This window comes from Mercurialis annua, linkage group LG5, assembly GCF_937616625.2.
Source record: "Mercurialis annua linkage group LG5, ddMerAnnu1.2, whole genome shotgun sequence".
NCBI lineage: Eukaryota > Viridiplantae > Streptophyta > Magnoliopsida > Malpighiales > Euphorbiaceae > Mercurialis > Mercurialis annua.
Genome location: NC_065574.1, coordinates 21,568,663 through 21,640,751, shown reverse-complemented (window position 1 = coordinate 21,640,751; position 72,089 = coordinate 21,568,663). Strand labels below are relative to the sequence as shown.

General features: G+C 33.3%; 2 protein-coding genes and 1 long non-coding RNA gene across 3 annotated transcripts; 2 read left to right on the top strand and 1 right to left on the bottom strand.

Annotated features, from left to right (window-relative positions):
- Nucleotides 1-16,455: 16,455 nt before the first annotated feature.
- Nucleotides 16,456-20,125, bottom strand: LOC126679864 (uncharacterized). The gene is made up of 5 exons (XR_007641001.2): nucleotides 19,780-20,125; nucleotides 19,609-19,686; nucleotides 18,666-18,757; nucleotides 18,322-18,556; nucleotides 16,456-16,779 (listed from the first exon to the last, which is right to left on the bottom strand). It is a non-coding gene; the product is annotated as an uncharacterized LOC126679864 (long non-coding RNA).
- A 5,068-nt stretch (nucleotides 20,126-25,193) lies between these two features.
- On the top strand, nucleotides 25,194-26,419 carry LOC126681702 (probable protein phosphatase 2C 30). The gene is made up of 3 exons (XM_050377256.2): nucleotides 25,194-25,410; nucleotides 25,900-26,104; nucleotides 26,177-26,419. The coding sequence occupies exons 1-3, from the start codon at nucleotides 25,194-25,196 to the stop codon at nucleotides 26,334-26,336; spliced, it is 582 nt and encodes a 193-aa protein (XP_050233213.1). The 3' UTR covers nucleotides 26,337-26,419.
- A 13,281-nt stretch (nucleotides 26,420-39,700) lies between these two features.
- On the top strand, nucleotides 39,701-42,225 carry LOC126681701 (uncharacterized). The gene is made up of 6 exons (XM_056105878.1): nucleotides 39,701-39,807; nucleotides 40,181-40,794; nucleotides 41,084-41,142; nucleotides 41,317-41,507; nucleotides 41,658-41,792; nucleotides 42,195-42,225. The coding sequence occupies exons 2-6, from the start codon at nucleotides 40,218-40,220 to the stop codon at nucleotides 42,223-42,225; spliced, it is 993 nt and encodes a 330-aa protein (XP_055961853.1). The 5' UTR covers nucleotides 39,701-39,807; nucleotides 40,181-40,217.
- Nucleotides 42,226-72,089: the final 29,864 nt, after the last annotated feature.

Genomic DNA, 72,089 nt, shown 5'->3' with positions numbered 1-72,089 from the left:
ATTTACGAGGATAAGAGGTATTGTGATAAAGTTAAGAGGCACTACTTGTAGTATACAAGGAGTAAGTTGCCTACAGATCAAAAGTCAATGAAAAGTAGATTTTTGATATAAGAAGAATATCATATAAGGATCCTATAATGTAACTGTAAAGATAGCAGTTAGTGGATTGTGAATAAGAGTAGCGCAGTGAAAGTGTGGAGGTTTGCAAAAAGTATATGCATACTACACTACTGTGCTAGTGATTATTAAACAAGACATTCATACCTTGAATTGTCAAGTATGATCAGGTATTAGACGTAAGGTCTTAAACTTTGGAATTCTATTGGCTCAACCAAGTAGGAGACCAATATGAAGTGATTAATTTAGAGAGAGTATAAATTAGAAATACTCCATTAGAGTATGTAATGAATATTGATACGCAAAGAAAAGTTTTGCAATTTCAGTATTGTTGATGAAATACTGAAACAGGACGATAGAGTGTGTGAACCAGACATGTATAGTCCGAGTGTCACGATAAAGTGCTTTGTTTTAGTACCATAAAGAGGTACTATGACATCATAGAAGTGTATCGATGGGAGATGTCAAAGGATATTAGTCAAAATATCTTGGTATCAAGAAACTTTTAACTCGATATAAGTGACTGTGAATAGTATGATGAAGATCATAAGTTCCATACTCTCAAAACTTTGCATATAACAGCAAGTTGACGAGAGTCTAGACGATAAAGGAGAAGTCTACAGGCGACTAAAACTTCTAAGAAGTTTTAGGTCAATGATTAGAAGATAGTATCATTTGTTACCCATAAGTAGCAAACGACTTAAAGGGGTAAATCCAGTAGTAAGAAATACACGTCCCAAGTGTATAAAAGACTATGGAGTTACTTTAACCTAACCGATAATGAAAAGATCATAGAATAATGTTAAGAGGCAGCATTATGAGATCAAAGTAATTGATCTCCTTTGTATTAAGAGAAGTAAAAGAAAGAGAGGCTATAGAGTACATAAATTGTGTAAATATATACGATGGAATAGTGTGAAAAAACACACTTTACCGATGGATGAAATGCACAAACCCAAAGGAAAAGGAATGTGAAAAGAGATAGATCGTGTAAGCTTATACGATTGAACAATGTCAGGGCTTACACTTCGTTAATAGACGAAGAACACTTAGCGAAAGACACTGATCCAAAGAAAAAGGATAATAGAGAACAAGAGAAATGTGATAAAGGAATATGGAACGCTAGTTCCGATTCATGATGAATCGTGACATATAAGGAGATTGCATGAAAATGCAACCGACGAGCTGATGTCGTGACAAGTATCTCGTGTATCGTACACGAATACTGTAAGGATAGAGTTTAGAACCTACCTCTAATAGAAATAAGCTTATGCTACATAAAGTATAAGGAATAAGGTATAAAAAATGTTAAAGGTTAATAAAATTATGTGGCTAAGATTTTAAATTCGATGACGAACTTTTATAAGGAGTGGAGAATATAATACCCTGTAATTTTAAGTGATTAGAATATGCCACGAGGTCAAATTGGAGTAATCAAAATATTAAAAATAATATTTTGAGGTTTCGAATATTAAGAAAAATATTTGAAAAGACTAAATTTAATAGTCAAATGATAATAGTAAGATTTAACTATTTAAGGTTATTAAATTAAATCACGGAAAGTGATTTGATAAATTCGAAATATGTAAATTAAATTTAAACGTAAATTTAATTTATACGTATCCGCAAAAGAGTATCGTAATAATATGAGTTTAAAATTTATATTGGAAATTTAAATTTTAATAAAGGATATTAACGTGATTAATATAATAGAGAATACGACTGGGCGTCGTAGATAAAAATATAGAGAAAAAACAAAAATATTCTAAAATAAATTAAATATTACACAAATAGCCAAAACCCAAATTCTTTACATTCATGACAAAATAAGGAGAAAGTTTACATTTTCTAACCAACCACTAAATAATAGACACATGGCACACTTAAAAGTAAAAGAAGAGTCAAGAAAAACATGTTAAACAGCTGTCAACAGCTGTAAAAACGCGTCAGTAACGCGTCAGACACGCGTGTCTGAAATGCGCGCCAGTCACGCGTCGTCGCATTGTCAGCGTGTCAGAATTACTTAATCATGTATCATTTATGTAACTTTTATGTATCATTGATGTATCAAAATATATTTACAACTCAATTTCAGTTTTTATAATTTTATTTGGTTAATTAATCAACTAATTTTACTAATTAGGCAATTGTACTAAATTTTTATTATTGGACGAATCTGTTTCAGGTCTCCAAGAACCCATAAACTTGGATTAGTTGAGGATGTGGTTTTTTCATAATGAATTCTTTAAATAAGATATTTGAATTACTTTTTTTGAAAATAATATATCGGTTATATATCTATAATGTATCAGTCTTTTTGAAATTTATTAGTTGAAAATAATTATTATGAGTTATCTATAATGTATCATCGATTTATCAATGTTGTATATATAATATATTGTTGATGTATCAAATATGTATAAATAATAACACATACATAAAAACTGAACCAACTTAAATTTTAGTTAGAGATATCTAAAAGTTCAAGACAAATCAAGCAATATCTAGTTGATAAGAGCATATGATTTTAAATGATCTATGGTGTATCCAAAATAACAAAAAAACAAAAATATTAGTTGAGAATGTGGTTTTGTCATAATAGATTCTTTAAATTGAGATACTTGAATTACTTTTTTTTTTTAGAAATAATGTATCAGCGATGTTTCTACAATGTGTCAGTCTCTTCAAAATTTATTCGTCGAAAATAATTTTTATGGGTTGGAGACTAATTCCATAAATTATAATAAATAGTGTATTTATCATATATCAGCGATGTATCAATGTTATATATGTATAATGTAACGTTGATGTATCTAATATGTATAAATAATAATATATACATAAAAAATGAAAAACTTAAATTTTAATTAGAGATGTAGTTGATAAGAATATATGATTTTAAAAATTAGAATCTATTAAAAACTAGAATCTATGGTGTATCTACAAAATTTATTTCGTTAAAATAATCAAAAAAGATTAAAATATGTATTTATGATGTATTAGTTGTGTATCTGTGATGTATCAGCGGTTCATCTAAAATGTATCAGTGATGTATATATAATGTATCTAATATGTATATAGATAATAAATTGAACAATAACTATATAATGTCTTCATTAAATTTATCATCAGTTGAAGTTAATCATACACATACAGATTTATATCAAAAATATAAAAATTTATATATTTCTAATTTATATAGCAAATTAAATCTCAGATTTAATTCGGATACATCTCAGAAACAAATTATGTATATTTTAAAAACATTTTAGATACATCTTAAAAACATCACAAATATGTCTCATAACTAGCTCAGCTACATTTTTCGAAATAAAGAAAGTAGACTAAATTTCTTGTAAAAAATATTGATGAAAGCATCAAATTGCAAAACAAAAGAGAAAAACCAGTAAGAAAAACCAGCAACATATTCATAAAAATCACATAATACATATAAAAATATAAAAATAATACATTTCAGATACATCTATTAAACAGATACAATACATCTCAAAAATAGTATATATGTATCTCAGTTATTTAAAAAAAAATCTACCATCTCTGCCGTCTATGCCGGATGAAGCAGTTCTTGTTAAGAACTGAAGTTTTGAGAAATGGTACAATGTCATGGAGCAACTCAGTGATAAACAATTAGCAGTGAAATCGATGAGTTGGGTTCTTGTCGTAATGGCGTAATAAGAAGATTTAATCCAGGCCATGTCTTAGAGTTGTTGTAGAGGATGATGTCTTTTAGAGCAAATGGTATTTTATGAAAGAATCAAATAAAATTGGTCATAAAATGTAAAACCCATGGGGTTAGAAAATGTAATAAATTGGGCAACTTGAAATTTGAGAAAGAAACACCCGTCTTTGTAATTTTTATCTAATTTTCTCAAAAATATATTGATAATAAATATATCAATATACCACTCTAATTGGAGAGTTTATTATTTCGGAAAAAACTTCAAAATTAAAATATCGAAACTCGGAAGTCTCGACGAGTAATTAAAGAAAATAAGTTAAAGATATAAGTAAAGGAAAAAGGGTGATTTTAATCTCTAAATTTTTACTTCAATTAGTTTTCAATTATTAACTAATTAAGTATAATTATTTAGTTCAAATTAAAATAAAATAATTTATACGTCTCGAGCGAATAATCTTAATGTCTTTATTCGTGAAATAATGTGACGAAACTACCGTCAATTTTTCATGAGATTAGGACGTAGCAATTTTATTCAAGTGGGACTGATTTTGATCTAATAAATCTTCCTGGATTTATTAAAAATAAATATAAGTTGAATTCGAATAAATATTATATTTTTATTTGTTTTATATTTTATTGGATTTTTGGGTAAAATTTCACGGAATTTAAAATTAGTCTCCGTTTAGATTACGGACGACTAATTAAAATTAGAATTAAAGTACATGATTGAGCTAGTATTATATAGCAGTTTAGCCAAATTTGAATTCTATAAATAAGAGAAGGGCACAGCCCATTTCTCTCATTTCTTTCTTCGCCTCCTGCTTGCTTATAAGCAGAGGGCGTGCGCAACAATTGCGCGAAGTTAGGTTCGATCCGATTTGCGTCCGGTTTCACGATTCCGACTTTGATTTTTTTGATAATCCGCACATATTCGAGGTAATATCCGTTAAATTGAATTCGGTTATTCATAAATTTGATTATAATTAAATTTATAACGTCGACCGTATCGAATCGATCGAATTCAAATCGGTTTAACGTTTTAATTGCAGAATTGGATTGTTTGGATTGTGTTTTAGTATTCGATGAGAAATTTAGGTCGGAAGCATGTCGGAATAGCTCGAGGTATTGCCCCATGGCTGTGCGAAACGCACGGCCAAAGGGCTGTGCGTGTGTTAGGGCTGTGCAAGCGCACAGTTAGGGCTGTGCGATCGCACAAAACCTACTATGCGAACGCACAACGATGCCGACGTTAGGGGCGGAGCATTTTTGCCCTATTTCGAACAGTGTGTTCGACATTAGTCCAATCGGATTTTGAAAAGTAAGAACGTTTAAAAGGTTTAAAAAGAACCTAAACGTATGAGGATAGTTGGTTTATTAAAACGATGTGATGTTTTAATAAAGCCCTACGATAATCAAGGTGATTAATGTTAAAAGGACTATAAGTCCATACCAAGAGTGGTATTATATATTAAACGAGAAGTTCAATATTGAGATTAATTTATATGCATTGTTTATAGAGTTGCCTATAAACGAAGTTTGTGGAAGTCTATCGTTTATACGATAGGACTAAATTTAGAAATTCGATGTCTGATATTGTTTGAAATTTGAATTCTAACTAGATACGACGAGTGTCGATTTGCCGAGTCAGAACACTAGGGTATTTGATTAGTGGGCTAGCAGGAGCATACGCTCTTGGGGGACACCGGTTTTGTGAGTTTTACTTTGTGGTTTTTACTTTTGAATATTTATATTTAAACTGTTTTTAAATAACAAATCGCACTATTATAACATAGCCATGAAAGATCCATTGGAACAAACTTCCTATTGGTTTTCAATAGGACCGTGTGATCACCAGTAATACGATAGATATGAGACTGTGTCTGACATAGAGGTCAGTTAATGTCATTGGGCGTTGGAAGTGCTAGCGACCCTGACTTAATAGTCTGAGACGGCAGTAATGGTTACGGTCACATGCAATACTGTGATGGCAGTTTCACGGTTACGGCCCAGACACCAGGCTTAGACAGCAGTGATTCAGTTCACGGTCTAAAGTCCATGTTGCGTAGGTTGAGACCCATACAATAGTCTACCTTATAGAATTTCATCTGTATCGACTAATTGGTAATATTTTACATATACAAATGTTTTATTTATTTGCGATTTGAATATTCAACTGTAAAATTATAGACTCACTCAGAAATATTTATATTTCTGACCCTCCCCAATGTTCACCTTTCAGGTAATCAAGTATGAGGTCGGACTTCCACAATAATTATGGAAGACAATGTCAGTCATACCTCTAGAGCTGCAAGTAGTTCGGTACGGGAAGTCTGTTTTTCTGTTTACAGTAGTTCAAACTATTTTGATAAACTCTGATTGAACTACTGTATATAATATATGATTTCAAAGCTGTGTGTTTTCTAAAATGCTATGACCACTATTTTGAGAGATACACTGGTTTTGTGTTAAAAGCATTTTAGGATTGTATTGGAAACAGAGCAGGTGCGTAATATGAGATTGATGTTTGCGCTTTAATTTCTTTAAATACAATCAGAGTCTTAAGATCCAGTTTTCAGAAATGTGTTTACGTTAAACGAGAAAAAGGTTTAAACGATATTTTCTGAAAACACATCATATGTGATATATGATCTTGAATTGCGATCGCGTTTTTAATAAAGGTGTTAAAGTGTTTCCGCAACGAGGTTGCAAACCTTTTTATATTGTAAAACGCGAAAAATTTATAAAGGTTTTTAGGCTTGCTACAGGTTTCGGAGCAACCACTCCCATTCCCTAGAGCCGGTCATGATCCATGAATTTGGGTCGTGACAACATAATAACATTAAGTTCTTGCATTTTTATTTGAATACAAACAAGGTCTGTGTATGTGTTTTTTTACGCAAACGAGTTTAGTTTACTTTTATTTTATAAAAACAAGATCTGTGTAACTTTTGTTTAGTTGAGATATATATTAAAAAAATTATAATTTATTTATCAATAATACAAAATTATAGTGTAAATTAATAAAATTTATATAACGTTTAAATTTTGAATTAGAATATAAAATTAAATTGTATAAAAAAATACTTTAACTAAATCTTTTTAAAATTTAATATCTGTTTTTTGGAAAACAAAATACATTAATGGTTACTTCATCAAAATAAATATTAGTGACTTACCCAAAATTGACTTTAAAACAATTCAAGGTCATCCTATAAAATTATAATTAAACTCGAGTATCAATTAAAGAGACTACTCTCGCGTAGCTAAACTGACATCGTAAATACTTAAATGTATTTATACTCGAGTAGCTCGGACGTCGTTCGAACCGGAACTCAAACTTTAGTATTCAGTCCATTCGAGTTTGAACTTGTATGGAACATTCGCACTCGAAGTTTGCATAAATCATGAACGATGCCCATTAACACCCTTAAATAAGATGTCGTAATATTATTTAAAAAAAAGAATGAGAAAATATGGGAATAAAATATTATTACGTAAATATTTGGTGTTCGATTTTGATAAAATTATTAATCTAATTAATTTTAAAAAGTTATATTTATATCATATTTAATTTTAAAAAATTTATTTTTTACTGAAGGTTATGATTGTCTTTTAATTTTTTTTATTAAACTAAATAAGTTCCTTATTCCTTATACGTTTTGGAATGGACCAAATATATCTTTTAATCCATGTAGATTTTTGGATAGCATTTTATTTATTTTATTTGACAAATGGTTGGACCTTTTTGTTTTAACTTTTTTTGAGTTATTTTTTTTTATTTTTTATATATAAAACTAAGATAATGATTTTTTTGTCCTCTTCATTCTTTTTTTTGGATATGTTGTAAACGTTTGCAAGATTTTATAAATTTTAAAATTATAATATAAAATTTAAAAGCTTAATTGCAGCAAAAAACACCAACTTTCGCGTGTTTTTTATATTTAACATAATCTTTTTTTCTTCGAATATTTAACATAATCTATCACTTTTTAGCATATTTAACATCGGTGGCGTTTCCTTTGAAAAATAGTGTTGTTTTACATTCAAAACGGTGCTGTTTTACATCCAAAACGGCGCCATTTTACATCTAAAACGGTCTCATGGTCTTATATGCAAAACAAATGGTAGATAATGTTAAATATGCAAAGAAAAAAAGATTATGCTGAATACCAAAAACACGCAAAAGTTGGTAATTTTTGTTATTGTGCCAAATTTAAATGCGGTTTATTTATAAATTGAAACAAACACGTGGAATTCATATTTTTACTTTAACTTCATAATTGAAAATTAGTGATGTTTAACCTATCTACCTGATTAAAGAGTATTTTCCACACTAAATTTAACATAATTTAAGACTAATGTTGTAGTAAATTTATTAGCATAATACATTGTATAGTCTCTGAATTTTTATTTTATGACTTTCGGTCTATGCATTTCTACTGTTGAGATGGAGAGCATGCGTATTTATTAAATTACGCTGTTACTGCACGCTCCATTAGTGAGATTAGAGATTTATTTTTGTTGTTCAATACATAATAACGTTAAATTCTTGCATTTTTATTTGTATACAAATAAGGTATGTGTATGTGTATTTTTACGCAAACGAGTTTAGTTTACTTTTATTTTATAAAGACAAGATTCGTGTAACTTTTTTTTAGTAGAGATAAGAATTTGATTTTTTTAATCGTATATATTAAAAAAATTATAATTTATTTATCAGTAATACAAAATTATAGTACAATTTAATAAAATTTAAATAACGTTTAAATTTTGAATTAGAATATAAAGTTAAATTATATAAAAACTACTTTAACTAAATCTTTTTAAAATTTAATATCATTTTTTTGGAAAACAATACATTAATAGTTACTTCATCAAAATAAATATTAATGACTTACCCAAAATTGACTTTAAAATAATTCAAGATCATCCTATAAAATTCTAATTAAACTCGAGTATCAATTAAATAGACTCCTCTCGCGTGGCTAAACTGACATCGTACGTACTTAAATGTATTAATACTCGAGTAGCTTGGACGTCGTTTAAACCAGAACTCAAACTTTAGTATTTCAGTCCATTCGAGTTTGAACTTGTATCAAACACTCGCACTCGAAATTTGCATTTGAAAATAATAAGAGTAAAAGCTAGTATTCGCACTCGAGTTTGAACTTGTATCAAACACTACTAAATTTAAAAAGATTTAAAAGCTAGTATTTGAAAATAATAAGAGTAAAAGGCTCAAGGGTTGATAATTCCAAATAAAAACATAAAATCATAAAGAATGAATATTTTGGTGATTTTATCTTAAATCGGGCTATTCTAAAACATCGAATCCCGCTCTCTTGAGCTTCAAAGACCGATAAAATCACAATTCAATTGTATTGCCAAATTATAGTTCAGGTTAGTCTGAAGCACCTATAGCTCTCTCTCGAGTTACTATATATAAAAATAAATAAATAACCAACTAATAGGCAAATTACTGACTCTCGTGTTATAATGAACCTAGTCAAGTGATTAAATGATCTTTATTAAGAAAACCTCAAGAACACGTATTCATTAACTCACTCTCGTGTTCTTAACTCATACGCTGTTGATTAACTGATCTATTTTAACTAAACTCTTTCGAGTCAGAATTAAAAATAGGGCAACGAATGAATTGATCAAATACATTCAAGCAAGAAGAATATTAATCAACACCAAATTTTAACACCTAATAATTAATCGATAAGTAACTCGCTCTCGCGTTATTAAAAACAAATTAACCAACCGAATTGTAATTATGAAGCAAACACAAAGATTACTTAAATTCCAACCCATTCTCGTGGCGTTGTCCTTTAAGTTTCCGATTACTTAAATCTATTTAATTAACAATTTCTCAATTAGTAAATTAAACATGCATCATGAATCAATTTCTCAATTTTATCCAAGCATTATGTTCAATAATGGAAACACGATAAATCACCAATATATTTAAAGTCAATCAATTATATTATTATTAAACGTTCATATCAACCCTCGAACGAAAGGTTTAGTTACCCATTGTGATAATGATAATAACAATGGATAAGTTACACCTTAAGTGCATAAGAGGTATCCTAAAAAAAGAACATAAGAGTTAAAAGATAGAAATAATCTATACTAAAAGTATGTTTTTGATATCTAAGTCTAAGTCTATGCTAAGTACCTATCTACTTTTGTACATATCTTTCTCTACACAAATGAGATCTATTTATAGAGCCACTAGGAGTGGTGCTCAAGCCAAAAATATCGTCCTGCCATATGGAACTTGAGTGATGATCAAGTTGAGTATATCTTCCTTCCATAGAGAGTGGAGTGATGATCAAGTCCTTCAATAATTGCCTTGAGTGAATCAATCTTGACTTATATTGTTTCCAAAAGAGCATATCTTCTTCCCTTAATGAGCTTTTGTTGTAGTCAAAGCTCATTTCTTTGGGTGCAAGTCAAGGAAGATCACTTTTTGAGTGTGAATCCAATTTGTGTCGCTTATGGAAGGTCTATGAGTGCTCACCAAGGCCTCGCACTTTCCAAAACTGTTAAAACAGAAATTTTCAGGTCCTCAGCCGGCCTTTGGCCGGCTTGGAGGTCGTGGGCCGGTCAAGCATCTGCACGACACTTTTTCAGCTGCACAAACTCTAACTTCAAAATATCATAACGTCTTGTAGACATGTCGGAATGAGCCGGTTCTTGATTCTACGGAAATCTTGAGATGTCTAGTTTATTTCTTGTGAAGAACACAAAGTTAATTGAGGTCTCTAGATGCTCCAAAACGTTCAATCAATACAGCAGGGTCAGATTTATAAGTATGTATTTTTGCTCTTGGCGCCTATTTTCATCAGATTTTCGCACCACATTATAACATACTTCAATTATGGTCACTTAAGGCTTCCAAATGAGTTAAAACTCATGAAATACGCCGACATGGTTCTAGTTTGGCTTGGGACTTGGTTGGCTTCCTTGAACTTGACCCGAATCCTTCTGGCTCTGACCTTTTTTGCATTTTTACTCTGTTTTATTCATAAATACTCCAAAAATATTAAATATTTACATTTATATTAAAAAATACAAAACAAGTGAAACTAACTATATAAGCTTTTATTTTACGCACAAAGCGCTACAAAATAGAGTATAAATGATATAAAAATTACGTAAAATAATAGCTTATCAAACCTCCTCACACTAAAGCTTTACTTGTCCTCAAGTAAAACATGAATCTTGCCCTAACTACAAGCTACCTAGGCTCGAAACATGTCATATACAAGTCAATGATTAATTTACCAAACTAATGATTTAATTAAGTGAAAGCTTCTAAACCAACTACCATTAATGATGCAGACAAATGATGAATGCAATTAAAATGACATAATCCGATAACACTAAAAATACTATCATTTTAGCTTATGTGACACTGAATTTCACTAATGCATCACTATCATTTGCGGGACATGTGAAAATAGTCAATTTCTTACTTAGGCAAATCATGTCATAATCTCATAATAATTAAGCAATGGCATAAATTCCTCAAGTTTTCACTCCGACACTCACGTGTTTGAGGTGTAAAATTAACAAATTATCTCACAATTCAAAACATGCAGTTTACCATAGGCTTGCTCATAGTCCCGAACTCTAGTACTTGGCTCAATTTTTGACAAAAATCACATGGTCTTTATTTTTTTTGGGTTGTGATTGGGTTAAGGTAAAAGGTAAGTAATTTTGGATATTTGGCTACAATTTGACTTGAATCAGCTTTACTGTGAAGTGCGAAATAATGAACTAGTTGTTCGAGTGAACTTTTCTTTCTTTTAGTTGCCTTTATTTTTCTTTTTTTCTTGATTTTTCTTTTCTTGCTAATTCTTGCTTCTTTCTTTTATTTTCTTTCTTTCACTTTTGTTGCAAGACATTCATTTTTTTTTGGGCACTTGTTCACATTTTCTTTTTCATCATCAAGCTAGAATCACAGTTTTCTAATCTAAGTTGATCAAATCAAGTTGAGGTGTTAAAATAGGTGAAGATTTGAAGGGTTAAAAGTGTAAAATGTGAGTTAAAGATCAAGAAAAGGTTAAAACTCAAAAATGTGTAATCTAATGGATGAAGGGTTGGCTATTTCAGTTGTCTAAAACAAATTGTATATACCTAAACGCCAAGATCATCTGAATGTCAAAAAATCAACCGTGTAACTTTGAACAAGTTCTAAAAATAAAGCATGTTAACGATTCACACAACAAGGAAATTAGGCTCGAAAATCTCAAGAATAATTGTTGTATTCTGTCATTTACTCAAGTATTACAAGTCATGCCAAAAATGCCAAAAGTTTCAAAATGACTCAATTTTATTATAAATAACAAACATGTCATGATTCCGTATCAAGTTATTCACTCGTATTTTAGTGGTCACTAAAAGCTAAAAATTGAATTCACCCTAATCATATCGAATCATGTCATATAATTAGCATTTTACTTGTCAAGCATCACTAACTATTGTTAGAATTAGAAACCACACTTAACATTTATTCATGGCTTGAAACTAATTATTTGACAAATATTTACTAATTCAAGCCAAAGCCTTATTTATTTATTTTTCTATTCACATTTTTCTTTATTTTTACCTCCTCACACTATTTCTAGCCATAACTTAAAACTGAAAATATATACATATATTTATTTTTTTCTTTATTGAATTTTTTTTCAATTTTTTTATTATTATTATTTCTTTTCCCATCCCCTCACTTAAAAATAATGCATTGTCCTCAATGTATGAGAAAGTGCAAGATTAAAAGAAAGAAGAATAACGCCTCGCTTGGTTCGTTTTACAGCAATTCCTGGGAAATTAACTTCTCGGGAAGTATAGTTCCGGGGAAGTTGATAAATATTGCTTGTTTTGATTTTTATTTCCCGGGAAGTCCGAAATTGATTTTTGATTAAAAGACAAAAATGTCCTTTGATAATTCTTATATTGTTAAACAAATAAATATTTTTTTAAATCGAGCAATAAATAATTTAATTTTTACTTATTAATTCTTATTTTAAATATTAAAATTTAAAAATTATATTTTTATTTGAATTTTATATAATATAAAATATTAACTAAAAATATTTATTTTTATTATAAATAATCATAAAATAATATTGGTATATTTTTTGAAATAAATAAAAATATTTTTTATATGAATTTTAAAAGAAAAAAATTAAGATTAAATGAGAAAAATAAAATAAAAGTGCTAGGGAAGTTCTACTTCTTTGGGTTTTGCTAGGGAAGTTACTTCCCTAATGAAAGGGAAGTCAAACATCCAACTTCCCGGAAAGTAGAACGTATAAATTGAACCAAGTAAAAAAAATTTGCTACTTTCCTAGTCTATTTATCCCCAACCAAGCGAGGCCTAAGTAATAAAAAAATAAAATTGAATTACCTTTGTTTATAGACTTAATACACTAATGAATTTTATGGTAGTGTTTCACTAAAAAGGAAAACTAGAATGCTATGGCAATGAAATTTCTAATTAAAAAGCTTTAGACAACAAATCAAAATAGAAAATCAATTAAGAATCTAATTAAGGTGGGAAATGTCAAATGAAAAAGGAAATAAAATAATTGTAATAAAACAATAGAAACTTTCTAAAAGACTAAATATGATACCATAATTCTATTAAAGAAAATTTAGCACTAGCAAAATAAAAATATATGAAAATATTTAATTGAAACTCATAAAACAAAAATCTGAGAAATTATTAATAATTAAAAAAATATATTTTTTATGTGATTCAGTTCCTTGGCCAGCTTTTGGCCGGTGCATGTAGACATGCCGGTTGAGGACCGGCTGAGCTACTGCAAGATTTTGAAAAAAATAACTCGTCCTTGCACTTTTCGGCCGGCCCTTGGCCGGTTCTCACACCCAGGCTGGCTGAGGGTCTGCCTAAATTTTTTAAAAAACAAAAAAAAAACTAAAGGATGTGCGGAAAAGAAAATGAACCTCTCGGTAATGCCTTCCGAGTGCGCTTTATTTAGAGTCCAAAGTTAGAGTCTTCGCGTAAAGTTGTTAAAAATACAACCTAACATGAGGAAGACGTCTTGATAGAATCTTCTCCCTCTTTTTCCTTGTTGACTCCTTCAAATAAAACTCAGATAATATAGAGTATGCTTGTACTCTATAGTAAGGAACATGAGGAGTATGAAGCATCTTCATATATTTGATATTGTTTCCGTCATACTGGGAATCAAATCCCTCTAACAATGGGTCGTTATAATTAAAGGATTTTTTGAAATCCTCGTAAAGTACCGTAATACCTAATTCCCCCTCACTCTCATCATTTAAGATCATAGGAAAAGTAAGTGGGCAAGAAATCGGAGCTTTAGGTTCACCATCCTCACACTTCTCTCTTTCACTATCTACATGTTCCTTTGTGGGAGGTTGTTCTACTAAATTATTATCATTATTCAACTCTATGGCCATAGCATGTTGTATTTGAGTAGCTTCGATTTCGGCTAATAATCCCCTTTGGTTTTCCAGTGCCTTATGGAGTCAACTCGGAAAAGGCACTTTTGGTACATAAGGAGGTGGAGGTGGTGGTCTAATATAAGGAGCTTTAATCTCAATTATCACATCCTTACTAGCACTTAGCTCACTGTAACTTGGCTCATCCTCAAACACCATAGGTGTCTTGCCATGAGGGTCGTCAAGAGCTTTTCCGCTTCTAAGCTCAATGTCCTTGAATCGCTCTCTAATTAGACTCGGTTGTAGATGATACGCTATCTTGTGCTCCACCTTGCATAAAAAGCGTCATTTTAGCAATTTGAGCCTCAAGGCGTCGATTCATGGCGGCGAAATATTCCTCACTTTGTCTCGCCTCGAGCTCTCTTTGCTTGCTATCAAGTTCCATTCTATCCAACTTCTCCAAGATCTTATCAAACATATTATCCTCATAAAAAAATTCATTTTGCTGAAAGTCATGTGATTGTTGTGGTTCATTGCCAATATTAGCGTTGAAGTCCCATTGGTTTTTATGTGGGTGATGACTTGAATTGAAATTCAAGTTTTCATTGAAGTTCTCCCAATTGTTCTTCCAACCAAAGTTCGGATGGTTAACTACAAAAAATTTGGCTTGTTGTGACAAAAAAATATGTGACAAACTATATTTTGTCATAATAAATAGGTTAATTGTGACAAAAAAATATTTTGTCACAATGGGAGTTCAATGAAATGGTATTGTAACAAATACATATTGTGTCAACCATTTTTGTCACTATAAAAATTAGTTATGTTTGTTGTGACTAACTATTTTGACAAAAAAACAATTTTGTCGCCGTAATTTAAAATATTTTTATTATGACAAAATAAATTTTATTATAATATTTGAAAAAGCGGTGACAAATTTTATTTTGCAGCAACTATATTTTGTCACTAGAAAAATTAATTATGTTTATTGTGACAAAGTATTTTTCCAAAAAAACACATTTTGTTATTGTATATTAGAAATAAAGTTATGATGATAAGATGAATTTTATCATAATTTGTAAAAATGTTGTGACAAATTTATTTTTGCATCAATTAAGTGAAATTAAATGATATTGTAATATATTAATATTGTGTCAAATTTATTCGTTACTGCAAAAAAAATTAAATATGTTTTTGTGACAAAGTATTTTACCAAAACAAATGTTTTGTTCCCGTGTTTTAAAAATACAGTTATAATGACAAAATATGAATCTTATGTCAATCTTATGTCAATCTTATGAAACACAAAATAGAGAAATAAAAACAAATTGCAGAAAATATATGATAAAAAAAAAACTCGAAAAACAATCTTTCCACTACAGTTTATTGTGTCAATTTTATTTGTCACTATAAAAAATTAAATATGTTTTTGTGACAAAGTGATTTGTCAAAGTAAATGCTTTGTCCCCGTATATTAAAAATTACAATTATAATGATAAAAGAAATTCTATCATAATGTTTAAATGCAGTGTTGACAAATTTTATTTTGCAGCAATTAGTTAAAATTATATGATATTGTGATAATTAAATATTGTGTCAAATATTTTTGTCATTATAAAAATTAATTATGTTTATTGTGATAAAGTGTTTTGACAAAAAACGTTTTGTCACTTTATATTAAAAATACAGTTATTACGATAAAATAAATTTTATCATAATATGTAAAAATATTGTGACAACTTTATTTTTACAGCAATTAAGTGAAGTTAAATGATATTATGATAAATAAATATTATGTCACTATGCAATTGGAAACAAAATTAATGATAACAAAATTAAATGGATCATGAAATTGTATTTTATTGTGATAAAAAGGGTATGTGTCAATTAATATTAAAATATCCAAATTAGGTTAACTTCTTATTTTATCAAAACACTCTTCATTCTTTAAAATAAAAATCAAGATAGGGCAAAACATTTTTTGCTAAATATTGACACCACACTATCACATCAACTCCTTTGTTGTACTTTTGCTGCCGCCGCACTTTCGTCGTTGATGTGTTTGTTACTGCTTATTTTATCACGTACATAATTCCTCGAGTATATAGCCTTATCTTGATTTTTAAGTAAGTGTGCTTCAGTCCTGAAGAGCTCAATTGGCCAAAGAGAATTATATTCATTGAATTGCCTTACTGGAAAACATTAAAATTATCGTCATAATTTAGAAAGAGAACATAAAATTAAGGATGTTCGATACTAAAAAAATTAGAAAATAAAGAAAAATTACTAAAGAACATAATTTTGTTGCTACAGACAAATTGAGTTAAAGAACTAAGGTTATCGCCTGATCAGTTTGTCATATGATTTCACATACAAACTGTGAATCGCATCATTCCATGGAAACCAGCTGAATCAAGATTGTCCAAGGCCCTCACAGTAGAGAGAAGTAATCCCAGTCTACGAGCACAAAACATGTGAATATTGACCGCCCTTCCTTCTCTTACTCTAACTTCCACCTGCAAATACCATTTGAGCATAGCAAACTTAATAAGTGGGCAGTGGGTGTATATTTTAATCTCATATGTTTCAAATTTCACATGACAAAATAACTAATTATTTAATTTGCAAGCCTCATGACACAGAAACAATATTTAAATTTTGAATTTAATTGCCAATTTTAAAAGACAGCTTTAACTCCTGAACAAGCATATGTAATTTATGATAATAACAATCTGCAGTGGTAAAGATAATTTAGAAAATATTTGCAGCGTAACATATAAGATAAAAGGAACGTAAAGTTACTAAACGACACTAGAAATGTATAACTATCTAAATACAACTATTACAATCACAGAAGTGCCAATTGCCAAAAGGTTCCCAATTGTAATATACTATACAGAATGCAGGACATCACAACTCAAAAAACCATAACTCAAGGATGAGACTTTAAGCTTTTAAATTGTTAATTAACACTCAAGAGAGCCTATGCAGTTAGTCCAAGCAAACGAGAGGTCACGCTTAACAGATATTGCAAGTATTACGTCACTGACTAGTAGTCATTTGAAAAATGGTATGTTCATCAATTGATCAAATAAAATTTCAAGAAGAATAATTGCATTTTGATTTATGAGTAGTAGCAGCAGTCCATCAATTCTAGAAGAGTGGAGAATCTTTAATTAATTTCCATCTCTCTCCCTTTACCTTTGTCCTCTATAAGAATTTATTTGATTCAGTTAATTTTACTACTTAAAAAGCGCAACTAACGATAGGAAAGAACGCTTTAAACAATGCAAAATTCAAATCAACTCAATTTTATATGAGCAATAGCTTATGCATACTAATTGGAGCTGATCATGTAATTTTATAAGTTAAATAGCTTCATTTAAATTGCACAAATAATCATAGAAAGTCACTGTTTAGCCTAATTGTGTACATGAAACAAGGTGATTGAAAAGCTGCCAAGTAAAATCCACAAGTGCAACCATAATTTAACAAAGTAGAGTCATTGTTTATAAGTACTAATTATAATTGACTAGATAGAATTACGAGCATAGCGAATCATGGTATTGGCAAGAATCTTCTGAATTATCATCGTTAGTGAAGGTGGCGTTGCAGCCGATTTGCTAGAGATTTTGATTCACAAGAAAATAATAGAAGACTTAATGTCCAATGCATTATGCAATAATATTTAAAACCGCTAATTTGAGTTTCTATGAATCTAGATTTTCTGCACCATGTTCAAAATTTCACCAGAGAGATTGATTATGCAAAAAATACTCCAAAGTAAAGGCAAAATTCACACTTCTAAAATTAGACCAGTACATACTGATTTGAATAATAAGAAGTTATTGATGATAACTAAATATCCCATAAACAAGGACGAATGTTATTGATGATAATGATAAGAGAGCAGCAATATAATAATTAATGAACACATAAAACAATCCTAATTATTTATGAAATATGGTATAGTTTCTAAGTTTATGGGATACTTTGATGTTGTTTGAATTCAGGTTAAGCCAGTCATTACTCGCTATAACACAAAAATAAAGACATACTCTTCTATGGAAATTGAACCTCTGGATGTAGGAGATGAGAGGAAATGACTGTTCATATTAGGGAAAGCAGATACTATCTTAAGGAAATGGTAGGCAGCCCCATGCATTGAGCTTCACCACCCAGTTTTAAATATACTTGTTCCTGAAATATCGTTGCGTCATTTGAACTCCTCAATTTTGTTTCTACACCTAACTGTATCTTCTCCACAATTATTTCCTGATTCAGAAGGCTTACCTGCATATAAGTACATGAATTCTTTATTGTTAATAAAGAGATACATATACTTCTGGAGAGAAAGTTCAAGGGGATAAAAAGGAGAAGTTACACAATAACCATTTCGTACCAAGTTCATTCCTGTGCAAGCTTAATTAGCAATAAGAGCATCAGTCGAATGAGTATTAAGCTGCTTCACTGTATTGCTATATATCTAAGCTTCTGAAAAATGTAATCAAGATCAGACTTAATGGACTTCAAGATGCGCGTATTTCTTGCAAAATCATGCAATCTTCCCAATGTGAAAACCATAAATTTCAAATCAAAATCACAAATTTCAAAATCACAAATTGTATGGTCCACTACCATTTCTTTGTATGACCTCATTCACCTTAACAAATAATGCAGCAGATTATGCATAACTAGAACACTTTATAAGGCAAAATTTGAGAACCATAGAATACAAATTTAGCCCCCGCCGGGAGGCCCTTATAATGGGCTATTAGCTCGGTGATAGAACGATAATAGTAAAGATTGTTCAAATCAAAAAAAATTATTTCATATAATTAACAACTACCAATGATAATCCTCTCCCCCCCCCCCCCCCCAAACCATCTTATTAGCGATTAAATACATGGAGAGGCAGAAGGAGAAGCATTTTCAAATGATTGTTGAGTAAGAACTGACTAACAATTCAGGAAATCAGTCAACATTGAATTAAATAACTAAAATGGGGAGGAAACAACTAGCTAGTAGATATATCGTTCAATCCACTATTTAAATCAACCTTGTATATAATGGAGGCAGTACATAATCGGAAATGTGACTATATAATCAAACAAGAAACTTTAGAAGAAAACAAATAATCCTAGGCTCTTGTTTTTTTGATTAATTCTGTCCTAATTAAAGTTATTGTAATGTGCCAATATCATCAACTTGAAATGAATGTAAACAAGCAGAGCATCTATTGCTTTAACTAGACCATTTACCCAAGTCAGCTTGTATCAAGAACAGTAATTGGTAAATTCAAGACACATGGAAAAAAAAAGAGAATAATGGAAAAGAAAACCTACCAGGGGTAATTGCAGCCCATTTTAATGTATCAAAACCGAAAAATCTGAACTGCAAGCTATTACAAAAATCTCATTCCTCTTCAATAAAAGATAAAGAAATAGAGTATCAGAACCAAAATTTGAGCACATTCCCATTTCATAAATACTTCAATTGAAATGACAAATATTCACCTATTCATTCTCAGTTGAAATAACAATTTCGCATCATGTTCGATCTCAGTTGTGTGGTCGAAATTAAACAAAAAAAACTGAGATGCGATAAGAAATTGACGCAGCAAAGTTTTATGATGGGCAAAAGTGATAGACGGCGGTGTTCGATCAACCATGATAGAAATACGACGAATGATTGTTGAGCCATGGCATGAAAATGATGATTTAGATGATGACAGAGATTGAGAGGTGATGGAGAAAATGAGAGGAGATGAGAGGAATCTGTTGAATGAGAGAATTAGGTTAAAAAAGTTAATAGATGAATGAAAGGAGATGAGATGGAGTGAAAAATTACAGTTGGAGCCAATTGTTTAGACCTGAAAAAAAAAAGAGCGCAATTTCTCCCGCTGTTTTTGTTTTCCATTTACAATCTGGTATAATTATTTTAAGGAAAGGAGAAATTTGCACACCTTTTTTTTTGCGATTTTTTTTAAATAGAATTAAATTTGGATCCATACATGCATACGTATCCGCCAGGCCGGAATAAAAAATCACATAATTCTTAAAAAAACTAAAGTTTGGTAAAAGGATGGATTTAAAAAAGGATAGGATTTGAGTCTCGATTTGTGTGTCGAGATGCTTACATATCTGTCATGCCGGAATCAAAATCCACGTAATTTGTAAAAGAACTAAAATCACAAAAGAAAATATTTTAAAAAATTTGTATTTGAATCTCGGTTTATGTGCTGAGACGTCTACGTATATGTCAGGCCGGAATCAAATTATCGGACCATAAGCTTGTCACCCGGACTAATTTCTCTGGAGATCATCATCAGACGTTTCAGTCCCTTATCACTTTTTACCTGTCCGGAAAATAGAAGTCTACACCCACGTAGTTCGTTAAAGAACTTAAATAGTAAAAAATGGATTTGAGTCTCGCCCGAGATACCTATCGCACATAATTCGCAAAAGAACTAGGGAAATTTAGAGATTTACCTAAAATAATAAATATAATAGAATTTTTTACCTTAACACGAAAAAATTAGCACAATTACATTACAAATATTCTGTTTTAAATTTCTGCTCTTTGTGTTACTTTAATTACTATTTTACTCTTACTATATAAAGCACAAGTTTCTCACTATTTGTTTTAGATGTAGTTATCATGTCAGTATACAATTGTTTGTAATCTAGATTACACATGCTTTGATTGTCATATGATAATGTCAGTATACAATTGTTTCTAAGATTACAATTTTTTTGGTGTTACTGTATTATCATTAAGCTCTAATTGTTAGTTCATCAGTGATCATTGGTTTCATCGGCTTACCATCGGTTTACTATCAGTTTACTATCAGTATTATAAACATGTACTATCAGTCTACTATTGGCTTACTAAAGATTTACTATTGGTTTTCTATCAGTATTATAAACATGTGCGAAATTAGTTTTCTATCTCCAATGATTCGCCCAGTTCAGAATATAATCCATGCAATGTTTTTACTGTTTTGATATAAACTTGTCATGTATGTCATTAATTGAGCATGATCATAAAAATATTATTTTTACTTAAGATATAATAAAATAAAATAAAAGTAAAGTAAATTAAATTTTTGAAAGAGATTGATAAAAATCTAAAATCTTTTGAAAAATATATTATAATGTAATATACATTTGCATGTTTAGCGTTAATAAACAAGTATGCAAATATGGGCTGGTCTGGATATTTTACAAGGCATTCCTAACTAAGTTAGGTGGTGACTCCACATATTTCAAACTTTCCCAAAATAGAAGTCTGCCATAACTCTGGGTGAGCGAGCCTCCGACCCCGCTCCGCTCACATATATTAACATTTTTTTAAGTTGTTCGACACATTTTATTTTTTTATTTTTTTGAAGCAAGTATCATTTCAGCTAGAAAATTAATAGGAAATGCACTTAATAAAGAAATAATTATTTTTATCAATAGTAATAAAAAGAATACAATTTTAATAATGATTATGCGAATAAAATCAAATTCAGTTGAATAAATTTAAATATTACAAAATTTCAAATCATACTAATTAAAAACATTAAAAAAACTATAAGAATGAATGAAAGTGGTAAAATTTCTTATTTGCTTCAAATGTAGTTTATCATAATTTATTTTATCTCTCATTTATAATACAGAGTCGTTAATTGATGTTAGTTTTACTTCCACATCAATATATTTTTCATTTAGTTATATAAATTCTCAAGATGTGAATAATGTATTAATTCATGATTGGATAGAAATATGAATAGCGCGTTAAATATATGTTTTTTACAAAGCATTAGGTGAGTTTGTAATTTTTTTGCAATTTTTACCGTGCCGTCGACCTACAAAAAGGAACCCTAAAACCCTAAACCCTAATAAAGCCTGAACCCTAAACTTTAACCCCTAAACAAACACAGAAAATACAATTTTAATAGTGATTGTGTGAGTAAAATCAAACTCATTTGAATAAATTTAGATACTACAAAATTCCAAATCTTACTAATTAAAAACATTAGAAAATTCATAAAAATGGACGAGTGGGAAAAATATTTATTTGTTCCAAATATAGTTTCTCTAACAAATTGTTTTGGATAAATCAAAATCTGATTATGTTCGTGGACTCGGATATGGAACCAAACGGTATGTGACGGCTTAAATTGTATTTTAAAATTTATTACACTTTTATTTTTCTTTATAATTTTAAAATTATTCACTTAAATCACTACGATCAGTCTTTTAAAGGCCAATTTTTTTGCAAAAAGACTACTATTCAATCGCAATAAGGCTATCTATCGCGGTTAAAAAATAATCGCAATAAGGCTACTAATTGTTACTAGATATTATTCGGTCGAGAAATATTAAACTAAATTTAACAATTAGGTCCGGTTTTATTTCCTTTTTTAAATGAAAAATAACATAGGTTACAAAAATAAGGCACTTAAGCGGGAAATGAAAATAGATTGGCGCCTCTGACCTAAAAAAATTTTGAAATCATTTTCTCTTTGCTTTTTCAGCCGCTCTTTGCTCTCCAAAATCGCCCATATCTCCCCATTTTCTAAAAATTGAAAGAAACAAATATTGAAACCAGTTTGTTGCATTGTAAAAATTTATAGAAATTGATTCAATTGAAACGAAAAGGGTCGATTTAGTTTGGTATAATGAAAATAAAAAACTTAAGGTATGTATATTATGTTTGCTCTTATGGGTTTCTTTTGCAATTTATTTTTGATATCTCTGGGTTCAAATTGGTTCGATTCATAGAACCTAAAAGTAAAGAAATGAAATTTTTCGTAGTTATTGTGTTGATTTTTTGTTGTTATAAATGATGATCAAATTATATTCTTAAATTACGAGATTCTTATAAGAATTCGAGGATCGGTAGGGTCTAGGGATTCATGCTCATTTTTTAATTTAGCTTTTATATGCATAAAACAAGACTATAAGTCGATAACTCTATGAAGAAGTTAAGATATGAAGTATTTTTCAGTTATATCACGACCCATTTCATGAATCGCGACCGGCGCTAGGGTATGGGTAATGTAGTACCAAAACCCGTAACTAGCCTTTCAATTAACATATAAACACATAAACCTGCAGAAAAACCAATGCTCGGGGGCAACCGAGACTCCAACCTAAATCTAGTAGTTATAATATTCAACAGTTAAAATAACATGCTTATCCAATTCCGAATTTAATATAGATTTGTCATAAACCAATGTAAATAATATAACATGCCAAAGCAATATAACTAGTCAGACCAATCCGACAAACAACTGTACTAATAATAAAGACGTCTAGTCAACTACTGCGGTCTAAGAATAAAATAGTTTGATAGTTCTACTAAAATAAATGGAACCTCCGAGGAAAAGTAAATGCGGAGATCACCAGACTCTCTCAAATCATAACCCTGGGAAAAATTGGAAAACAACGGGGTTAGATATACTGAGATGAGTTTATACCACTATCTACATTTATTAAGGGGAAAACCTTTAAAACCGTTTAAAACATTTAATATCGATATTACGAATAATAGTTGGAACCCTAATCCACAATTCTAAATAATAAACATAATCCAATAGGTCTGGTCCCGAGAGCTGAGCTACACCGAGTTACTCTACTTGGTCCCGAGAGCTATGCTCACACCGAGTTACCACGTTACCATAATTACCTTTCTCAGATCATTACCGGTGCGCACGCAGTCCTAATGATGCCCATTAGGTAGCATGTTCCAACTAGAAGCCATAATATAAAAACAGTTCGAAATATACGTACAGTATATATATTTAATATTAAAATAACAATTTACTTAATAAAGCGGTAAATAGTAAGTACAAACTCACTGCTTGATAATCCACGTGAAATACCGGCAAGCAACTAATCCTGGTTCGCTTCTGGAGCACGAACAATAGACGGGTCTAAACAAATAAAATAATTATTAAAAACAGACCCTAACTCTAGAGAGTACTAGACACCACATAGGACTAGCACAGATAACACGTCGGAATAAAACAAACCAAATTAACACAAAGTACCCGATAGGTAATAAATCCCAATTAATACAAGTCTATTGAGTTCTCGCTTAAAAATCCAATTTATAAATATTATTTAATAATTTATAAATAATAATTAATTTCCAAATAGTGGGTTAGCCGAGTTATCATTAACTACCAAGCTAACCTCACTTGTCGGTTGACCCAAGTCTAACCCGACTCAAAACGTTTATCAAATATAAACCCGAGTTTATATTTATAAAATATTTCCATAAAATAATAAACCATTTTAAAAGCGGAACTCAATAACTTCAATTCCAAGTAACCCAAGTTACACCCCAAAAATCTAACACATTTAAGTTTATAAAAGTTTAGGGACTAAATTGTACTTTAGCCATTTAGGGACTAAACTGTACTTTTGCCAATTAGGGACTAAATTGTACTTTAACTAATTTGACATCCAAAATCAATTTAATTGCTTCTGTTTACAATTTAAAACTAAATATAAAGTTATTAACCAAAAACTTAATTAAATAAGTTTTAAATATGTTTAGGGGCTAAATTGTAAATTAGCCACTAAGTTGTTCGAAGATAAATTATAATTACCCGAGTAATAATATTAACCAAATTTTGTAAAACACTTATTATTTACAATTTACCAATTTATAATCAAAGCGGGAATTGAAAGTTATTATTATTAAAACAAAATCAATTATCAAAAACCTTAAGTATTAACTTGTTTTAAACAAAGAAATTGAGGAACCACCCTAGCACATCAACCATCTTCAAGCTCTAACCTTACTGATTAACCCGCCTACCCCAAATTTGAATCACAACACCATTTATCCTTAATGCTTAAATACCAAACTTAACTAAATAAAACCTAATGCTAAAGATATCAATGAAATCAACAGAGATGGAATTTAAATCATGAACACCCGAAAACAAAGAAAACCGAATAACAAAAATGGAGGAGGACAACGATCATCGAAGCAATTTTCGTACCAATTCAATCTAAGCAGTTATTCACAACTAACAACAACTAATCTCTCAATAATCATTCATCCCATAGCATTAAACAAGGGAAAAGAAACGGCAGCAACTTATCCAAGAAAGAACAGTAAAGGCAAAACTAAAAACGGAAACCGTACGGCGATTGGAAACGAGGTCGATCACGTACCGTTCAACGAAAACGAGGTGGGGGATCGAAGATACGTGAGTCTACAATCTCTGGGATCGAACGGTTCTGATTTCGATCAAGAAACGGAAGAGAACGATCATAAATACGTAATGCCGTTCAAAGACAAAATCTGAAATCAAATGGAATAAGAAGCTTACCGGACAGCGATCTTTGGAGGATGATAACAGCTTCGATACTTCTTTTTGATTTAAAAATATAAATGGTTGAACCACAACATCAACCCATCACGAACCAACTCGAACCAGACCGTTAACTTCGATTTTTCTTAAAAACGATCGGAAAATCGTCGGAAGTTATTAAGAAAATAAATTAAAATTTTACGGGATATTACAAGTTAATGTGTTATCTTGTTTTCTATTATGTGTAAAATTGTGTTATTTTATTGTTACTAGATTCTTTTGAAGAAGTTTGATCAGAATTCTTTGTTACCGTAAGATGGTTATGTGGATTGTTGTCGCGGTGTATGGAGAATACAAGGATCTCTTGCAATAACTAGACGAATTGGGGATCGGCATTTAAAACAATTTGTTATTACGGAACAAGAAACTAAAGTATTGAGGATTGATACAGATTGTGAGTTCTTCATCTTAGCATCTGATGGCCTTTGGGATAAGGTAAATTTTCAAATTTTTATAGCAGAGTAGTTTTTGCTTGTTTAGTGAAGCTCGAATTCTGAACTGATATTTTTTTCTTTGTTGATCCTACATGTTAGTAATCAGGAGGCAATCGATCCTGTTCGTGCATCATGCGTCGGAGTTGACCAGCCAGAACCATCTAATGCTTGTAAAAAGCTGGTTGAGCTAGCAATTAAAAGGTGCTCAATGGATGATATAAGTGTTAAGATTATTCAATCAGGTCGTTTTAGATCATAATCTACCTTTTAGCATAGAAGAATATATGGATGGAGATGATGCATGATAATTGCTTTTCCTGCAAACAGTTTCTTTAAAAGAAACCGATTGGAGCGCTCGTCTGAAGTTCTACCACTGAGATTTAATTTAGCTATCGGCAGTAGAGAGATTGGTTGCGGTCAGATGATAAATTTATAGGACCGATGCGTTTTATGTCACTTCAATTGTATATAAAGTTAAAGCAGAGCCATATTAGAGCTTTGTATTTTTTCACAATATAAAGTACATTTTTCTGCCCATTTGTTTTCATTTCCCCCACTATGTCTGCTGTTACATTCATGCCAAGTGATATCTGGTTTTGTTGCTGCATTGCGTAATCACTGCATTTGGTGGTTTAATTGTATGTGATATGCAACGCGTCGGCTTCACATACGCTCTCACATCCCTATTTCAGGTATAATGAAAATCATTGACTGGAGATCAAAACCTAATTAATGGGCTCGAGCCAGCAAACACAGAGATGAGAAGATGGAATCAAAGAGCCTAAAAGCTAAGCATTTAATTTCTTTTATGTTCATTTATGAATTATTACTTTCTATATTCTTGACCATCTCCTAATTTTTGAATTTAATTGCTATATATTCATCAGTCGGACTAGTAAATAGGGAAGTAGAGGGCTTTCAGAGAAAGAAGAGAATGAGAAAGAAAATCAAACAGAAACTTGGTGAGCTAAGTTTTTTTTCCTCATGTTATTGTTCATTATTTGTTTTCATGTGGGATGTTGGTTGTGATTTTGAATGATGGGTATTCCTAATTTGGCATGTTTGATGTTTGTAATTTGAACTCTTTGTTGTTTGATCTTGTGATCAAGAATGGGTATAGACCCAGATTTTTACAGAAAAGAAGCTTTAATTGTTCATTTTAAAACTATGCAAATAATTTTATAAGAATTGAAGGCATTGACATAAACTAATTGGAATACTTACTGTATGTATGCATTTTGTTTACTTTTGTTTAATCACTTTTCTATTGGGAGCTTTAAAGGTTCACGAACACTTAAAACAAGTTACCTTGAATGTTTCCCAAAGAAACATCTCAATGAGTATTTAAAGAGAAAGATAGAATATATGTATGATACCCATTTGGTTCCATAGAATCTGAATTCAGTTTTAAGGTAATTTTTCAATTTTTCATTTTAACTTATGTACTCCGCTCTTATGATAAACTGAAATTTTACTCTGCTTTACTTAGATTAAGTTAATAAAATTAGCAAATGCATGATATTTTAGAGACTTGTTTGTCAATCAATTTGGAATTTGTTTTTATAGCTGAACTGATTTTTTTGGCTTTAATGAGATGACATTTTCAGGATTGTTTTTAGGCGTTTGAAGCAGTAGTATTGTGGTTAATATCATGCAATGTCCTTTCTTTAACATGCATTGAATTTATTATTGTCCCATAAAACATTGACTTGTTGATCTTAGACTAAAGCATGCATATAATATTTAACATATTTATTAATTTTCTTATTTTTCAAGTCTGGAATAGTTTGAGTAACTCATTCCTAGGCTTGAAATTAGCTATATTCTTCTATTGCATGCACAATTGTATAATTTTTTTTATTTCAAGTGCAAAAGGATTTAAATGATACTTTAAGATGTAATAGCTCATGAGGCTCGGATGTTTTTCAAATAGGTTACCCCAAGTGTTAGTATATAGGTCTATCCATCCATTTAAATATTAATCTTCTGATTTTTATATTTATTTTTTCCTTGTTTAATATATGTTATGTTTTATCTAATAACCTTGAGCACGGGTCTTTTCTTATTAAATGATTCTTGTTCCACTAACAAGTAACCACACTTGATCCCAAGACTTATAGTTCCAGCTAACTTTGGAGTGAACCTTAATTGAAATTTGCATCTTTCTTCCTAGAATAAGTGCTGTGTTAGTTTTAATGGTAGAATTTGAATTGCGCCTTCCTCTATAGCATGATGTTTGTTTCCTCCTTTCTTCTTATTTATAAATAACCATAAAAAAAATAACCATAAATTATTAATAAGTAACCATAAATTGCCTTAAAATCAACCATTTGTCCACTTTAAACTCTTTATTTTGCTTTTAATATGAGATACAAAGACTTTTTATTTTGCATTTTCCTTCTACATATCTAAAAAAGTGGTGATATTTGGATTAAGTTGAAGAAAAACAGATTATAACTCGAGGATATTGTTTAAACTCGTCGAATATGTGCTCTTTTATCGAGTTATTACGAGTTCAGTAGAACATATATACGATGAAATATATAAACTCGTCGAGTTTCTGGACTACCTCGAGTAACAAACAAATGTTTTGCAACAAGATTTTCAGAATATATCTCAAACTGATATGATTTGCCAAGATTTTGGCAAATCAAATCAGAAAAAGTGAAAAATGAATTTAGTAGGAGGGAAACAATATTAAAATAGGAGGGAAACGAAAAAAAGAAAAGAAAGGGAAACGAAAATAATAATGTCCTTATTTAATTTTTTAATTAATGAAAGTTCCCTCTAAAAAGAAAACTCTTTGGCATTAACCATAATTGCAGGAATCACGTTGTTGAATGACAAAATAAAGTAGTTTGTTCTTTCGTATCAAAATATCATAGAAAGAATTACAAACAATTCTCACTACAATTGTTATTCAACAACTCCAGAACCAGTGGGTGCTGAAGTTAATATGGTTGGTAAAACTGAAACCATGTCCTCTGAACCAACAAATGTTGATGTAGGTTAGGTTAAATTGATTCTTTATTTTGTGTTTCATTTATTTTGCTTAGAGAATTGATATAATTAGCAAATGAAATTGTGTTTCAATGCTTTTTCTGGAATGGAAATATTATTTTCAAGTTATTCTTTATCATATATTTTATGAAATTCGTTTTTGTTTCTCTATGTTGTGTTTATTTTGTGTTTCATAAGGTTAACATACGGTTGACATAAGGTTCATATTCGGTCACAAAAACTTTTAAAAAACTGCATCTAAATAAAATTTAAAAATAGTATAAGACATACATATCAATTTGAATAAAGAAGCAAACCAACATGAGATAAACTGTAGTATTTCTTAGGTCTTCTTCCCAAAAAGAAATGTGCTTTAATGCTTTTGTCGGAATGGAAAGATTGTTTTTCGTGTTTTTTTTACCATATATTTTTCTGCAATTTGTGTTTGTTTCTCTATTTTGTGTTTATTTTGTGTTTTATAAGGTTGACATAAGATAGACATAAGGTTCATGTTATATCACCATAACCTTTTAAGCAAGTGCATCAAAATGAAATTTTAAAGTAGTATAACAATTACATATAAAATTTAATAGAGAAGCAAACTAATATGAGGTAAAGTTTTGTATTTCTTACGTATTTCTCTATTTTGTGTTTTCTAAGGTTGACATATAGTTGACATGTAGTTTATATTCAATCACTATAACATTTAAAAAACCGCATATAAATAATTTTTTTTAAAAGTACATATAAATTTGGAAACAAAAAGCAAACTAACATGAGGTAAACTGTTGTACTTCTTAGGTCCTCTTCCAAAAAGAATGGTCTAGGGAAAGTTAGAGGATTTGATGTCAAAAAAATAACTAAAGATGCTTCAAAAATTGGTGGAATTTTGATTGCAAAAACAAACAGATTACCAATTGGTCCTTCAGAAAAGATGTTCAATGCAAAAGATGATGAGGAAATATCTATTGATGGCTGCGAAAAATCTCTTGATGACGAACCATCTAATGATTAGTATGTGACGACTTACTTAAATATATTTTTAATTCGTTACGCTTTTAATTTTTCTTTATAATTTCAAAATTATTCACTTAATTATGTCAGTTTGAAAATAAAAATGTTTATAATAAACGTATTTTCTTCCTTACAGATAGGAATTGTTGGAATGAAAGAAGATGGACGTCTCCTATATCAAAAGTTAGGCTTAATTTAATTTCTTTTCTTTATAGCAAATAGATTAAATGTTTGCATACGATCAGTTATTTTAGTATTATTAAAGACTTATTCATTGATAATTTTATGTAATATTTGAATTTATTTTGTTTTTTATTCATTGATATTAGCAACAAATTACCGTATTCAATTATTTTAGTATCGATAAAAATGGAAATAATATAATGACAATTTATTTCGTCACGTTATGATAAATTATTTATTGTAATAAATAAAATTTGTCACCGTTGACAAATTATAATGACAATTAATTTCATCACGTTATGTTAAATTACTTCTTTTGATAAATTAATTTTTTCACAACTAACTAATTATAATGATAATTAATATCGTCACATTATGTTAAATTACTTATTATGATAAATTAAATTTATCACAGCTAATTAATTAATATGACAATTAATTTCGTCATTTTATGATAGACTACTTGTGATAAATATTTTTTTGTCACTTCACAATCTTTTTGTCACTAATAACTCGGCGTATGTAGTGACAAATGTATATTAATTGTGATAAATATGGTTTTGTCACTGCATAATCTTTTTGTCACTAATAACTCGGTGTATGTAGTGACAAATTTATATGAATTGTGATAAATATTTTTTTGTCACGTTATTAGCGTTTTGTCACTAGTAGTCGATGTATATTACGATAAATTTTGACAAAATTTGATTACTTTTGATATACATTTTCGTCACAATAAATATGAATGTGACAAAACAATCTTATCACAATAGAAAATTTATGGCGACAAACTATAAAATGGACTTATTGTGACTTGTTTGTTGTGACCAACAAAATTTGTCACAAAGTAGTCACAATAACATTGTTGTGATAAATTTTGGGCTTAACGTGATAAATTTCGTTCGTCCCAACAAGCCAAATTTTTTTAGTGGTTGTTTCACCCCAGATCATACATGTTGAAATAAGGGTCACTATCTTGATATTGATCACCCACATAATTGGCATGATTATTCCAATTTATATAGAGATCATGACACTTACTTCCAATATGAGAATTCCCACATATCTCACAATTTGAATCCTATGTCATTGCTCATGTCCAAATAGATTCACCATGAAATTCAATATCTGTAGATAAACCAACATATGCACAAATTTCCTGCAGAAAAAAACAATACCACATGTAAAATCCAATAAAAACAAAAAAATAAATAAAAATAAATGCTAGCTCACCCAATAGTTATCGACTCTTTATCTATTAAATACGCAATTGTCCCAGGCAACGGCGCCAATAACTTGTTGATGCAAAACCGCAAGTGACGGTATCGCGCAAGTAATATAATCCGGAAGTACGGATATCAATCCCACAGAGACAATGGACTTAACGATTAATTTAAAGAATTCTTTTGATCGGTTAGCTGCGAAAATGGTTTGAGAATTTGTGACCAAACTAAATAATTAAAAGAAACCAATTGAGAAATAAACTTTATGTAATTAAAATCACTTAAAGTTTATCACAATGGAAAATTCGCTCTGTTCAATTTGTGGTGTTGTGGAATGGCAGGCGCACATAATTATTCATTGTGATTTTGCTAGGAGTGTTTGGTGTGGTATTCTCCAGAAACTTGGCTTAGTTTGGATTTTTCCGGGTAATTTCGAGGACTTTATGATTCAATGGCAAAACATTATTCATAGCGGTCGATACGGGGAGCTATGTGAGTTATTGTTGTTTCTAACGGTTTGGGAGATATGGAAGTGCAGGAATGGAAGGATCTTCTCACAGTCTACGGTTAACAAGGAGACAATTATTTTGAATTGTTTCACAGACGCGGTTTTTCATTATAAAATTTGTAATATGAGCTTCAGTTATTCTAGTTTGGATTTCTATAGAAATCCATTTTCTATTTTGTACTCTGAACCTTGATCGTCTTTTGGTCATCTCTCTTTTCCGTAGCCTCTAGTGTGCTACCTTGAGTATGCCACTTCTTGTGCGAAAGTTTAGAGTTTTGGTCCGCCATTTTTGTGGCTTTTAATATGCATCTTATTCATAAAAAATGGCTTAATGCCTTAAAAAACCCCGACCTTTCATCCCCTTTTCAATCTTATCCTGACGTTGTAAAATTGTCAATTTTACCCCAGTTTGCATTTTTTCATTTCAATTGTATCCTGAAGCATAAAATTGACCTTTATTTATTGGCTTAATTACTTAAAAACCACCCACCTTGAACTTTTTTTTCGTTTATACTCTGACCTAGGAAAAAATTCATTTATACCCTGACGTATGTGTTTATGTTTCACTTCTACCCCGTGGCACTAAATTAACCTCTTTTCATTTAATTTTTTTTTAAAATAGTCCTTCATTTAGAGAAAAATTCATTTCTAATTAAACTCTAATTAGTTTAGGTTAAAAATGAAGAACTATTTTAAACTTTTTTCTTGATGAAAAGAGGTTAATTTAGTGTTTCGGGGTAGAGGTGAAACATAAATACATACGTCAGGGTATAAATGAATTTTTTCCTAGATCATGGTATAAACGAAAAAAAAATTCAAAGTGAGTGGTTTTTAAGTAATTAAGCCATATTTATTTGACAAAAGTTCAATAAATTTCTTCTAAAAATGATCAATTTAATATAAAAAGTTAATCTAATGCAAAAAGGGTCAATTTAGAGAATTTTTGCCAAATAAAAAAAGATCAATTTTCTGCTTTAGGGTACAATTGAAATGAAAAAATGCAAAATAGGGTAAAATTGACAGATTTGCAACGTCAGGGTAGGATTGAAAAGGGGATGAAAGGTCAGAGTTTTTTAAGATATTAAGCCTAAAAAAAGTAATTAAAATCACTAAATTTAAAAGATTTAAAAGCTAGTATTTGGAAATAATAAAAGTAAAAGACTCAAGGGTTGATAATTCCGAATAAAAACATAAAATCATGAACAATGAATATTTTGGTAATTTTATCTAGAATCGAGCTATTCTAAAACATCAAATCCCGCTCTCTTTAGCCTCAAAAACCGATAAAATCACAATTCAATTGTATTGCCAAATTATTGTTCAGACTAGTCTGAAGCACCTATAGCTCTCTCTCGAGAGTTACTATAGATAAAAATAAACAAATAACCAACTAATAGGCAAATTACACACTCTCGTGTTATAATGAACCTAGTCAAGTGATTAAATGATCTTTATTAAGAAAACCTCAAGAACACGTATTCATTAACTCACTCTCATGTTATTAAATCATACGCTGTTGATTAACTTATCTATTTTAACTATGATCTCTCGAGTCAGAATTAATACATAGGGCATTGAACGAATGGATCAAATACATTCAAGCATGAAGAATATTAATCATCACAAAATTTTAACACCTATTAATTAATTGATAAATAACTCGCTCTCGCACTATTAAAAATCAATTAACCAACTGAATTGTAATTATGAAGCAAACTCAAAGATTAATTAAATTCCAACTCACTCTCGTGGCGTTGTCCTTTAAGTTCCCGATTACGTAGGTCTATTTAATTAACAATTTCTCAATTAGTTAATTAAACATGCATCATGAATCAATTTCTCAATTTAATCCAAGCATTAAGTTTAATAATCGAAACACGATAAATCACCAATATATTTAAAGTCAATCAATTATATAATTAAACGTTCATATCAACCTTCGAACGAAAGGTTTAGTTACCCAATGTAATATTGATAATAACAATGCATAAGTTACACCTTGAGCACATAAGAGATAAAATATAGAAATAATCTATACAACACTAGTATGTTTTGATATCTAAGTCTAAATATATGCTAAGTACCTATCTACTTTTGTGCATATCTTTCTCTACACAAATGAGGTCTATTTATAGAGCAACTAGAAGTGGTTCTCAAGCCAAAAATATCCTCCTGCCATATGGAACTTGAGTGATGATCAAGTTGGGTATATCTTCCTTCAATAGAGAGTGGATTGATGATCAAATCCTTCCATAATTGTCTTGAGTGAATCAATCTTGACTTATATTATTTCCAAAAGAGCATATCTTCTCCCATTAATGAGCTTTTGTTGTAGTCAAAGTTCATTTGTGCAAGTCAAGGAAGATCACTTTTTGAGTGTGAATCTAATTTGTGTTGCTTATGGAAGGTCTATGAGTGCTCACCAAGACCCCGCACTTCCCAAGACTTTCAGAACCAAAATTTCCAGGCCCTCAGCCGGCCTTTGGCGGGCTTGGAGGTCGTGGGCCGGCCAAGCATCTGCACGACACTTTTTCAGCTGCACAAACTCTAACTTCATAACCTCATAACCCCTTGTAGACATGTCTGAATGAGCCGGTTCTTGATTCTACGGAAAGCTTAAGATGTCTACTATATTTCTTGTGGGGAACACAAAGTCAATTGAGGTCTGTAAATGCTCCAAAACGTTCAATCAATACAGCGGGGTCAGATTCATAAGTATGCATTTTTTCTCTTGGCGTCTATTTTCATCAAATCTTCGCACCATATTCTAACATACTCCAATTATGGTCACACAAGGCTGCCAAATGAGTTAAAACTCATGAAATACGCCGACATGGTTTTTGTTTGGCTTGGGACTTGGTTGGCTTCCTTGAACTTAACCCGAATCCTTCTGGCTCTGACTATTTTTGCATTTTTACTCTATTTTATTCATAAATACTCCAAATATATCAAATATTTACATTTATCATAAAAAATGCAAAACAAGTGAAACTAACTATTTAAGCTTTTATTTTACGCACAAAGCGCTGCAAAATAGCATATAAATGCTATAAAAACTACGTAAATAATAGCTTATAAATTGTTAGTATTAGTTGTGTAAGGACCTAGTAGTAGTATCAAGACCCACTGGTTTGCTTATACGATTTTATTATGTTTCCAAACTCTGATGTGTATAAGTTTTGAATTCGCTTTCGCAAAACAGTTTGTTTTGATGTGTATATGGTAGGGCTAGGTGGTATATGTGACCACGCAGTAAGACCCTGGTTTCCATACATTTGTTTGTAAACGATGCTGGAGGTTTTGTAAACGTTAAACATTTTATGTAAATTATGTTTGTAAGCTTTGATCTAATCTCAAAAAACTTTTCTTCCAAAAAAAAATATATGTGGAATTTTGTATTGATTTATTTTAGGCTTGCTACGGGTTTTGTAACTACCACTCGCATTCCCTAACACCGGCCACGGCCCGAGATATTGGGTCGTGACATAAAATATTGGAGATTCCTTTATATGGGCGTTTTTTTACATGTGATAATAGACTTTCTAAGTCTAAAATTAACAAATATTTTATTTCCCCTTCGGTTTTAGATCATTTGACGAATGTCAAGCTTCAAGCCTTATCTCGATCCTTCTCTGATCATGTTCCTTTATTCCTTTCCTCTGTGACTCGTTTTGATTGGGGTCCAAGGCCGCTTCGTTCTCTAAATGTGTTGGGATCATCCATATTTTCATACCTTATTGGATAGTTGTTGGCACTCTCTTCATTACCACTCGTCTTTAGTTACTAAATTATGGGAGCTCCGTAAGCTTATTTCAGATTGGGGATATATATCTGAAAATTGCAAATCTTAACAATAAAATCAAGGATATTGAACAAGAGGGCGACTCTAAAGATTTGACAATTAATGATTTTACTACTCTCTGTTCTTTTCAGAGTTTGTTGGTTGGTCTCTCTAAGCGATTGGAAACTGGATGGTTATAAAAATCGCGGCTGAACTCGATCCTTTTGGTAGACAGAAATCAATCTATTTTTTCATATAACAACTTCTGTCCATGCTAAAAAAAACCAGATTTTAGAGATTGTTATTGATGCGATTTGCTACACGAATCTGACAAATATAAAGACAAAGATTAATGCTTATTATCAAAGTCTTTACAAACGAGGTGCTCCTGTCTCTTTTAACCTTAATTCTCTTCAGTTCAAGCTCTTATCTACTGCCCAAAGGGATGATTATGTTCTTTTTTTTCTTTGGGAGAATTAACCTCTATTGTTATGCATAGCAAATGATAACAAAGGTTCGGGACCAGATGGCTTTTAACATGTTTTTTTATAAGCATTGTTGGCAGCTCTGTCAATATGATGTTTTTCGGATTCTCCTTGAGTTTCATTCTTCAGGATTTTTTCCTTTATGATTGAATACTGCTTTTTTGATCCTTATACCAAAGTTAAAAGGGGTTTTTAAAATTAAATACTTCCGTCCTATTAGTCGCATTAATGACATCTTCAAGTTTCTTTCTATGATTCTTGCTAATAGTCAAGCTCCTCTTTTGCCTTTAATCATCTCTGACAACCAATTCGGCTTTATTAAAGGCCGTAATATTCATGAGTGCCACTCGATTGCCTCAGAGGTAAATTTATCTTTGTTCAAGACATAAGAACGCTACTTTTATTATAAAGATGGATTTTCAAAAGGCCTTCGAAAGTGTTTCTTTCCGTTTCTTTGGGAGGTTATGCATATGATGAATTTTAATAGTTCCTGGATTCAGTGGATTTCAAATCGCCTTAACTTAGATGTTAGTTTTGATTAATGGCTCTCCATTTGAGAATTTTTTTAATGGAGAAGGGTGTGCGGCAGGGCGACCCTTTATCTCCAATGCTATTTACTATTGCAATAGAGGGTTTTAAAGTTATTATTGATAAGGCTAAAGATCTGAGGCTTATCGAGGGTATTTTCATTGATAATTACCATGAATCTTTATCTCTGCTGCAGTTTGTGAATGACACTTTAATGTTTCTCCAATAAATTTGGTCATGCTTTAATCTCCTTCGTATTCATTGCTGTTTCCAGTTAGTCTCGGTTTTACGCATCAATTTTAAAAAGAGCTCTATCATAGGTTTAAATGTGTGTGACGAGAACTTAGAAGCTGCTGCTTCTATCTTAAGTTGCAAATTTGACACACTGCCTATTTACTTATCTTGGGTTTCCTCTTTATTAGAGAAATTTAGCTGTGTCTCATTTCAACCCAATCATGCAGAATTTCACTTCTCATTTAGTTCTTTGAAAAGGTAACCTTTGGTACCCGGCCAGTCGTATAGTTTTGATAAAATCGGTTCTCTGCAGTTTGCCTGTATACTCTATGTGTTGCTTTGCAATCCCTTATGGTGTTTTATCGACAATTAATTCTTATATTAAGTATTTTCTTTGGTCGGGTTCAGCTTCTTCTCATGGTATTTGTAATGTGGCTTGGAAGAATATTTGTTTACCGATTTGTTTTGGAGGTCTTAAGACTCCATCTTTACGTATTAGAAATAAGAGCTTGCTTCTAAAATGAGTTCCGAAGTTTTGAACTTGTGATAGAGATTTTCTTTGGTTCTTGGTTACTCAAGCTAACTCTAATATGAATTCTTGGAATTATTTGATTGATAAAAGGAATAAGAGTTTGTCTCCTCTTTAGAGAGGAGTTCGTAAACTTTGCATTTTTAATGAAGATATTTGGAAGTTATTTACTTCTAATATCAATTTTAGAGTTGAGAATGGTTTGTATATTTTATTTTGTACAGACATTTGGCTAAAAAATAAAATAATTCCTCTTAGTATCGATTTCCATAATTTTCACTATTTGGAGATGAAACCCGCATCTTCTGTTTCTGTTTTGAAAGGAAACTCCACCGAAAGTGTAGGTAGTTGGTCGTTTAATTGGAGAAGACGCCTTCTCTTAGAAGAGGCGGATTCGCTGCAGCTTCTTCTTGCTCGGTTACAGCATGTTGTTCTTTCAGATCAGAGGGACTCGGTTTTATGGTGCGATGGTGACAGCTTTTCAGCTGCAAGTTTCGTCAAGCTTGCTTCAAACTGAAATCTGAAGCGGGACAACTTTATGGTGTTAGTGTGGAAGCATATTCTTCACTTGGCTTTTGCATCGGGGACATATTGCTTCCAAGGACTTTTTTACTAGGTGGTGAGTTCTTGACTATGAGGATCGGTATTGCCTTCACTATGAGATTGAAACTAGTAATCATATTGTTATTTATTGTCCTTTGGCTTGGAGGTTTTAGACTGATTTTCATGCCAAAATTGGTGTTATGGCTTGCTCGATTCTGGGAGATATTTCAACTTTTTATTATCAGTGGATAGAACTAGCGAATCCCAAATACAAAAAGCTTTGAGTAACTATTTGATTTTTTATAATTTGGGAGATATGGAAGGCTAAAAACAAACTGGTCTTTCGCAACGAGGTTACAAGCTCAAAGGATTTGGTTTTTCATTGTATTAATAAGGGTGTGATTCATTGTAGATATCACAGCCCTCATTTTATTTATGTTGGTAATAATTTATTCCGATGTATAGATTTTTTTTTTAAATCCTAGAGCTCTTCTTTTTTGCCTATCAAATCTTGTGGTAGAGCAAATATAATCACCATTTATAAAAACAAATGACCGGAAAAATTAAATGAAGATAAACGGTATTGTACTGAGGTGAAATGGAAAATAAATAAATTAATCAATAATAAAATATTAAAATTATACTATTATTAGAAAAGTTAAAAGTTTTAGATATAAATGCAACAACCTGCATAAATTTTAATTAATTTACCAATTGGCCTCGAATAAAAGATATAATAATTTGTTTTTTTTATTTTTCAAATGAGAAGTTTTAGTAATTATTTCTAACTCGGTCGATGCCCGCGCATTGCGCCGGTTTGATAATAAAATCTAAAACAAATATATTTTATCATCCTATCTTATTTGATATATGAAAAATTTGAACAGTAAATAAGTTAAATAATTTGGTAGAAAAATACCAACGTAGAATATGGTTCATGCACTTTTTTTTCATTTGGTAGAAAAAAATAGCATTTAGGGCTAATACATGGTAGATTTTTGGACAAGTAAAATTGCGAACTTCCGCTTCTCTTCTTTTTCCAACTTGTGGGCATCCAGATTCGACTTCCTATCAATCCTGATAAAATGAGTTTCGAGAGAGTTTTTGAATAGTTAAATATCTTGACAAATACTCCAACCAGTTAGGGAGCAAATTTTCGAGTTTACAGATTGGATTACCTGGATGACATCTCTCTTAAAGATCACATTTTTCCACCAAACAAATAAAGAAAAGTAATATCATTCGAACATGCTTTCTAACTATAAAATAACAATTTGCGTGCATTTATTCTTTTACAATAAAAAACATCAATTGAGCATAAATAATAAAAAAAATCAACTATAAGTAATTCTATTTTTTATAACTATAAATTTATTGTGTTCTTAAGAAAGAGTTAATTAAATTATATAAATAAAAATTAAAATAAATTTGAATATAGTTGAACACGTGGATAAAATATAGCAAGACACTTGGTGAAATTGTGTGAAAGTTTTTCTGGAGTTTAAGATTATAATATATATATATATATATATATATATATATATATATATATATATATATATATATATATATATATAAGCAACACAGAAAAAGCAACATTTATATATGTGGATAGTAAAGTGAGGAGTGGACCTCGTTGTTTTGCTATATAAAGGGTGCCAAAGGCTTTAGAGATATGCAAGCAGCTATCTCAATTATACGGGTAATTGATTTTGGAGGTCACTGTACTTTTTAAAAATTACAAAATGGTGACCGAATTTCAAAACGTAACATTTTAGTTACTATACTATTTGGTTATGTTAAGATAGAAGGATTTTTGGTCACTGAAGAAAAATATTTCGAGTCGATTTTTTGTTCATTGTGTGTATATATGAAATATAAGGTATTATTTGTCATAAATAATCAAAATTTTATTACTAGATATGTATAATTTGACCGTAAAACACTTAAAAACCTCCCAAAATCACATATTTAAAAGTTTAGTAACCATTTTGTTACGTTTTGGAGTTCGGTCACCATTTTGCAATTCTTGAAAAGTACAGTGACCCCTAGAATCAATTACCCCAATTATACAGACACACAAACACATTAAATTACAGAGAGAAGCAAGAAATGGCGACGCCGACAATTCCAAAGCTTGTTGTGTTGCAATCACATGGCTCTTGTTTGCAGTATGTTAAAGAAGGAAAGCATGAGAGATGCATCAAATGCGATGGAAATGATGCTGCTGATCCTGCATCCAAATTCGAAATAGAGCAAGTGAAGGACAAAGATTTAGTCCACATACGATGCTGTTACAACAACAAATACCTTAGGTTCATTAACCAATCATCTCATTATATCGGCGCAGCAGGCGATAAGGTGGAGGAGGACCCATCGAAATGGTCATGCACGTTGTTTAAACCCATGGTCCAAAGAAACATGAATTATCTTTTCCAGCACGTCCAAAGCGGAAACAATCTCTGCCATTTTTTAGCGGATGGCAAAGATGATGATCACTGCTTAATTGCCAGATTGCCTGACAAAGATGAACATTGGGAACTCTTCCACCTCATCGACTGGAAATCACTTGTGATACTTCCCAAACATGTAGTGTTCAAGGGTGACAATGGCAAGTATTTACAGTCACTACCACATAAGTCACTTTCAGCAACACTAACAAAGCAACACTATCGATACTGTTGCAATAGTACATATAAGACAGCAGAAAGGTTACGGTTAAAAACCGTTGCAAAAAAATTAGCAAAATTCTGGAATTTATAACATAAGGCAACAAATATGGAAAACTGTTGCATTAGCATAAGAAAACGCAACAGTTTTACCGAATCTTGCAACACTTTTAAACTGTTGTCTTTTTATTATCTCATACTAAATTATATTTTTAATTATATTGTAAATCCTAATAAACAATAAACTATTTAATGTTGAAATAAATTTTTAAACTCTTTGAATAACACTATAAGAAATTGATGTCTTAGGTACCCAGTATTTACGAAAGGAGTTTAATTTGGTTGCAATAAGTTTATTAACTGGGATTGTAATTGTATCCGGTCGTAATATGTAAAAATATAACGAAAATTTAAGATTCAATCTATATCTTTCCCTCAAATAAAAAAATTACACTCGGAATAGCCTAAAATTATAGACTCAAATTAAAGAGGAAGAAAAAATCCATATCATTCCAAATCATAGCTAACTTTTTATTATGTAGTGCTTTGCTCTTCACTATTCACCGTTACTCTTTTCCAACTTTCTCATTTCTAATCTCTCTCGCACTCGCCGGAGATTTCTCTCGTCATTTCCTGCCGTCACAATGTCCTCCGCTAATAACGCCACAGCCAAGGATTCTCATACTAAAGACGAAGTTTATCTCAACGCGGTAATCGAAGAACGCATCAAATTGTGCGAATCCATCAAAGAACAGCAAATCGCGCGCTTTCAATCGCTCGAGCCCGATAGTAAAATTAACAAAACTCCACTCCATTCACTTCTAATGCATCGAAGCTTTTGTTTAATTAATTTGAATTCGAATTATTTCATTTGTTTTTATAGGTTTAGCTTGCTGAATGGGACTGTGAAGGAAGGAGAGAGGCAGTTATCAACTTCGATGGCTAAAGGCATTTCAAAGAGTTTGGCTACGAATGTTTTGATTGCTCAACTTAACGGTTGGTTTTGGGATATGAATAGGTTTGTTTTTCCGTTTTTTCTCTGTCTCTCTTCCTTAATTTCATTTTTTATAAAGTTAATCCAAGTGTTTGTAAAAATGTCTCATTGAAACTTGCTGCCAATTTTTATGTTTTAGAAGTGTATTCATCTTGAATTTAGAAGTGTATTGATCTATAATTTTTTAGGTTTTAGAAGTGTATTGATCCATAATTTTTTAGGTTTTAGAAGTGTATACATCTGTATATACTTGATTAATAATGGAATTGATTAATGATATTTGTGGTTTCATTTTGTGCTAAAAAATATCCGAGTGTACAAATCCTTACCGTCACTGTTTTAATTAGATACTGATGTCACTATCGGCTGTTCAAACAACTACAATTACTTGCTTCAATTCATAGCTCTTCTTGCTCTTTATTTCAGGTATGTGTTTATAGTATCTGCTAATCATTGATTTGTTAATCTTTTTCTTGTTTATCATTTGTTTTATTGATATTTTTGTTGATAAGCAATTGATCTGTGAAAAAAACCAAAGGGAGAGAGAAGGGGAGCTGCAGCCAAACACCGCAGCTCGCTGCCGGCGTCGATATCGACGCCAAAGCCACTGCTCGTTGCCGACGCCAAAACGGCTGCTTGCTGGCGACCTTTTGACGCCACCACTCATTCCCTGATCAATCCCTTGTGATTAGGTTACTTTTTTGTTTATCTCTTTAATGGTTGAATCCTATGATTCTGGTGTCAATTTCATCAATAATTTTGTAGATTATGCGTCTTTTTATTTATATCAAAGAAAACTTAGAAATTATAACATCTTTCTAATTTTTGAGTAATGTATGAGTTCAGTTTCAACAATTCTTTTTATTTAATTGCTTGTTTTTTGCAGAGTTGTGAGTGAAAAAGATGCTTAAGAGAATGTCATTGTTATCCAGGTAACTCTTGTGATATTTTTTATGATTATGATGCATGTAACTGTTAAATATTGATTTAGTTAAAGAATTTTTGGAGCTTATTGATTTATTTATACATTTGATATGACATTATTTGAGTTGCAAATCTCTTTCACAAAAAGAGATTACAATTGTTAACTGTTGCAAAAAAATTATCTTGTTTAGAGTCCGTTTGGTACTTGAAAGGCTGAAATTTGCTAATGATCCGTTTGGTATTGATATCATTAACTCTTGTAATGGATTGCTATTGTGTTCTATGTAGAAAATTAGGAAGACTTGATTGTAAAAGAACTTCTATTAATACTTAAAGAACCTTTTACAAATACACTTTTGCAACACCACTCACGTCACTATACACTCCAATGCACACACTCACTTTGATATTACCCACCCACTAACTTTTGGCTTAATACATAGTTTGACCCCTGAACTTGTACCCTTTGACCCATCTAACCCCTAAATTTAACGTCTCACCTATCGAACCTCTGAACTTGTTAAATAATCCGATTTGACCCCTGAACTTGATAAATACGTAAATATTGAACCCTTCTGTGTCCACCTGTCACTTAAAACATTCTAAAAGAAATTATGTACGGAGGGGTTTAATGTTTACGTATTTATCAAGTTCAGGGGTCAAATCGGCTTATTTAACAAGTTCAGAGGTTCGATAGGTGAGACGTTAAGTTCAGGGTGCTTACTGCTAGAAATCAACAGAGAGGAATGGATGCTACTTCTATGCTTCATCAAATGGGTTTAACTAATGTTGTTTTTCATCAACTTGATGCTTTGGATCCACTTAATATTCAGTCCCTAGCTGATTTCATCAAGAACACATTTGGAAGACTTGATATTCTGGTATATTTGCCCACTAAGTTAATATCCAGCTTGATTTGAGTTTCATGATTGTTCTGTGCAAATCCTATAGTTCATACTATTTGTCTGCAAAGTCGATCACCAAGACAAGCTACCCTCATATTTGTGTGGTCAGTCTATTGAATGCAGCCTTCTCTATGATTTTTGGGCAAAAACCAAAGGCCTTTCGGTCAAAAAATGTTATATGTTTGTGCAGTTTTAGTCAGTGTTTTTCATTTTGATTCATATGTTTTTGACAGGTAAACAATGCGGGAGCCTCTGGGGTTGTGGTGGATGAGGATAGCCTAAGCACGATAAATATAGAAACTGAAACTTGGGTAAGTGTGCAAGCCTCATGAAACTTGAAGTCATTCTTTAATATGTTACTTGATAAAACAAATTGGAAGTACTGAGACCATATTTCCTGATACAGCTTTCAGGAAAGGCAATCAATATGATACAAGAAGTGATTAAAACTACGTACGAGAAAGCTAAAGAATGCTTGAACACAAATTATTTCGGTGTAAGAAGATTAACAGAAGCTCTGCTCCCGCCTTTACAGCTTTCCACTTCAAGAGTTGTGTCTTCTCTAAAGAGTGAGCTACCAGTCAGTTGAAAAAGTGTGATTATGACTTAGTAACCTGGAGGAAAATTGTAGAGCCACGTGCAAGCGCTGAACTTCGAAGGTGATTTGAGTTACTGGATTTAGACAGAGGGATAGGCTGCGAGCTTCTGACATCAATAGTCTGATACAAAGTGTGACAAAGAACGAGTGCAAAAGCAGCGTTGGCTCATTCTTATTTCGATAGGGAAGGTCTACTAGCTTTATCTTTTATGCAGACGCTGAGGATGCAATAATTTCGAGCAACACAACAAGATCGAATTTTTAATTTTAGTGAATACTTTTTGTTTTTTATTTTATGTTTCTAATTTTAGCGAATATTAAATTGTTGCCTAGAAGAAATATTTAAATTATATATAAGATTTATTTAAATTTTTATACAAAATAAGTTATATTGTTGCCTTTTCTATATCAATGTTTGCTGGAAGTTTTAATAAAATCATTGTATAATAGTATATATAGTGTTGCATAAAGAATAACACAAATTGTTGCCTTATAAAAAGAAAACCGTTGTCTAAAATGCAATACGAAACTGTTACAAAAGATGTTTGAAACTGTTGTTTAAAGTTTTAGTCAAACCATTGCAAATATTATACATAAGTGTTGCATAAAGTACTATATAAATCGTTGCCTTATAAAAAAGACTGTTGTCTAAACTACATTATTCAACTGTTGCAGAAGATGTTTAAAACCGTTGCCTTTGCTATTAATTGCAACGGTTTTATTTCTATTACTATAGATTAAAAAACCTGTTGCAATAGCTATTAAAACCTATTGCAGCGGCCGCAAATGTAGCTGATTTAAAACCGTTGCAGTAGACTTACGGCAACAATTTTTGTACATTAAGCAACAGTTATCCACTGTTGCCGAAAGTGACTTATGTGGTAGTGAGTATACCGGTTATGATGGCCATGATCATATGCAATTTCGGTGTGATGATATTGGTGCTATAAAAGTTTCCAACGTGTTAGTTTTCACCACTTTTGATGGAAGCGGCGTCATTTTTAAGCTCGATTATAACCAGAGATTCTGGCAGGCGGCCCCAAATTGGATCTATCCAACCGCAAAGGATCGTTTTGAAGGTCGAGGGACAGTATTTTTTCCGTACAAACTTGCGGCAGTCGATGGCAAAGACAATTTTGTTGCTCTCAAAAGTGAGTATTTTCACAGATTTTGCCGTCGAACCAATGACAGGGGCTTATTAGATTGTCTGTGTGCCGCATCTAACGCAACGAAAATAGAAAGAGAGGCTTATCTGCAGGTAGAAGAACCAGTACTGAATAGGGAAGTTTACGATGTCGAGTTCCGTCTGGGTGACATGAGGCGAAGAAATACTATTTCTGGCAAATGATAGCACCAGCAACACGTCATCAGATACCCCGCAAAAAGATGCTGAACTGAGTTTGAAATATAAAGATGAAAAAACAAGCACTTACTCGAATAGTGAATCGTTGAAAACTGGTGTTGAAATTAACTTCAAAGCCATCATTCCACTTTTTGAAGGTGAGGCGTCGCTTGGATTATCCGCTAGCTTTTCCGTCGAGTTTGGGAACACATACTCGTGGGGGGAAGACCAGCGAGGTATCTTCTGTCATCAAAGTTGTAGTGCCTCCAAAGACGAAAGTCAATGTACATCTAGTGGCTACAAATGCAACCTACGATGTTCCCTTTTCTTATGTTCAACGAGACACTCTTAACAGTGGCAAACAGATTACTTATTTTAGAGAAGACGGTGTTTATACTGGCACCAATTACTTTGGATTCAACTTTGAGATCAGTGAGGACCCAATTACTGGCTCATCATTTTCTCTCAAACTTCACTAGTCTTGTGTTTGTTTACTATTCGCACTCAATAACAGCCTACTAGTGCCTTGGTGGTATGGTATATATTGTGAAATAAGTTTTATTCGTAGCCTGTTAATAAAAATGATGTTTGTATCAACTAGTAGCTATGTATTATTTTATTGACCAAACTTTGATTTTAGGGAGGTCATTGTAGTGTTTGGTTCCTTTTTACTGTTGATTTATTTTGGTAAAAAATATTAATTTTTGAGTCATGTAGCATAAAAATTAAGTACAGGATTCATTACAAATTAGTTAAACGGAAAAATCCGAAACCCTGTACTTTACGACGTTTGATTTTTGTTGTTATATTTGTAGTTCTTGGAGAATTATGGACATTACCGTCACGTTTCCAAATATCATGTCTCTTTCTCTCTCTCTCTCTTTATTTCATGATTTTTACTGTATATTCTATGATAATTTTGGATTATAATCGATTATTAAGCATAAAAAATTAAAACTCATGCCTCTCTACGAGTTCATCTCTGATCGATTGATGATCATTAATTAAGAATCGTCCAATTAAATTGTCTCGGATTAATTTAGAGTGGTCCGATTAAATTTAAGAGCTGAAAAAAAAAGGGACGATGACAAAAGTACCTAAAATTTTAAAAATATTTACAAAAGTACCTGTAAACTTTTTTTATTTACAAAAATACGACTGATTTAAAATTAATTACAAAAGTATTAAAAAATAAAAATTAATTACAAAAGTACGATTTGTATAATGTCGGTATAATTATGGTATAATTTTGGAATATTAAAACTATAAATCAGATAATTTAAAAATAATATTTGGTTTATTATTGGTATAATTTCAGTATATTTTTGGTATATTGATTATAAATTTTTATATATATTTTCTAGTTGATAACATGTATTTTTTTTTATGTGTATTTTTTACTATAGTTGGTAACAAAAAAATTTATATACTCTTGGTATACTGATGGTATAATTTTGGTATATTATTAATTTAATTTTCAGTATACGATTTGATGTAATTTTGGTAAATTTTTATTTAATATTAATAAAATCTCAGTATGTATAATTTTGGTATAATTTTGGTACAATGTTGATATAATGTTAGTTTATTAGTATACTAACATTATACCCACAGTATACACCGTATGTTTGATATTATTTTTTATTTTTTTGTACTTTTGTAAATATTATTAATATTTTTGTAAATGAAAAAAGTCAACATATACTTTTGTAATTATTTTCATTTTTTTTGGTAAATGGTGTAATTTCCTCAAAAAAAAAACAATAGCTTAATATGTAGAAGTTTATGAATCACAGGTCTCTCTTAGATTTTGTGAATATTTTTCACAAAATTGAAGTTAGATTTTCAAATTTTGTAGGTCATTTAACAATTATAGAAGAGAGAAAATCTCTATTTTGTATATTCCAGTATATCTTTACAAAGAACAAAGGACTGCTATTTATATACAAAGGAAAACTATTATAGATTATTCTATAATCTGTTACAAGAAAAAGAAATAGATGGTGCATAAAAACAAAAACTGTTAAGGGACTGTGAATTGGTTAGGCCAGCTGTACAAGGAGAGAGTAGAGTGTGGAGAGGACTATAGTAATAATTCTACAGCCCCCCCTCAAGTTGGAGGTTGGTGAATGTCATATAAACCCAACTTGGAGAGAAGCTTGAGGAAGTGAGGAAATGACAGTGCTTTGGTGAAAATGTCAGCTGTTTGATCTTGAGAGGAGATATGAAGGGGTTGAATAAAACCTTGCTTGTAGAGGTTGCGAACAAGATGACAATCAATATCTAAGTGCTTAGTCCTCTCATGAAAAATAGGATTAACTGTGATATGAATAACTGCTCTGTTGTCACACCAGAGAGGAATTGGAGGAGCAATAAGAATCTTGAAATCCCTTAGGATGTAGGTAATCCATTGAAGTTCACAAACAGAGGCAGCTAAGCTTCTGTATTCAGCCTCTGCTGAAGACCTTGAAACTGTGGTCTGTTTCTTGGTCTTCCAGGAGATCAATGATTCACCAAGATAAATACAAAAACATGTGAGAGATTTGCGAGTATCAGTGCATGAGGCTCAATCAGCATCACTGTAAGTTGTTAGCTTAAGAGGAGTGTTTGCAGGATAAAACAAACCCTTAGAGGGACACCCTTTCAAATATTTGACTAGGTGAAGTGCTGCATCCATATGAGACTGGAAAGGCTTGTTGACATACTGACTGAGTTGCTGGACTGAATAAGTAATATCAGGTCGTGTGATATTTAAATAAAGGAGTTTTCCAATCAGCCTTCTATACTGATCAGGTGCAGAGAGAGGATCATTGGTGTCAGCAACTAACTTTAATCCTTTCTGAAAAGGAATACTGGCAGGTTTGGCTCCCAAAAGACCCACATCAGTGACAATCTCCAGCAGATATTTTCTCTGATTTGTGCTAGTACGAGAGTCATTTCTAGTAATTTCTAGACCTAGGAAGTATTTAGCACATCCCAAGTCTTTAATAGTGAAAGCCTTATGAAGATGCTTTTAATTTGCTGAATAACAATCTCATAGGTGCCCGTGATCAACACATCATCAACATAGATGAGAATGGCAGTGAGTGAGGATGCTGAATCCTTGATGAACAGGCAATGGTCATGATCAGATTGTCTAAAGCCAAGACAAGTTAGTTTACTACAGAATGCCGCATTCCATTGTCTTGAAGCTTGCTTAAGACCATAAGTAGACCTTTTCAGTTTACAAACTTGATTTTCACCAGCTTTAGTGTACCCTGGTGGAGGAAGCATATACACATCTTCATCAAAAAGCCATGCAAGAAGGCATTATTAATGTCAACTTGATGAATTGGCCAGCCTTTAGAGGTGGAAATAGCAAGAAGAAGTCTGATAGTAACTACTTTTGCCACAGGAGAAAAACTTTCAATATAATCCACTCCTTCAATTTGGTTGAAACCCTTAGCAACAACCCTAGCCTTATATCTATCAATAGATCCATCTGGCTTGAGCTTAGCCTTATAGACCCATTTGGATTCAATAGCTCTTTTATCTGCAGGTAAAAGAGTGAGATCCCAAGTATGATTGCTTTCCAAGGACTGGAGTTCTTCATTCATAGCTCTAACCCATTCTGGACTAGATTTTGCCTGACGGTAACAATAAGGTTCTTGAATAACAGAAATTTTAGAGAGAAAGAGTAATAGTTATCAGAGAGGGTAAGAGTTTTAAAATAAGGAAAAGTAGGAGGAGTATAGCCTGTCGGTTTGAAAGAAGTGCAGGAGATTCTGGTTGGAGTTTGAGTAGTAAGATTGGTAATATAATCTGTCATCCAGACTGGTTTGGTTTTAGTTCTAGTGCTGTGTTTAAGAGTGGAAGAAGAAGGAATGGTGTTTGGGGGAAGAGGGATGGTACTGTCAAGAGCAGTGGCATTATTAGGAACAACAAAATCTGCAGAATTAGATACATTATATGAAGAAGAAATATCAATATCACAAACAGGTAAAGGTAAGATAGGGTCATTATGTTCTGAGATATTGCTATCTTGATTCTTAAAAGGAAAAACATTTTAAAAGAATTTTACATCTCTGGACATTAAAATCTTTTGATTTTCAAAATCATAAACTTTGTATGCCTTTTGAGTGTGATTAAAACCAAGGAAAACACAAAAAAAAGCTCTGGCAGCAAATTTATATTTATAAGGTAAAGTATTTATTGCATAACATAAAGAACCAAATGTTCTGAGATTAGTATAATCAAGAGATTTCAAAAGAAGGAGTTCAATGGGAGTTTTCCAGGAGAGAATAGAAGATGGAATACAATTGATTACGTAGGTGGCCATTAGAATTCAAGAACCCCAGAATTTCTTTGGAAAATTAGATTGAAACATAAGAGCTCGAGCAACTTGTAAGAGATGTTTATGTTTTCTCTCAACAATGCCATTTTATTGAGGGGTGTAAGGACATGAAGTTTGATGTATGATTCCTTTATCAGAAAGAAAATTTTGTAACTCAGAATTGATAATTTCAGTACCATTGTAACTTCTTATGATTTTTATTTGTTTACTGAATTGATTGAGGATCATATTTATGAATTGAATGAGAATGGAAGGAGTCTGACTTTTATGTTTTATCAAAAAAGTCCAAGTTACTCTTGAATGGTCATCAACAATGGTTAAACAGTATTTTTTATTTTCAATAGTCTGTTGATGATAAGGTCCCCACATATCTAAGTGAATAAGATCAAAAGAGGATGAAGATCTAGTAGGACTGATAGGAAAGGGAGTTCGTTTCTGTTTAGCTTTGTGACAAATGGAACAGTCAGCAAGTTTATCAGAGAATTTTTCTTTAATGGAATCAATATGCTGTAAAACAGTGACTGGACATGTCCAAGTCTATTATGCCAGAGATGAGTTTGAGAAAAAACATTCTTTTCATTGATAGTAATTTGATCATTACAATTGAAAACAAGAGAATTTGATTTAAAATTTTTACAATGCAAGCTAGCAATATCCAGAATATAAAGACTTCCTAATGGTTTTCCTATGGCCATAATCTCCTCAGTTTGAAGGTCCTGTAAAACACAAGCATCAGGAATAAAAAACACATTTTATTTTTGCAGATTTAACAAGTTTATGAACAGATAGAAGATTGAATTTGAAACTGGGAATGTATAAGGTATCCTGCAAACATATTCTATCATTTAGTCTTATATTTCCAAGACTTTCAACAATCTTAGCAAAACCATAAGGCAAATAAACAGGCATAGTGTTAACAGGAGGTTTCAGCTTGTGGAAAAAATCTTTTACACCAGTCATATGACTGGTGGCACCACTATCAATAATCCAAGAGTTTTTTCCAATCATGTCAACAGTAGTAGTGCTAAGAGAAAACTTATATAAGGAAGGGTTACCTTCATAATGAGTAGCAGCAAAGTTTGCAAAGTTACCATCAGTGGGAATTTTGCCTTTCAGAAGTTTCATCAGTTCTTGTTGAACCAGATTAGGAAGATCAAATTGTTTCTCTCCTTTATCTTCTCCATTACTGTCATAGTCAATGGGATTATCAACCATATTATCCATCATTTTGTTGCCAGTAGTTTTCCTTTGCTGATCTCTTAACTCTTTGTACCAATCTGGTACTCCATGAATCTTGAAACAAGTATCCTTCTCATGACCCTTAGTTTTGCAATGATCACAAAACTTGTTCTCTTTATCCTTCTTTCTGGCTCCTGATTTATGTGCATAGTCCATTTTGTAAACATTCTGAGTTTTGACAAACAACCCAGTAGCCTCTATCTTTTCATTAAAGTTTGAATGCACCTCCCTCTGTTTTTCAACACTCAGAAGCATGGAGTATACCTTATTAACAGTAGGCAAAGGCTCCATCACAAGGATTTGACTCCTTGTATGATCATAACACTCATTTAATCCCATAAGGAACTGCATTAATTTGTTCATAGAATATAGATCTGCAATAGACTTCGCAGCACCACAAGAACAAGGTGGAAGACAAATAATGCAGGCAAACTCATCCCACAAACGTTTGAGTCTAGTATAATACTTGCAAATAGAGTCATTACCTTGAGTGATTGAGGAAATTTCTCTTTGAAGTTGATAAAGCAGAGGTCCATTACTCTCCCCATATCTCTCTGCCATTTCATCCCACAGTTCTTTAGCAGTGGTGGCATATAAGCAACCATCAACAATATCCTTAGAAATAGAGTTAAGAATCTAGGACGTGACCATGTAGTTGGCCCTGGTCCAGTATTCAAACTGTTCATCATCTTCGTCTGGTAAAGGCAGCCTCCCATCAATAAAACCCAGTTTGAATTTAGCTCCAAGAGCGATCTTCATATATCTTCTCCAAGGAAGAAAATTATTCTCAGTCAGTGGTGCTGTTACAAGCACCAAGCCAAGATGATCAGAACCCTACAAGTGATAAGGATCACCATTAACATTATAAGCTTCCTTTTCATCCATTTAAGGTATTTGGATCAGAACAAAAGCTCTGATACCATGAACAATTATAGAAGAGAGAAAATCTCTATTTTGTATATTCCAGTATATCTTTACAAAGAAGAAAGGACTGCTATTTATATACAAAGAAAAATTATTCTAGATTATTCTATAATCTGTTACAAGAAAAAAAAATAGACGTTGAATAAAAATAAAAACCGTTAAGGGACTGTGAATTGGTTATGCCAGCTGTACAGGGAGAGAGTAGAGTGTGAAGAGGACTATAGTAATAATTCTACAATTGTGTCATTAAATATGATTAATCTGTAGTTTGATTTCTGTTATAATTGGATTTTTTTCTAGTTGAATCAATTTCTTATTGTTGAATTTCATAATTTGTAATTATATAATAAAAACTAGACTTTAATGGGTAAACACAACAATCCGAAAGAAATGTCTTCCATAGGTGTCTTTGGACATATGAATTCCAGGGTATCATCTTTATTGAACTCTTTTATTGGAAGGTTTAGTATCTTGATGGATATTAAACTCTGTAAATTACTAGACTTTCCTCAAATTATAAAAAAGTCGCAAAATGTTTTTTATTACAAAATGGTCATTGAACTATACCTTTTATTACAAAAATATTTATGTTTTTACAAAATGAAAACTAAACGTTTTGTGAATTACAAAAAAGTCATTAGATAATATATTTTATTACAAAAAGGTCATTTAACTATATATGTTTTTTTTTATAATTTTGGCTTGCCACGTCAGAAAAAATGTTGCGTTTTTACGTAAAACGCAACGTTTTATATGGCAGAATCCCCTTTATAGTAAAAATGTATAGTTTAATGACCATTTTATAACAACAGTTTTTTTAGTGACATTTCTGTAATTTGAGGAAAGTCTAGTGATCTACAGAGTTAATATCCGTATCTTGATCATAGTGAGCAACGTTAATCTGATGGTAAATCAACCACGTGACAGCTCCTCTAATTAAGTACCTCTTCTTTTGCACATTTATCTTTTTATGAATTATGTTTGCACATTTTAAATAGGGTTAATTCCATATAAAATCACCATCTTTACACATTTTTTCATTTTAATCATATCCTTAATATAGTGTCATATAAATTCAGCAACTTTCATTTTTTTGTAAATCGATCACCGATGTGAAAATTTGGTGTATCTTTCTTGACTCGACACCTGAAATCGGCAAGAAAAATGGAAGAGGAAGATATTTTATGTTTTAATTAAGGCATTAGTCAGATTATGACATTTAATTGGGACGAAAAAGACATCAGATTTTCTTATCGGTGATAGAATTGCAAAAAAAATGAAAGTTGGTGAATTTATATGACAATTTTTATAGGACCTGATTTAAATGAAAAAACGTGTAAAAGTGGTGATTTATTATGGTATTAACCCTTTTAAATATAATTGTTTTGTTTATGAATAATATGTATATTAAAAACCACAAAAAGTGGCAAAAATCTTAACTCAAAGTTTTCGCACAAGAAGTGGCATGCTCAAGGCGGCACACTAGAAGTTACGGCTTCGAGTGAAGGCCAAAACATCACGGTCTCGAGAAAAAATACAAGCGGGATTTCTAAATAAATCAAATCCCGTATAAGCAAAATCCTTATTACAAACATTAATAAGAAAGAGTGAATGAGATAAACTCTTGAAAGCATTCTTCTCTACATTCTGAATAACTCTTCCATTTCTGCATTTCCATATTTCCCGAATCATGATAAACCAAAGAAATCTTTATAATTTCGAATAAGGACCTAAAGGAATAATTTGAAACCATTGAATCATGAAATTCCTGAACGAAGAAGGACATCACCACGCTACTCCCGTTCTCTGACTGACATTAGTCCAAATATTCCTATCAAAAACGCAGTGGATAAAAATATGGTCCTACGTTTCTAACTCACTCCACAATGAACAAACATAACTATCCAAAGAGATAATCGAACGGAACGCAAGGAAAGATAACGAAGGCACTCTATTTTGAACCGCTATCGAAGTGAAAAACGTAACTGAAGGGGGAGCTAAAGAATTCCACACAAGAAAGAAAATGCAATTGGCAGCTTCAGATCTCCGAAAATCCGCTCCCATCAACACATCCCTTGATGATCGATTTGTTGTCCCATGCACATGCCAGACAAACTTGTGAACAGTACCCTGGATAAAAAAAGCTGACCCTTCTGCTTCAACACCCGCCCCAACTTCCTCAACAAGACTTCTCATTTGCATCGTCAACACCGGGGAACTACCTCTGCTGCCACCTGTTAACTCAGCTGCAACAATTTTCACTTCATCAGAGATCATGACGTCCTCCGTAACAGACATCAGAGCTTGCTGCTGAACTCTAGAACCTGCCCCAGCAGTTTGCTGAGAAAAAATTCTCGTTGACTCATGCCAATGCAAAGTCACGTCGACCTCAGCTGCCGAATTCGTTCTAATCACGCCCACCTCACCTGTTGAATTCCTTCCTTCAGCTCTATAATCATTTTACATCAGATAACAAATAATGCCCATATTTATGAGAAGGCCCAACATCTTTTCTAATTGATGAATCATCAGCAAACGGAGGCACAATAACCTCAACAACCTGAGATAATGAATTTGTCACTTCATTTTGCTTCCGAACAGTGTTGACCGTAGCACAAGCAACCAGTTTACAAAATAACGCTGTAGAAAAAAATCCCAGATTTATCTTTCCATTTTACTTCATCCGAACTATTTAAATTCGATCTAATCTCATTAAAAGCAGATTGTAAATCTCTAAACAACAATAATTCGCCACATCTCAATCTACGCCGCCACCGCCATCCTTCGTTCCAAACAACATCATTTGTAACTCGGTTCTGATTAGAAAGATGGAACAATCTAGGGAATAAATCTGATGGAATACCAACACCCATCCAATTATCATTCCAAAGAGAGATAAAGATCCCCATCCCAATCTTAAAGTTCAAGTTAGAAACAAAGAAATTTCATATCTTCTTATCAGTACAGAAGGCCCTTTTGATACCCTTCCAAATAAACGACATCTTTGAAACATCGCCATACAAAACATAATCCTAATCCACCACTTTCGAACAACTCGATACAACTTTAAACCAAAGAGAGTTATCGTTCCCCATTTTTAATTTCCATATCCACTTAAGCAACGAACTTTGATTTCTAACCTGAAAATTAGAAATTCCTAAACCACCATTTTTAAAGTCCTGACAGATCACCCTCCAAGAGACTTTACTCAAGACTCGAGAACTAACATCTCCTTTCCAGAGAAACCTCGCCATATAAGATTCCAGCAGGTTTTGAACCGCTCTCGTCATTCTGAAGATGGACATAAAGTAGACCGGGACGCTGAATAGGACAAATTTAATTAGAACTAACCTGCCTGCAGGCGAACAAAGCGCTCCTTTTGACAACGCCAATCTGAATTTAAAATGCTCCACCACATAATCCCAAGCCCCAACCGTGAGATTCCTTGTAGCTAGAGGGAGACCCAAGTACTTAATAGGAAAAGGTTCAACTTTACAACCCACCACCTGAGCTGCTGACAAAACATCCAACTCTCCAACATTAATACCCATTATAGAACTCTTATGGCAATTAATTGTTTGCCTAGAAATCAACTCAAAGCATCTTAGGATACGAGTAAGGTTTGCCAGCTGCTCAATGTCATAAGGAATATAAATAATTGTGTCATCTGCGAATTGCAGCATCGAGATAGGTTCTTGATTGTCTGAATAAGAGAAACCGCGTGTAAGACCAAGCTCCATTAACCGATCAAGTAAAACTTTCAGCCCCTCCACAACAATAACGAAAAGGTAAGGAGAAATAGGGTCTCGATACCTCACTCCTCTCTGCAGGCTAATAGGGTCCACCTGGTTGCCGTTTATTAAAACAGAAGTTAAGTCATCAATAATAAGTAATCCCACTCAATACTGTCAAATGCCTTGTGAAATTCAAGCTAAAGAACTAACACCTTCTCTTTTTTCCTCACCGATAGGTGGACAAATTCATTCGCAATCATGGAACACTCTTGAATACTTCTTCCTTTAAGAAAAGCGTGTTGGTTATCTGTAACCAAATTAGGGAGAAGTGGAGCTAATCTTCTAGAAAGAGTCTTTGATAATAGTTTAAAAGACCAATTCACCAAAGTGATAGGCCGATAATGTTTAATGTTTGCTGAACTTGCAACTTTAGGAACAAGAACCATGAAGGATGTATTAATACCTTTAGGAAGAATATTGTAGCTCGAAAAGTTCCCAAAAAACTCCATAACCACATCTTTCATAAACAGCCAATATTTCTTATAGAAGTAGAAGTTAAACCCGTCCGGACCCGGTGCTTTTTTCTCACTGCAAGAGCAGATGGAATCGTAAATCTCCTTCTCAAGGAACGGCAATAAGAGTTACTCGGCGCCCTCATCTGACAAGCATCGGAAATTCAAACTAGAAATATCAAATTGGCATCTCTCCCTTTTGCTATACAACTTTTTATTATACTCTCTGATTTGAAATCTAATTTCTTTAGGTTCTAAATAAGTTATATCATCCATTTGAATCGAAGAAATATGGTTGTTTCTGAAATGAATGGAAGCCATACTGCGGAAAAATCTAGTATTTTTATCCCCCGCCATACTCCATTTAACTATAGGTTTCTGAACCCAAAGAGAGTCTAATATCTTCTCCGCTGTCCAAAGATCCTCTCTGAGTTTAGACAATTATTGCTGCTTAGCTTTTAAAGTAAGACCAGAATTACCTGGAATTTCTCTTACTAGAATGCTCTCGGAGAGGGCTTTGATTTTTTTCGCTTGATCTCCAAACACATGCGAATTCCAATCTTTGATTCAAAATCTAAGTTCTTTCAATCTCTGAGTGAGATTAGAAGAATTCAAACAGATAGCCGACAAACTATCTTTAACAAACTCCTCAAACTCCTCATGATCCAACCAAGCATCAAAAGACCTAAAAGGCATAGGACCCCAATCTATTTTTTTTATCAAAACAGAAAAAGATCGGGACATGGTCAGACTGACCTCTAGGAAACGTAGATAATGACATCCTCGGCCAAATCACACCCGCCAAAGCAGAAATCAAGCATCTATCTATCCTAGATCTAGATTGCGAGTTTTTCCAAGTAAAAGTCCTACCCTGCAGCGGTAAATCTAATAGCTCAGCATTAATGACAAAGTCACGAAACACAATCATCGAAGGAGTAAACCTAGAACCATTCAATCTGTCTTCAGAAGATAGTGTCTCATTGAAGTCCCAACTTATAAAAATAGTACCATTGAAACATAGAAACTTGCCAATATCCCTCCAAAAAATCAACCTCTCTGAAGCCACATTGCTAGCATAAATCAGAATGTGACGACATGGAGTAGAGTCAAACAAAAAATACGTGACAATTCATCTCTGGCCTTTAGAAAGAGACACATTTCGCAATATAATAGAATTCCAGATAAACAACAAACCACCAGAAGCACCAATAGAAGGAATAAAACCAAACTTATAATCCAAGTTTGGCCAAATATTTTTAACTAGAAAATCATCCACGATCTCTTTTTTGGTCTCCTGGAGACCAATGAATGAGAGATTGTTAGTAGAAACAAAATTACTAATGAAATTCTGCTTTCTATTAACTGAAAGCCCTCCCCGACAATTCCACGAAACAAACGATAAAGAAAAACACATAGTAACTGGCAAAAACATTGAAAAGGAAAAAAGTTATTGTCTATTGACTGAAGTAGCCACGTTATGTGCCAACTGTGACACCGTTGCCTTTTTTGAATTACTGTCAAAAATACCCAAAACATGTCCCACTGTCCACGTCTTAGTAGCTTCATCAACCGGAGAAGTTGAAATTTGCTCAACGCTTGACAACTTATTTAACCTGCTCATGTTTTCGATATCCTCGTCATATAGCTCTCTTTCCTCTTCAATTTGCGACACTGAGTAGCTCACAATTGCACCAAGCGTATTCAACTTTTTGAGAGGTCTGAGCGCCGATTTAGATTGAATTGCAGCTGGAGTTGTACATTCTGCAGAATGATTTAATCCTAAATTCTCCACAACCTGCATTTTGAATTTCCCTGTTTGTTTCCAGCTCCACCGAGTGTTTCCCATAAAGACCATCCTGTTGTAACATATTATCAGCATCGATCTTCCTAGGTGAAGTATCTTCGACGTTATTACTTGTTACAAACAACTGATTGTCGTTTGAAAATTCCACCTGCTGCCCCACCTCGATGGTCCCCAGACTGTTATCATTCTTAACATCAGACAAGAAAAAATCCTTCTCGAGAACAGAATCTATATTTGCTTGTTGATAACCTGTTCTCATCGGCCTTCCTAGAAACTGGTCATCAAAAATATCTGTCTTCTCTAAAATTTCTACCGAATCTGAAACCATTGTATTAAACGAGTTCAAAAGGTTAACACCTATAAATGAAGAATTCAACTCCTCCTCTATGCTTTTCCTAGTATTAATAGATTCCACTTTTGCTCCAGAATCCATAGAATGCGAAGAAAGCTTAGGTTTTTCAAACTCGACTGGTGCATATGTTTCCATTGCATAAACTAATGTTGATTCCTCTCCAAAAACCAACTTGATGGAATGACTAATAAACTTACAGGTCATTGAAATTAAAGCAAGTCTTGAGTCCATACGATCTCGTTTCCCAATCGACTTATGAACATCAATGGTTTCCCCAAAGAATCACCTATTTCTTTAAAAATCTTAGAATTCCAAAGAGAAATAGGGATACCAGAAAGTGACACCCAAACCAATCTCTGATGCGACTGATTGTGATCTTCCGCCTAAGCAAAAGATTGGAAAAATTCAGAAAGAGTTGGCCCTTTGTTAATGAAGAACTCCTCAGCTTCCGTAATCGACGTGAATGTTAACATAACCTGGTTTGCCCCTAATAAGGACACTTTCTGAACCTTGATATTCGGATCAAACAGAAAAAGTTTTATTTGCAGAATATCCTGAATAACGTTAACCCTAACAAATATGGATCGAACCATCCACTCCATGTATTTTGAATTCCCCTGGTTGTCTTGAATGGTCAAAATGATTGAATCTTCCTTTTTCAGCTTTGGTAAGACCTTAGAGACCTCCTGTTGTTTTGATTCAGTAGACACATTGTAGACACATATTTTTCGGACAGTTAAAATGTGATAAGGAATTCAAGCGTCCAATGATGATTTCTAGAGAAATATGTTCGGGTGATGAGCTTTCGATTTGCTTACTGGAATCTAAGCAGGCGTAATTTGTGCACAGCTGCAAACTTGGAGGATTAAAACGCATTTAAGTGTAAATAGCCCATAAACATCCAAAGAAATTGTAATCTAAGTCTAGAAAATGGACTAATTGCCATATCTGAAAAGTTTATGGGCCAAATTGCAAGTTTTACGGACTAGAATTGACCTTAACCAAACCTATAGGGTCTGAGGAACATTTTTTAACACTTTCGGCACAAAAACGCAATTTTAGCAATCTTTTACTTAGCCACTAATTCTTAATACGATTTTAACTAGAAAAATAGAGTTTGAAGCTAATCTTAACACCTAAAAACTTATCACTTCACACACTTTCACCCTAGAATATTCTAAAATTTTCTAGAAGATTCTAGGAAACCCTAGGTCACCCCTAATTACTATAAATAGAGCCTTAAGCTAGCCTAGCTAAAGGTGGCACACAAACCCTAGAAATACAGATAGAAAAATCGGCCATCACCCCAGACCAAACCCTGGCCGAATTGTACACCAGAAGCACACACAAATCACATCAATTCTAGACCAGAAGAACAACTAAGAACGCAAGCCCTGCACAGATTCAAAGCTGGATTCTACATCCACTCCGCTAGTAAACGAGCCAAGGACTTAGACTGGTACCTATGAGGGCTCTAATCTTCTTTCCATCATTTTTTTCCATGATTATTTAGAACTGCTAGATTTTATGTTTTTAGACTGCATGTTTAGGCAATTTTACTGTAAATTGCTTAAATTATGTTTTTGCCATAATTGTTTATTTTAACAATATTGTCATGATTGCCATGAAAATTGACCAGGAAGCATGTTAATAGATGAATTAATATGTTTTGTATGTTTAAATCCTGAAATCCAGACACTAAAATTGCTTAGACTACATGTTTAGGTTAAGTACAAGCCTATTTGGCATAATATGTTTAATTCAATAACTATTGCGATTTGATAGTTTTGATGATGTAAATACTACTTACAAGTCGTATTTAGGACGTTTGATTCTTTTTTTTTTGCCTTTCGACCTCTTTTTGCATCAAAAACGAATGCTGGAAACTGTTGCTACTGCTGATGTCCGTAGTGCCGCCGCCGCCAATCAGACCGAGAGCCCATTATGACCAGACCGATGGTCAAAAGCCGCGCGAGTTCCAGGCACTCAAAGTTAACGAGGTTTAAAAGTATCTATAACCTTGTATGTATATCCAACTGCCCCTGAGCATACTAGCATTGTTTACTGCTTTCCAAAAACGTCCAAATCAAATAATAGCCGGTTAAAGGACTAATCACTTAAAATTGGCCCATTAATGCAATTCCAGCCCATCACTTAGACATCGTAGGACTAATACAAAAATGTAGTAACAGTTGTATAGGTTTTTCAAGACTCACACTTATATATCCGGTTTTTTTGGCTTTGTGCATGTAAAATATCCAGACCAGCCAGACTTATGACTATTTGCTAGAAACCTCTAAGGTTAGATGTATGTTTAGGAGTACCTGCTACTTGCCTCAAATGCCAGTCCAGATCGAGTCATATGCGCGTCAAACGTGTTTACTGCTTTCATACATGTTTATTTACAACTTTCATATCCTATGAACTGCATATAGTGTTGAGATGAGATATAATACAAATATATCACGTAAATAAAGCCGGTAACCCATAAGACAAGCACAAGAGTATCGGGGAGGTCCACAGACCCTAGTCTTTTGTCTGATGCACGATAGTCTTACCGGAGGCGAGTAAGGCTATATAGTCGGTTAAAAGGCATTTCCTAGTTGAACTAGGTGGCGACTACATTTTCAAACCATTTCCAGATCGAGAAGTCAGCCATAAGCCTTGGGCGAGAGGCCCCCGAACCTCGCTCCGCTCACACACATCATCCTTATACGATCTTCCATCATGGAATGAAGACGAGCTAATCGGTTTCGCTGCAGCCACAATATGTACCTCTCTCTGAATTGGAATCAACTACTTGGTTGGAAACCTAGAGACAAAAGCCCTAAGTTTGAACTTACCAATATTCACCATGTTGAAATTAGCTAGGATACAAGACATGGGTTTATCTGATTCTGGCCTTAGAAACCCCAAACTGCAATTGCGCTTTGTGAGTTTCATGGCCAGCAAAACCCTACCTATAACTCCATATCTTTAAACACCTTTTCCAAATCAAGATATCTCCATGTTTTCAAAAAATTCTCAAAGTAAACCAATCTAGGACTACCATCTAATTGTTCATTCCTTGTATGGATATCCACGATGCATGCATGATTAGGGTTAGCAGTTTTGGTATCCAAAATATCCTCTCCCAAGTAAACTTGTTGAGATTGATTTCCTGAGCTACAGTTGTTTAGCTATGATGGGTTGTTGATGATTGCTTTCCTATCCGGCGGGAGGTTCATGTGGCGGCTAGGGTTCCACCTGTCTAAGGCGGCGGCGGAGGGTCTTAACTTTTCCATAACATTTTAATTTGATAAAAAAAAATTTAAATATAATTGTTTATTTGGTTTTGTAGGATTTTCTGAAGATATTTGTGGAAAATGATTCTGTGGCAAAAAAGCGCTCAATGTTTAGTAGTATAATCGTTATTTTTCATAAATATCGTGGTGAATATTTTCATCTCATGATGTAATGGATTGACGAAATATCTTCCATTTTCTAATTTTGGTGAATATTTTCTGCTATCCCATTTTAGTAAATATTTTTTGTTACTAAATTTAGAGAATAATTCTAATTTCCGCTTTTGATTTATATTCTTCAAATATAAACTGTTGCATTTTCTATATAAACTATTATTTAAAGTTTTAGCCAAACCATTATATCATATTATATATAAGTGTTGCCTAAATATATAATCAAATCGTTACCTTGTAAAAATAAATATTGCATAAAATACTATACAAATCGTTGCCTTATAAAAATAAATGTTGCCTAAGTTACTATACAAATCGCTGCCTTATAAAAACAAATATTGCCTAAAATGCATTAAAAAATTGTTACAATAGATGTTTTAAATTGTTGTTTTTGTTATTAATTGCAGTGATTTTATTTCTATTACAATAGTATAAAAAGACTGCGGCAATAACTATCAAAACCTATTGCAGCGGTCGAAAATGTAGCTTATTTAAAAGCGTTAGAATAGACCTAAGGCAATGGTTTTTGTATATACATCAACACTTATCCGGTGTTCCTGAAAGTGACTTATATGGTGTGGAAGCAGAGGTTACATTGAACACCGGTGGGGGGGTTCACTGGATGTCTGCTCCAACGATCAAATTTATTTCAGTATGGATTTAGTGAAAAAACAGAAGTACCGTAAGGTTTCCGCATAAGGTGGCTTTTATTGGTTCTCCGTGCAGATATTGTTGTGCGTTGTCCTTCCTTCTTCTTCTTTTGGTTTTTACTTTTCTGTTACGCTGAGGTGGCTTATTCTGATATGTAGAGCGTTTTGTTAGGTGTACATTGTGCGGGCAACATAAAACAATGTAATAGAGTGCCTAAGAGAAATCCCACATCGGTAAGGAAAAGGAAGACGCGCTAGGAAGGCTTTAAATAAGGCGCAAACTCGTCTGCCCAGAGGTACGCCCAATCCTGACCAATACATACTATTCACTTTAGCAATAACAACTACTGACTTAAGCTTTGTAATGGTTATTCAGAGACTCGCCCCTAACCGATTCTTTTTCTATTTATTCAATCTGCAGGGTTAAAGACATACGTTCAACATCCGGATCCATTATTTGGCGCCGTTTGTGGGAACTAAACTCCAAAAACAAAAACTTCATTTATTGAATCCCGAGATGTTGGACGTCAGCAAAGACACCCAAGGTCAAATGGCCAAAGGAAAAACCACACTACCAGCTGGGCAAAGGAGGAACTACAGATGATAGTCCACGAACGCCAATAGCACCAGGAGTGAATGGGAGATCTAGCATCTTCTTCCAGGGGTTTGGCGGTCCAACCTCAACTCCACGAGGAGGATCATACCAGACTTTCCAAGAAGAAATGGACCACTTAATGGATGGTGGAAATGAGGCGCTTCCAAGAAGATATAGCAACGGTGGTCAAGGAGGCAGCAGAGACCATCCTATCTCAGACACCTGGAAGTAAGAGTGAAGACGCAACCGGAGGACGAGCGGAAGACAGAAGGATAATGCCTAACGCAGGTAGCGGCGTCGAAGATAAAGAGTAAGAGGTACTAATAGTGGATGAAGGGGAAAGAGAAACAACGGATCCGACCAACAAGAGACGATCAGAAGTAGGAACGAAAGTTGTGGACCTAATGGATGTGCGGAGAATGATAGCAGAAGCAATGCAGAATGTGACCTTTAATACCCCGTAAGTTTGGTGTTGCTAAAGTGGGCAACTGTAGACACCTATTTTCCGGACAGGTACAAAGTGATAAGGGATTGAAGCGTCCAATGATGATTTCCAGAGAAATCTGTCCGGCTGAAGAGTTACAGATTTTCTTGCTGGAATCCAAACAGGCGTAATTTGTGCATAGCTACAAACTTGGAGGATTAAAACGCAATTAGTCGTAAATAGCCCATCAAAATCCAAAGAGATTGTAGTCAAAGTCCAGAAATTGGACTAATGGCAATGTCTTAGAAGTTTATGGGGCAATTTGCAAGATTTACATGCTGAAATTGACCATATCCAAACACATAGGGTCTTAGTAGCCTTTTTGACACTTTTAGGCAACAAAATCGACTTTTAGTATCTTTTTACTTAGCTAGCAAGTCAAAATCCGAAAATTCAAGTTAAAATACTAAATAATTAATTAAAAGCTAATCTTAATACTTCTTATCAATTAACACTTCTTTAATCCTAATCCAAGCTCTAGAAGGACAAGCCCGTAAATACACTTAAGCAAACCCTAACCCTAATCGAATCACTATAAATTCAAGCTTAAGTAAGCCTGATTAGAGGTGGCACACAAACTCTAGAAATGAGACAAAAAAATACGATCCCCCCCCCAGACTAGCCATAGCTGCAATTTACAGACCACACACACACACACACCAAATCGCACTGATTTTTGGTCATAAAACACTAACACGTGTTAGTTCTCCAGAACACAGTATAAGCATCAGATTCGAAGCTGGATTCGCACCCACTTTGCCAGTATACGAGCCAAGGACTTAGAGCGGTAATCCAGAGGACCCTTTAATTAGTCTCTTATATTTGCCATTAATATGTATGCAATATTCATTTTATTTGCTGTAATTATATGATTTAGGGTGTATGATATCTTATTTTCCAATTTTAGTCATAAAATTGCCATGCCATGGTTTTAAATTAAGCTCCAACCGTTTTAGGTTTTTAAGAACTGATAGAAATGTTATTAGGTCGAAAAGGGTGAGTTTAAATATAAATCAGCAAACTGGACAGTGCGCTGTCGCGCCCGCGAAAACCTACTGCCTCCGAAAAATTCAAATTTGAAAATAAGATCGGAAATGCTCCAAAACCCGAGGCCACACCCAAGACATCTTAAAACATATTACAAAAGGTTTGGAACTCGAAAACCACAATTCCATGTGGTCAAACCACTCAAACGAACCGCAAAGTGAACGATAAGTTTAACGGAACTAGCCGAAAAAATACGGGGTGTTGCATTCTCCCCAACTTAAAAACAAAATCATCCTCTATTTTAACATAAAGCAAAACAAGCACAAAACACACATAATGCGCACAAAACAAGCAAAGTAAACACATAAGCCTTAACCCAACGTAGTAACATAGCATAAAAAACAACAAAAAACCCCACGTACCTCAAGGAAAGAGGAAAGGATAACGATTCCACAGATCGAACTCCGTCTCTCAAGTGCACTCCTCAACAGAATGATTCTGCCACAGAACCTTGACCATCTGAATCTCCTTGTTCCGCAACTTACGCACTTGCGTATCAACAATCTCAACAAGCTGCTCCTCTTAAGACAACTCTTGGTCAATCTCAACACTCTAAGGTACAATCACTTGAAAAGGATCAGAAATGCACTTCTGCAACATCGAAACATGAAACAAAAGATGCACCAACGACATGTCTGGCGGCAAAGCCAAACGATAAGCAATTGCTCCCACTATCTCCGTAATCTCATAATGACAAACGTATCTTAGAGCTAACTTCACCTTAACACCAAAACGAACAACACCTTTCATAGGAGATACCCAAAGAAAAACATAGTCGCCAACCTGAAACTCAAAATCCTTCCGCTTATGGTCCACATAACTCTTGTGCAGACTAAAAGCAGTCTCCAACCTACACTTGATCAAAAGTACCTTTTCAAACGTAATCTGGATAATCTCTGCTCTATAAAGTTTATGCTCGCCGACCTCTTCCCAACAAATAGGAGATCAACACTTGCGCCCATTTAAAGCCTCATAAGGTTCCATCTCGATACTAGCATGGTAACTATTTTTATACGAAAACTAAATCAAAGGCAAATGAGTATCACAACTATCCTGAGAATCAAGCACACACATTCTAAGCATGTCCTCCAAAGTCTAAATCGTCCTCTCAGACTGACCGTTTGTCTGAGGATGAAAAGCTGTATTGAAATCAGACCTCGAACCCAAAGATTCCTGCAATGCCTTCCAAAACCGAGAGATGAGAATTGAACCTCTATCCGAAACAATCGACACTGGTACACCATGGAGACTAACAATCTGATCTATGTACAAATGCGCAAACTTCGATGCTGCATATGTAACATTGATCGATAAGAAGTAAGTTAACTTGGTCAGACGGTCAATAATCACTCAAGTCGAATCATACCCCTGCCGGGTACGTCCTAAAACAACCACAAAGTCCATAACGATCCGCTCCCATTTCCACTCTGGAATAGGTAGCGGTTGCAGATGGCCAAAAAGTCTCTGATGCTCTAACTTTACCCGCTGGCAAGTCAAACACTTAGACATGAACTCTGCAACATCCTTTTTCATTTCGCTCCACCAGTACGTACCCTTAAGATCCTGATACATCTTGGTAGAACCTGGATGAACACTGTAAGCTAACTAATAGGCTTCCTCCAGAATCTGGTATCTCAAACAATCCGAATATTGAACCGCCGTCGAGAACCGTACTTGAGAATCCCATCTACATACACAAACTTGAAATTCCCATCCAAATGGATACCATCCATAATCTGTTTCAATTGTGGATCCTCAGCTTGTAAAGCTTTAATCCTATCAATCAAAACCGGTTTCACTTGCAAATATGCTAATAAGCAGCCACTCTGAGAAACCCGAAGCCAACAAACTATGCCACTCGCAAACCATGGGTCTCCACCCAACCTTAGAAATATGAGCCAAACTGCCCGAAGACTTCCGACTCATAGCATCGGCTACCACATTGGCCTTACCCGGATGGTACTGAATGGAAGAATAGTAGTCCTTTAGTAACTCCAACCATCTCCGCTGTCTCGGATTCAATTCACGCTGATCAAAGATGTACTTCAGACTCATGTAATCAGTAAAGACCTCGCAAGTCACACCGTACAAATAGTGCCTCCAAATCATAAGAGCAAACACTACAGATGCTAAGTACAGATCATGGGTAGGATAATTCACCTCATGCTTCCTCAACTGACGGGAAGCATAGGTAATCACCTTACCATATTGCATCAACACGCAACCCAAGCCGATACGAGAAGCATCATAATACACTGTGAACTCCTCAATTCCATATGGCAAAGCCAAAACAGGAGCTGTAATCAAATTCTCTTTGAGCTTCTCAAAGCTCACCTTTCACTTATCTTTGCACTCAAACATAACACTCTTATGTGTCTACTTAGTAAACGGTGCAGATATTCGGGAGAAAACTTACACGAAACGACAATAGTAGCCATGTAACCCAAGAAAACTTCTTATCTCGGTACCTGACCTCGGCCTCTACCAATTCATAATTGCCTCAATCATCTTCAGATCAACATTAATCCCATCTTTCCACACTACATAACCTAGAAAGGTAACCTGATCCAATCAAAACTTACGCTTGGAGAACTTGGCATACAGCTGGTTCTCTTGCAACATTTGTAGCACAATCCTCAAATGGTAAGCGTGCGTCTACTAACTCCGAAAGTATATTAAAATGTCATCAATGAACACGATAACAAACTGATCCAAAAACGGCTTGAAAACACGATTCATCATATCCATAAATGCTGCTGGTGAGTTAGTCAACCCAACAACATGACTAGAAACTCGAATTGCCCATAGCGCGTTCTTATAGTAGTCTTAGGCACATCGACATCTCGAATCCGAAGTTGATGATATCTGGATCTCAAGTCAATCTTAGAAAACAATTTCGCACCCTGCAACTGGTCAAACAAATCATCGATGCGAGGAAGAGGATATTTGTCCTTGACAATAACCTTATTCAACCGCCTGTCGTCAATACACAGCCGAAAGGAACCATCCTTCTTTTTGACAAACAGAACATGACCACCCCACAAAGAAGTACTCGGTCTAATAAAACCGCTGTCCAATAATTATTGCAACCATTCCTTCAACTCTTTCAGCTCTATAAGAACCATCCGATATAGCGATATCAAAATAGTAGTTGTTCCAGGAACAACATCGATACAAAACTCAAAGTCACGATCAGGTAGTAATCCATGTAACTTCTCTGGAAACAAATCAGTGAACTCATTCACTGTCGGGACATTTTTCACAATGCCAACATCCGCATCCACATCACGAACTATTGTTAGAAACCCTTGCAAACCCTTGCCCTTGATCACATATATGAGATTATTGGGTTAAACCGCTTTTTACCCTTGGAAAGAAAATGGAAAATCACCTGGATTCCAAGACACAACTGACTTCCCTCGACAGTCGATCAAAGCATAATGGCGTGAAAGTCAGTCTATCCCCAAGATGACATCAAAAGATAACACGTCAATTATAATCAAATCAGCACTAAGATCCCTACCATGTATAACCATAGAACATGACGGATACACAACGTCTGCCAGAACACAATTAGATAAGGGCGTAGATACGGATAGAGGAAAATTCAAACTAGATGGTGTCACACCCAACTTAGCAGCAAAACTCAAAGAAACAAAAGAATGGGTTGCACCCGCATCAAATAACACCAAAGCATCTACAAAAGAGATCGGGATAGTACCTTGCACCACGGCATTGGATGCACGAGCATCCTGACGAGTCAAGGAAAAAAATCTGGCCTGACCGTGATCCTGCTGCGGTGTACGAGCTGAACTGAAACTACCCAAACCACGACCATTGTTACCGCGACCACCAAACCTCGACCTCCTAAACCACGGCCCCGCTGGCCACCAAAAGGAACGGTACGGTGAGAATACCTTACTGAAGCAGCAAAAGCAGGCCTCTGCTGCTGAAATGATGGCTGAGCAACACTAGCCGAAGATATAAGCTACCCAAATGTCAGACACTCTCTAGAAAAATGGTCCGGTTGACCACAAGCATATCAACTACCCGGTGCTACCAAGCATACCCCAAAATGTCTGCAATTGCAGTTCTGATGGAAAGGAATGCAAGAAGCTCCACTGCTACCGTATCCAGAACCACGGCTACAACTGCTGTGAAAAGAACTATGCGGGTATGGCTGATACCCTTTCTGATCATTGCTCTTCTTTGCCATGAACTGAGAAGACTTTGACTGATAGCTGCTGCTACCATTCTGCTGCCCACTGCTCGGAACAACACTTCCAGTCTTCTTGGTCTTAGAGATCTCCCCAAAATAGAGTAAGGTACTCTCCAGCCGACGTGCACTATCCATTACACTCGTGAAATTCTTGTGAGTCTCTGTCAAAAGGCCAACAAATTTAGGGCCAAAGCCCTTTATGTACCGGTCGTTTACCCTCATCTTCTCTGTTTGCAAATGTGGGGCAAAGCGACTCAACCGCACAAACTCTGTCGTGTACTCCTATACCGACCAATCACCTCTAGCCAAAGTTAGCAATCTATCTCTGTGACCCTCTATTAGTGAAAACGGTAAGAAGAACTCTCTAAGCCGTGCCACAAAATCTGCCCAATTAGTAGTGATCATCGCAGGACGAATGACCTTGCAAAACCAATCCTTAACAGGACCCTTTAGAGACATCTCCATAAGGACAATGGTCTGCCTCTCAATAGCCTACAACCTCTGAGCATTGTGCTCAAATTTCTCAAGAAAATCCAAAGCATCACCGTCACCATCGAACTCAGTCGGCTTCAACCTCATATAAGCCAACATCAGATCCTTATCCTTGGATTCGACTCCATCAACTGCAGCACCACCAACCTTTAGCCCCTGCTACTACACAAGCTTCCCTATCACCGTATACTGATTCTGCATGGCGACCTGACCCGCCTGCAGTTACACCTGATTATTTTGTAGTGCAGTGATCCCCGCCATGAACGAAGTGAAATGAAACAGATAAAGAGGCGATTGTGGTACACCTGGCACTGCTTCACCTGCACCACCACGCCCTCTACCTCTGCCTTTACGAGTCTGGCCTCTGCCAGCCTGTCCTCTGCCCGCTTGTCCTCTGCCACCTTGAACCCAGGTTCATGTTGATAAACCTCAATGGACATAGCATCATCAGCATCAGCATTCAGCTGAGCTGCAGCACGCGCACGAATATTCATTCCTAAGAATAAAACAATCAAACCTCAAAATATAGCCTAAAGGAAACACCCAAAATACACAAAGTAAATCACAACAGTCAATAAATCACCCAAAGTGTAACAATAAACATTCAAAAGTAAAGAATCATTTAAATATAAGACCGACGAACAACACTCCTAAAGGTGAAGGTAGAAAGTTTTGAAATAAAATGATGACGTTTCAAAAAACAAGACTTGAATTCTAATTCCGCAGTAGACCCTATGACACAACATCACATATCACGCCTTAAAGCAGTAACACATAACATGCAAAACAGTCTTGGTTTGAAACCAAAGCTCTGATACCAGCTTTGACATGACCCAAATTCAAGGATCGCGACCGACGCTAGGGTATGGGTATGATTGTACAAAAACCCGTAGCTAGCCTCGCGGATAAACACACAAGCACATAAACCTGCAAGAAAACTACTGCTCAGGGCAACCGAGACTCCAACCTAAGTCTAGCAGTTCATATAACAATTATAACCGCTTAAATATCCAAAATGCTTGGCTCAGACCCGAGACTCCAACAACATGCTTATATAAATAATATAAGGTGAAATCTAAAGTAACATGCCAACAACATAAAAACAATCAGCCGAACCAATCCGAAAAACTAACATAAGATGTCCATAACTAATAAACTAGTTCTATTGCTGTCTAAGAGTTTTAAAATAGTTGACTAGTTTAATATAAAACAAGAACCTCCGAGGAATCCAAGAATCACAGATGACCCAAAGCTCTCAAAATCATAAAGCTGAAAAATTGGAAAAACAACGGGGTCAAATATACTGATATGAGTTCATAATATTATTTACATTTATTAAGTTAATATTCTGTAAAACCTCAAATCCTTTTATACTAATATATATATTCAATTATGGAATAACAATATTGAAATGACATCCCAAAGTATTACCCAAAGTAGCTGGGAGCAAATCCTCATCAATCCGAAAGTAAGCCAGACATATAGTTAGTCAATCCCAAAGTACTTATTGGTGCACATAGTCTCGATACGAGCCTATCGAGAAGCTCGTTCCAATCCAGATCCATAATCATCAAAAACAGTTCATAAACATTTGTAATACTAAAATAATTTACGGTACTTAATAAAGCGGTAAATAGCACTACAAACTCACTGCTTGCGTATCCACGTGATAACCTTGGCAAGTAAGCTAACCCAGCGCAGACTCCGAGGCACGAGCAGAACGGGTCTAAAAACAAGGTACAAGTTAAAAACCATACAACGCCTAACTCTAAGAATACTAGACACCACACAGGACTACCATCTCAAACACAACCAATGTAAAAGCCAATGTAAAGTGTACATCTATACAAACCAAACAAACAAATTAAATAAGTTAAGCTTAGATGAGTTCTTACTTTTAAAACCAAATTCGAAGTTCTTTCATACCTTAAATAATTCCTTTAAAACCAAATGTGTTTCCCAAAGTAGTGTGTTATCCTTAATCACAGTATAGCTCAACACAACGTGTCGGGTGACACAAGTCTAACCTGACCCAAATGTATACCAATGTATAATACAAAGTAAAACCAAAGTCCTTTAATTCATAACCAATGTTTATTTGAAAACAAAGAACTCACTATAAGCTTAACTCAACCAAAATTCGCCAACACTTAACGAGTCAAATGATTACCAACAATTAGCTCTCTCACCCAAAGTATATACAACATGAATAAATCACCTAACATAAAATCAAATATGATTTTTATTACTTTACACAACTAAACTCAGATTTGAATAACCTTAAAACTAGTTAACTGTAATACCCTAAATATTTTAAAGATAATTAAATTGTGCCACGTGTCGTGAATTCCGATAAATTGAATTAAGAAGGATATAATTTAATTATATCGGAAATAAAGAATAATACTTATTAAGAGGATTAGCGGGAATTAAGAAAATAATTTCGGAAATTAATATAAAATAAATTATTAACCCCGAGATAAGAATTATTTTGTCAAGGTCCGCGAAATATTTTATAGTATTTATGATAAAAGTCTCGAGTCAATCGGAGACCTTTTGAAATTTGGACGCATACGTCTTGGACTAAAGTGCAACTTTTGAAAAGTTTAAGGACCAAAATGTAAATTAGCCAATTGAGCTTCGAGAATAGAAATTAGAGGATGATTGATGGGAAATGATAATTTTACCATCGTATTATTTAATTGGACA

Excerpts from the sequence above, each read along its gene's own strand:
- LOC126681702 (XM_050377256.2), top strand. The coding sequence starts at position 25,194 with ATGAACACCCGAAAACAAAGAAAACCGAATAACAAAAATGGAGGAGGA. Across the intron at positions 25,411-25,899 it reads CAAAACTAAAAACGGAAACC|ATGGTTATGTGGATTGTTGT; the intron begins GTACGGCGATTG and ends TGTTACCGTAAG. Across the intron at positions 26,105-26,176 it reads TTTCAAATTTTTATAGCAGA|TAATCAGGAGGCAATCGATC; the intron begins GTAGTTTTTGCT and ends CCTACATGTTAG.
- LOC126681701 (XM_056105878.1), top strand. The coding sequence starts at position 40,218 with ATGGCGACGCCGACAATTCCAAAGCTTGTTGTGTTGCAATCACATGGC. Across the intron at positions 41,508-41,657 it reads ATCGAAGAACGCATCAAATT|GTTTAGCTTGCTGAATGGGA; the intron begins GTGCGAATCCAT and ends TTGTTTTTATAG. Across the intron at positions 41,793-42,194 it reads TGGTTTTGGGATATGAATAG|GTATGTGTTTATAGTATCTG; the intron begins GTTTGTTTTTCC and ends TCTTTATTTCAG.